Source organism: Lissotriton vulgaris, unplaced genomic scaffold, assembly GCF_964263255.1.
Source record: "Lissotriton vulgaris unplaced genomic scaffold, aLisVul1.2 SCAFFOLD_1035, whole genome shotgun sequence".
NCBI lineage: Eukaryota > Metazoa > Chordata > Amphibia > Caudata > Salamandridae > Lissotriton > Lissotriton vulgaris.
The window spans coordinates 58,135-130,223 of record NW_028254186.1 but is presented as its reverse complement, the minus strand read 5'-3'; the positions used below and the strand labels follow the sequence as shown (position 1 = coordinate 130,223).

The 72,089-nt window shown below is 44.5% G+C and overlaps 1 protein-coding gene and 1 long non-coding RNA gene across 3 annotated transcripts; one reads left to right on the top strand and one right to left on the bottom strand.

Moving 5' to 3' along the window:
* The first annotated feature begins 29,039 nt into the window (after positions 1-29,039).
* On the top strand, positions 29,040-33,719 carry LOC147659649 (uncharacterized). Its single transcript, XR_015307194.1, has 2 exons — positions 29,040-29,265; positions 30,194-33,719. It is a non-coding gene; the product is annotated as an uncharacterized LOC147659649 (long non-coding RNA).
* On the bottom strand, positions 30,832-62,047 carry LOC147659648 (interferon-induced protein with tetratricopeptide repeats 5-like). Of its 2 annotated transcripts, XM_086951578.1 has the most exons (3): positions 61,946-62,047; positions 47,234-47,284; positions 30,832-33,917 (listed from the first exon to the last, which is right to left on the bottom strand). In XM_086951578.1, the coding sequence occupies exon 3, from the start codon at positions 33,911-33,913 to the stop codon at positions 32,612-32,614; it is 1,302 nt and encodes a 433-aa protein (XP_086807704.1). In that variant the 5' UTR covers positions 33,914-33,917; positions 47,234-47,284; positions 61,946-62,047; the 3' UTR covers positions 30,832-32,611. The 2 variants fall into 2 exon arrangements, with proteins under 2 accessions (XP_086807704.1, XP_086807703.1); XM_086951577.1 differs by lacking the exon at positions 47,234-47,284.
* Between the last annotated feature and the right edge of the window lie 10,042 nt (positions 62,048-72,089).

Here is a 72,089-nt window from a genome sequence, read left to right as displayed (position 1 = left end):
TATAAAAACGTATCCATACTGGTTGGGGCATGGTTCCCAAAAAATTGATCAGCCGTCCTGAATTGGCTCTCAAGGTAAAGGTTGCCCCAGGTAGTGTACTGCAGCCCGCGCAGCAATCTGCCACCCAGTCCTTCACACGCAACCTGCACAAGGGGGTTGCGCAGCAGTGGTAATCGAGGCGAATACATCAGGGTCGCTCCCAGCTGGCGATCCAGCCACTTCCAGGCAGCTACCGTGCAGTCCACAGTAGAAGGGTCCCTGCCCCGTTCCTGAACTTGTGTGAACAGATATCCCTCTGGTGGGACTGGGGCCATATGTCCGTCCTCCACAGCCAGGTGCGCCATATACGGAGGTGGGTGCATCCAGTCCACGGCAAAGTGTGCCTAGGCGCAAAAGAAATACTGCTCAAAGTTGAGTACATCAAACCCGTCCTGACTGTAAGGTAGCAAGAGCGTCGCCAAAGTAAGCCTGGCCTGTTTTACTCCCCAGATAAGTCGAAGCAGTTGTGTTTTTAGAGTACAGAAGAAGAAACTGACCGGGTGGTATGGTATGTTAATGAATAAATATAGACATTTAGGCAAAATTGTAATTTTTACTAGGGAAATGCGGCCCGCCATAATTTGCCCGCATGAGTACATCCCTATTCCTGGATATCGTTATGCCAAGGTACTTAAATTCCTCCGCCTCCCATTGCAGCGGGAAATCTAGCTGATATTGCTCCGTCTTATCAGTCAGCGGAAATATAGCCAATTTAGACCAGTCTATATGGACCGCCAAAATGGCAACAAATTTTGTAATTTCCCTTAGCACTGGGTTGAGATTTTCCTGCGGCTTATGAACGTACAGCGTGATGTCGTACGCATAAAGAGATATTAATAATTGCCTAGCAGGATATATGAGCGCCCTGTGCTTGTGGTGCTGTCGGAGCTTTGCGGCGAGCGGCTCAATTGCCAGCGCAAAGAGGACGGGGGATAGGGGGCATCCCTGCCTCTTGCCCCTAGAGATGGGGAAGCTATCAGATTGGGACCCATTCAGCAACACCGAAGCCCGAGGACTGGAGTACAGCAGCCGTATCCAGTTAAGAAAGGACCCCGGCATACCCATGCGGCCGAGTGTGCCAAGGAGGTAATCCCACTCAAGGGAGTCAAACGCTTTGGTAGAATCAAGGAAGACCGCCACTGCAGCACTGTTGGGGTCAATATCTTGCAGGACAGATAGCAGGGTTCTGAGATTATGGGCCGTAGATCTGTTGGGAACGAAACCCGCCTGATCTGGTAGAACAAGTTTCTCCATCAGGAGGTTAAGGAGCGTTGCAAGGACTTTGGCTAAAATCTTTGTGTCACAGTTAAGAAGTGACAAAGGCCTGTATGAATCGCAGGAGGTGGGGCTCTTCCCGCAAAGACCGTACCAGCCACACAGGAGGAGGAATCGCTATCGTCCATAAGAAATCTATCCGCATCTCAACCAGCTCTGACGCCAACCTCGCCAACTCCGAACACCTTCACTTCCAGATCCACATCGACCCCAAAACAACACTCAGAGGCACTCTCCTCTACAGACCACCAGGACCCCGCGCAAAATTCAGTGAAGACATCACGGACTTCATCTCTCCACACGCGCTCCCCTCCAAAGACTATATTCTTCTGGGAGACCTCAACTTTCACCTTGAAAAGATAAACGACCACAACACCGCCACCCTCGTGGACAACCTCGCCAACCTCGGACTTAAACAACTGGTCACTTCCCCCACCCACATCGCAGGTCACACACTCGACCCTATCTTCACATCCAGCAAACATATCTCCTTCAGCCACACTACGGATCTCCTATGGACCGACCACAGCTGCGTTCACTTCACCTACAACAAGCCGAAACCCATCAACCACTCCCAACCTACCCTGCAAAGAAACTGGAACAAAATCACCACGGACCAAATCTCTGCATCGCTCCTTCGAAACTCCCCAGCCCTCTCTTCTAACGCCAACGAAGCCGCCGCCAACCTCACCCTATGGTTATCCAACACCGCCGACACCTTAGCACCACTGAAAAAACGTCAAAGCAAACCTGGCAGCAAGAAAGCCTCATGGTTCAACGATGATCTCAAGAAGTCCAAGAAACTCTGCCGCTCCCTTGAAAAGGCCTGGAAAAAAGACCCAACCACCAGCACCAAGGACGCCTTCAAAAGCGCCACCCGCACTCACCACCAACTGATCCGAAAAGCCAAGAAAACAGCATTCAAGGATCGACTTGACAACAACGCCCACAACAGCAAGGAACTTTTCAACATCGTCAAGGAATTTTCCAATCCCTCGGCCAACTCCAACGACATCACCCCCTCTCAAACCCTCTGCGCCTCTTTTTTCCACAACAAGATTGCAGACATCCACAACAGCTTTGACAACCAACCCGGAAACCAACCCACCCTACCATCTGCTGACCATCCTCCCCCCGTGAACACCCTTAACGCCTGGAACCCAATCTCCACCGAGGACACCATCCGCCTGATGAATTCCATCCACTCAGGATCCCCCACAGACCCATGCCCTCACCACACCTTCAACAAAGCAGAATCCGTCATAGCACCGCACCTCCGAGACGTCATCAACTGCTCCTTCAACTCCGCTACCTTCCCAGAAGACTGGAAACACGCTGAACTCACCGCCCTTCTGAAAAAACCAACAGCGGACCCCACCGAACTCAAAAATTACCGCCCCATCTCGCTTCTTCCATTCCCGGCCAAAGTCATTGAGAAAGCCGTCAACAACCAGCTCGCCGCCTTCCTCGAAGCCAACAAATCCCTCGACCCCTCACAATCTGGCTTCCGAGCAAAACACAGCACTGAGACCGCCCTCATCGCAGCAACAGACGACATTCGAACTCTACTGGACAATGGAGACACAGTCGCCCTCATCCTCCTCGACCTCTCTGCAGCATTCGATACAGTCTGCCACAGCACCCTTCTACAGCGCCTCAGAAACATCGGATTACAAGGAAAAGCACTTGAATGGATCACCTCCTTCCTCTCCGGAAGAACACAGAGAGTCCGCCTCCCACCATTCAAGTCCGAGGCCACTGAAGTCATCTGTGGCGTACCACAAGGATCCTCACTCAGTCCCACCCTCTTCAACGTATACATGAGCCCCCTCGCGGCCATCGCACGCCAACACAACCTCAACATCATCTCCTACGCGGATGACACCCAACTGATCCTATCACTCACCAAAGACCCCAACACCGCCAAAACTAACCTACACGAAGGAATGAAAGAAGTTGCCGAATGGATGAAACAAAGCCGTCTGAAACTGAACTCAGACAAAACAGAAGTCCTCATCTTAGGTACATCCCCCTCTGCTTGGGACGACTCTTGGTGGCCGGAAGCCCTCGGAAAAGCACCCATCCCGACAGACCACGCACGGAACCTTGGCGTCATCCTGGATTCTTCACTCTCAATGAACAGACAAGTCAACGCCGTATCCTCTTCCTGCTTCAACATTCTTCGCATGCTCAGAAAAACATTTCGCTGGATCCCCTCCGAAACAAGGAAAACAGTCACCCACGCTCTGGTCACGAGCCGACTGGACTACGGAAACACCCTCTACGCAGGTACCACCGCTAAACTCCAGAAGAAACTCCAACGAATCCAAAACGCCTCAGCCAGGCTCATACTAGACATCCCACGCAACGAACACATCTCTGGTCACCTTAAAGACCTCCACTGGCTACCCGTCAATAAGAGGATCACTTTCCGACTGCTTACCCACGCACACAAATCACTCTACGACATCGGCCCAGATTGCCTCAACTCTCGACTGTCCTTCTACACCCCCTCCCGCCAACTACGTTCTTCCAGCCAAGCCCTCGCCACTGTACCTCGCATCAACAAGACCACCATGGGAGGCAGATCCTTTTCATACCTGGCTGCTAAAACATGGAACTCACTCCCCGCTTACCTTCGCCTCACCCAGAACCACCTAGCGTTCAGAAAGCAGCTTAAAACGTGGATATTTGACAAATAATCCTCCTCCCCTTCCTAAGCGCCTTGAAACCCTCTGGGTATGTAGTGCGCTATACAAATTTTATGACTTGACTTGACTTGACTGGTTTCAACAGCGCGACGATCTGAGCCTCCCTCTTAGTAGTGGGTAATTCCCCCTCCTCAAGCGTCTCGTAATAAACCGCCTTCAAAATGGGGGCCAGGGTCGTAACAAGGGTTTTATAGAACTCGACTGCGAGTCCGTCTATGCCCGGGGCCTTCCCTGATTTCATTGTCATGATAGCTTCAGTGATTCCGTCCAATTCTAAGTTAAGGTCCAGTAATTTCCGCTGAGTGTCCCCCAACCATGCAAGGGCCGTATCGTCAAAATAGGACTGCAAATCTAGGGGAACCTCCCTCTGGGATGAATAAAGTGTTTTATAAAAAATTAGCAAAACTGCGTAGCTGGTCAGGCAAATTACTGTGCGTTCGTCCCTCTGCATACTGCACTTCCACTACATAATTCTTAAATCTAGGGTCTTGCACTGCAGTGGCAAGGGCTTTCCCAGGTCTATCGCCTTCTCCGAAAGTCCGCGCCCTGTGGGCCTTTCCTCGAAACTGACATTCCCTATCTGCCGCCTCTACAAACTCGGACATTTTACTGCGCAGGGCGGCCCTGATGTCACCTGACTCATCCCCCTACGCTATGTCCCTCTCCAGGGTTTTGAGGTCCTCTTCCAATCTTTTTAACTGTCTAAGGACATGGTTCAGTATCCCTCCCCATTTAGAGATGCACCACCCCCGCATTGTCACCTTAAAGCGCCCACGCCCAGTAGGGCAGGCCGCTTCAGTGGGATGGAAGTGAGGGCCCAGGCAGAAGCTTCAAAGCAATGACCCTCTATAACAAACAAATGGCAGGATACATCAGCTTTCCGTTGATAGTCCCGTATCAATAATTAATGGTATATATCTGCTGCATTCAGTCTGTGTGCTGTTGTTCAGTCTTGGTTCGAGGTAGGCGATAATGACCTTGAGCGCCTGCTGCATTCAGTCTCTTGGGACGCTGCCTTACTGTGTCTTCTCAAGTAGTCCTCAGCCTGTTGCGGAGTAGTGAAAAAATGTTGCCTCCCCAGGTGCGTGATTCGGAGCTTAGCTGGGTATAGCATTGCATACTGGATGTTTTGCGCCAACAGTTTTTTCTTCACCGCAGCATACTTGCGCCGTGCCTCCTGTACCGTCTGTGTGAAGTACGGGTAAAATGACAAGATCGCATTCTCATATCGAACCTGCTTAATTTCCCGCGCCATCCTCAGCACAGTGTCGCGATCCCGGTAATTTAAGATACGGGCTATGACAGGACGGGGCGGCGCCCCTGGCGGAGGCCACTTGGCCAGAGATCAATGGGCCCTCTCCACCGTAAGATGAGCAGAGAAAGCATCCCTGCCAAACAGTGCAACTACCAAATTTTCCATACAGTCCTCCATCCTGCCCGTGTTGGTCGTCTAGGACCCGAACGTTATTCCGGCGGGACCGCGCCTCTATGTCCTCATTCTTCTCCGCAATCACTTTCAGCAGTTTATCCTTTTTTAGTACATGTGCACTCGTCAACGCAGCTCCATCCTCCAAGTCAGACACCCTGGTCTCTACCTCTTTCTCCTGCTCCCACTCACTTATACTAATCTAGAATATAGTCAGGGTGACTAGCCAACATTTAATCTGCACACAATCCATCATAATTATAAAAAATGTTTAAAAATGACAGCCATCAAGCAGCATCTTGACGTTTTCCATCTGATGCACAGCCCAGGTGACCCCAGCTTGGCCTACATGATCATATCCATAATATATGTTGTTAGCCACCAGACACCTGATCCACTAGAAATTTAACTCAGCACCCATTGAACACCATGAGGGTAGAACATTCAGAACCTTCCACCACTGCTGAGCACAAGAGCTTGAGACCCAAAGACAATGCCTGCATATTAAGATGGCCAAACCTGTATTGTTACTGCAGAATGCTAACTTGTGTAAACCTGTACTGGCCCCACCACTTTCCACTGGATTCCACATACTACTACTCTCTGATAATGACGACAGAACCTCCTGCCAGACCAAAGAAAAAAAAGAGTTAATTTCAACAGACTCTGGCAATAACCAGGATTCCTCATAAATGCTGAAGTACAAAGAACACACAGCACCAAAAAATGAACCATCTCTCTCCAGCCATTGGACTGAAATGCATTACTGCCCTCCACTAGTAAGAGTGACATGGAGAAGACTCTGAATCAAAAGAGGAGAGTTTCTCCTGCATGCAATCCCTGCATCCTCCCTTAACAGGCATCCTTCCCGACCAGAGCTTCCAGCACCAGCTCACCAATACTTGACCCCAAGCCACCATACACACAGGTAATGCTGGAAAATTGACAGACTTTGCAGAGTGCAAGGATACATTCTAAACGAATGCATCTAACGTCAAAAATGACTAATGTCTGATGAGAGAGAAAAAGGAAGAACTGCGCTCAGCCTGAACTGAGGAATGCCACCTTCCCTACAATCAGACTTTTCTGATGCTTGCACGGAATGTCCTTGACTACAAACCATTTGTATGGCATCACTGCTTCCCTCTGAGACTCAATCCATTCACTACATCTACATTCTGCAACATCATTGGGACCTCTCGGGCCACACACCTACTATCTTCAACATAACATAACACAAGCACAAGCGTTTACAACGCTGTCAATACCACGCAGGTAGGTAACAATGCGGTTGTTACAACGACCGCGTTGTTACCACACGTGGCATTACATTACAAGACGTTTCAATGACTAGGTGGCGTGCAACAGCAGGGAATGTGTTGAATTTTAAATCCAACACCTTCCCTGCTGTTGAGCTGACTAGAATAGGAATAGTGATTTATACTATTCCTAACTCCAGCGCGCCACCTAGCGCAAGTCGTTGAAACGACTTGCGATGTAATGGCACGCATGGTAACAATGCAGTCATTGTAATGACTGCATTGTTACCTACTGCGTGGTAATAGCATGCCCTGTAATGTGCTATATTCATGTTTCTTGCATGTCGTTTGCTTATATTAGCCTAATTGTGCACCTTGTAGGTCGCCTTTATTTTGCACAGGTTACTACATGGCGTTTTTGGGCCATGTTGTATTTTCACACAGAACCTGCACATGTATTTGTGTTTTATTCTTTTTCTGGGATTTGGTCTGAATATACTACACAAGGTCAAACAACAATGCCCATTGTAATTCTCTTCGGTCGGGCACAAGCAACAAGACATAACAATAGAAGCCAGCAGTGTTTGTGAACACACGTCTCGTCATATAACTTCTTACCTACTTCCATATTGGTTGAGTGGGATAAGTTCATGTGAACCTCTGAAGCCACAGTGAGTGATTCTGTCAAATGGCCCACAGACATTCATGGAAAATCTATAATTTCACTTCAAATTTCAGAAAATATGACCCTGGTCCTATTGAGTAATTTCCTTGCAGGTGTCCTGCTTGTATTCAGGCTGCGTTTTCACTGGAGAACTTCAAATAGGCTTGGGCATAATTTAAATTACGGTGCCAAAATTAGCACAATTTTAGGAATTTTTTGCAACGCTTGTTATGTGAAAATAACAAAATTACATTTCTGCAACTTCACGTAATAATGAATCATTCGCTGCACGAATTTAGAGCAAACGCTCAGTTGGCAGTCAAAAATAACTACAAATGCACGGAAACAACAGAACATGAGAGCCTGTTGCTTATGGTGCTTTTGTTTAAATGCGTCCTTGCCTTAAAAATGTACACAAGGACGCATTTTATAGTAGAATATAGTGCACTGTGACAGATTTCTAATTCACCTAATTATGTGTAATTTTGTATAATTTTTCCATCAGTTTACAGAACTATGCAAAAGCATATTACACAAATGTTGCACTCTCCTAACTACGACCATCCTTTTAAGTCTGGTATTATCTTTTTATCATTTTGATTATATTTAATATGTATAAATGACTTACTAGATGGCCTTTCAGGCAGCCGTCTTCATCGATTGGTCTGATATTATGCTATTGACATTTTTCTTCTGCAAACCCCAGAACACCACATGGGTGAGTGAGTCAGGCCACTTCATACTTTGGCTAACTTCACTGTGAGTGGCTGCATTGTATCCTTTGACAAGGAGCATTTTCATATACAAAGTAGCCCATTGCACGATCTACTGGGCTAATGTGTTTTTTTTGTGTTTGAAAAATACATATTTCCCTTTTCTAACGTTTTTTTAATTATTTTCACCCCAGTCATCCATACTTGTCTTGCTTTGCTTCCTACTGCAGATTCTCAGGACGTGGCTCTCCTCAGTAGCAGATGATCCATGTGGCATCCTTTCCTCTGTGTCTGATACTGTTGTTAGGTCCGACATCCAAACATGGTCAAACAACTTTAAAAAGAGGTCCAAAAGCTTAGTGGTGCATTGTCATTACTCCCAGAACACTCATAACACCAAAATAAAAACGATTCCCTTCAATAATGATGTAGAGGAATGCAGTGGTGCTGATGATTGCAAAAAGCGGTGAACCATAAGTCTATACGCAGAATTGCAACACGCAATTGAGCATAGAGACCAAATCTGACACCTAATTTTCTCAGGTAGAGTCTGGCTGAAACCATAGGGTGAACACAGATGTTCATTTTTACACAACTCAAAAGTTTTTTCTTTATCGAGCGTGAGAGGATGAGAGGCTGAGTGGAGTGCCACAGTTCAAACCATGGGGTCAAATACAGATCATCAGCCTTGCCCGAAGGCTTAGTGAATGCATTAGTCCAATCAGCCTTCGGACCCAAATAAACGCAAGAGGCCTGAGACTGACCAGATTCTCTTCAAGCCGTCACCAGTATTTCCAGGGTATGTTCAGCACAATTTCTCATCATCTCACATTTATCCTTCCACTCATACACTCTCATTCCCCCACTGAACCATATACTTCCAACCACACATATTTTGCTGTTCACCCACTCATTCATACTCATTCAGGCACACTATCATATATTCTCATCAAACTACCCTCCCACTCATTCACTTATTCACATTGCCTTACCCTCTCACTGTTGTATTTTCAGTCATTGAAATGTGTTATTGGAGGCAACAGATTGCATATCAGCCTGGGTGGAGTTTGTGGAGGTCCGCTTAGTGACAAAAAATCTCTGCCACACTACGCGGAGTTCCCCAAACAGTGGAGTACCTTGGTCATGTGGAAAACTCTGCAAGCTGCGCAAACAGAGCAGAGTTAACCGCCTGGGATTATTTTTAACAAGTTTTTTTCTACTCACGTTAGCATTGTCACAGTCATCCACCCAGTTATTCACTCAACATCATTCCCCTACCTACCTTCAACAATTATTTCGCTTTCTTCCACCTTAGATCATTCACCTACCCACTCATTTTTACCCATTTGCATCAAGCTTCCCACTGACAATCACCCAATTCATATAACTAGTCATCATATTTACCTATCTACTAGTCAACCACCACATTTAAGGACTCACCCTTTCTCACAAACACACCAAGCATCACTCATCGAGTAACCAGCAATTGCATTAATAAAAAGCTATTCTAAATGGCCTTGTTAGCACTTGTTTTATTATCCCTGCAGATTACCTCTAAATACCTGGCCGTGATTGCTCAGTTGAGGGCCAAACATGGCCACTCACCTTCACGTTTAAATAGAATTTCATCTGTAAAAGATACTACAGTGCCATTTCTAAAGTGTCTTTAGGCCCTTTTTCACTGTGATTGGGTTGATTTAAATTCCAACTCCAAGACTTCTAAGTCAATCCGTTGCAGTACTGTGATTTCTTATTTTAACAAGGGACACAAGATACCTATTTAATTGATTAGTCAAACCCATTCCTTGTTGGGGAACCAACCTAAATATTATTCACGGGTGTCATTCATCACTGAAAGCATATGTCACCCTGGGTTTACTGATCCAGTCCCATAACATGCCAACCAGCCGGGCCCCAACCTCAGGACCTCGTCTGCTCACAGTGAGTCTTACTCAGTGCAGCAAATATTTAAGAATCGTAAAGAGGGTAAGTAAATGGATTTAGGTTAATAAAAACCATTACAAAAAATGCATTGAAAAGAAGTCTCCACAAGAGAAAATTAAAAGAAAACTTTAAAAGCAGGAATTTTGGTTAAAAGGAATGACAAAGGTAAAAGACAGTAAAAATGTGGGTCGGGCATATTGTTCATGGCAGCTCGATCTAGCCCGAGGTTTCCTCTTAACCAAGGGCCTAGATTGTTTGTTTCTGTTCTGCTAGTTTCAGGAATTTCACCAGCTTCCCGTTTAGTGGCGGGAGACCGGGATTGAAACAGGTGAGGATGGCTTGTCTGCGTGTGCGGTTTCCTAGTTCGTTAAAGGCTGCTCTTTCCTCATTCATCCTCTAACAAGTGCATAGTAGATGTTCTAAGTCTTCTAACCCTGTACCGCAAAGCCGGCATTTGGTCCTGTAGTTCAGTCTCAGCCACGGTGGTAGGTGAGGGATGACAGGTAGGATCCCTAGCCTATGAATTGAAAAGGGGGGCTCTAGGAGCAGCTAATGGGCAGAAACAACAAGAATGACAGGCCTGTCAGTGTCAAGTACCACGCATCAGGCATTAAACTAACCCATTTCAGTGTGGTGGCCCCATCACTACACTGAAATGTAAATTCATGAATTATAGCGCCTCCTCAGCTGTCAATACTATAATGTCTTGTTTTCTAACCGGTAATCTTCATTACCCCGTTTAAGGTCCTCCCCGTCCCAGTCCTTCCTACGTGAGGCAGTCCTGCCTCCACCCAGACAATCACAACGCCAGTATTCAAAAACTTACATAAGGCCCCTCCCACCTACAGCCATGCCTGTTATCATCAAGACTCCGACACAAACACAGCGGGAGGGAGGGAGGGTCGAGGATTGGGACAGGGAGGACCCTAATCGGGGTAATGAAGATAACAAGACATTACCCCCTCATGGGTCCTTCCCATCCCAGTCCTTACTACTTGAGGAACTGCCAAGCAGAGAACCAATAAAAAATTCATGACACCAGCGATCCATGCAGAGTACAAAACTTTAATCAATAAAAGATCAATAAACAACAGCGTTCAAGATTCCAACAAAAAAACTGTCAGCAGAGGCATGTAAAACATCAAGCCAATAATGTCGCACAAATGTGTGATGAGACTGCCAGGTGGCCACCCTACAAATCTCCTGGATGGGGACCCCCACCGCCTCAGCCCAGGAAGGAGACACAATACGCGTCGAACAACCCTGCACATGAGACAGAGGAGGCAAATTCAAACACTTGTAAGATTGGCAGAACGCCAAACGCACCCACCGACTGATCATGGAAGTGGAAACCTTGTTCCCCTTAGCCACACCCCCACAGGAGACATACATGGCAGGAGAAATCCGAAACCCCAGGCAATGTTGGAGGTAAATTTGGAGAGCCATGTGAACATCCAAGGAAGGGGTAACAAGGGAATCCCCCTCAGCAGGCAAATCAGGAAGAATCACCTGCTGCTGCAAATCAAAACTCGAAGAAACCTTAGGCAGGAAAGCTGCAAAACAACCTGATCTGAGAGGAACTGCAAATAAGGAAACGAAATGAGCAAGGCACCCAAATCATCTAACCGGCAAGTGGAGGTAATGGCCAAGAGGAAAGCCACCTTAGCGGAGAACCACAACAAATCTGCCTCCATCAAAGACTCAAAAGGGAGCAACTGTACACCCCGCAATACAGTAGGTAAATCCCAAGAAGGAATGAGAACAGGAGAAATCAGTCGACTAAGCCGAAAGCTCCAAAGCAGCCGACTAACCAAAAGGGCATCACCCTTTAAGGAGGCCCCAGGACCCTGACAAGCACGGACCGCCGCCCACCGAGCAGACAACATGGAAGTGGAAAGGTCTTTCAAAAAGCCATCTCGGAGAAATTACAACACAGAATTAGGAACCCCCAGTACAGGATCCACCCCATGAGAAGAACACCAAGAAAAAAAAGAACCCCAATGATGACCATAGCACTTATGGGTCGAAGGGCGGCCACAGACAAACAGCCCAAAGACTTCAACGTCAACTGCTCAAGAGCCAAGCCATCAGCTGCAAACGACAAAGAAACGGCAGAGACAGGAGCGGAAACTGAAGAGGAGCCTGGACAAACCAACCCTCCGCCAGCCACAACAGGAGAGGAAACCAAAGGCAGCGAGGCCAGAAAGAAGCAATCAACAGGAACAAAACTTTCTCCCCCCGAATCTTCTGCAGCACCCTCGGGAGGAGGGGAATGGGAGAGAAGGCAGAAAGTCAGGGAATCTAAATAGCATCCAGCACCCAAGCCTGAGGACACAGCACCACCAACAAAACCGGGGTAGGAAAGAGTTGTGAGGAGATGCAAAAAGATCAATCCATGGAGTTCCGAACCGAAGGCAAAGGGACTGGAACAGAGGATGAGAGAGATGATACAGGACAGAAGATGGAAGGTTGCGGCTCAAAGCGTCCGCATGAAATTTCAACTGTCCTGGAATGTACACCACACTCAAGGTCAACAGATGAGATTCTGCCCAAGCAAAAATCATGGAGGCCAACATGTTCAGAGACGCACACCTGCCCCCCCCCTGACGGTTCAGGTAACAATGAGCCATCTGGTTGTCAGTACGAACCAACAGATTCGTCCCGAGGAGATGAACCTGAAAGAACTGCACCACCTCCCAGATGCACCCTAACTCCCGCCAGTTTGAGGAACAGGCGCCGTCCCCCAGAGACCACTGACCCTTGGCTTCCAAGGACCCTAAAGTGGCCCCCAAACCCTAAACACTAGCATCCGTTGTCAACAAAAGAGGAGGAGGAAGACAAAACTGCACCTCCTTCTCCAGACTGGGAGTGCAAAGCCACCAGTATAAGTCCTGAATCAGAGCAGGAGAGAAAGGAACCAGAGCCTCGTAATCCTCCCGTGAAGTGTCCCACCGAGTCAACAGATGAGTCACTAAGGGCTTGAGATGGGGGCGAGCCCAAGCAATCTATATAAACAAGAAGAATCCACACAAGAATGTTATAATAGTGGTCCCCATGGTGGTGGGGATCACTTAGCGTTCTTTAATACTCCTCATACACCAACAGGACCCTTGGTGTCAGGCTTCATCATCGGCGTCTTCGCACCCCTCTACGGGATGCGGCGTGCTACTAACCGACGAACTATGTGGGAGCACTTCAGATCAATGATTATGTGTGGTGTGCAAAGGGGTTATGTTATTTAATGAGTGGTGGGGTTGAAGTGATAATGGTGAAAAAAATTAATTAAAAAGGGCCTGGCACGTGAAGTCAAATAAAACTTTCATGGGCTTCCGTGCAGGCTCTATTAAAAATTGGTGTTGAGGTGTATATGTATAATAATGTACAACACCTCATGAGTGCGTCAACATGTTTCAATGCAAAACATCTTCTTCAGGACGGGGCTGTACAATCCCCAGTTTACTCACAAAAGGGTACAACAAAAATGCTGTGTAATTAACATAAATTATTTAGTTCAGCTTTTCCGAAAACTACAGTGTACCTGATATTTATTATTACTATATCGTAGACATCAGCAATGAATATCTGTAAAAAAAGGGGGAAGAACACTCAAAAGGAGAAATGATATTAAATTCCTTCAGTATCCATTCTATCGGTTTAGTGACCTAAAAAAATATATATATATGTAAGTGAGAGCAGCACTAACTAGACACAATTGTCATGCTATTTCCGTTAGGTGCCCTGAAAAAAAGCGACAAACACAAGACAAAAACACACATAACGTAAAACACACACTCTATTTAAATATCTGCAGGGATGGTGCAGTGCTCCAGGAAATTGTCATAATGTTACTCGGAAAAAAGGGGAGAAATAGATGGTAAATACTTGCTGCTGAACCAATTGTTAGCACCATGAGCTTCCAGGTCGGGGTTTTGTGCTAGTTAGCAACCTAGACATGAGGAAGGTAGAAAACAAGCCCACGACAGAGTGTCATAATCTTGGAAAATGGCGATTACTTACTTTGTTCAGTTGAAAAGACTTCTGCTGAGCCATACTTACAAACAAACGGAGAGTTCCCGTCTTTCTCCCCCTGGACGTGGCTCCGGAGATACAGATTCGTGATCCGGAAGGTGCCTAAATAGGCCCCCAATTATCGTAAAGTGTCAAAAAGTGTCCGAAAAAACGGAAACGATTATGGTCTTGTATGGTGATTCCGGTTTGTGTGGAAGCATCAGGTAAATGCCAGCACCTGAGTTAGATGCGGAAAAACCACACATGACTGGAAGAGAGTAGACTGTACCTGCGCTAAAAAAACACCACTAATCTACCCGAAGCCCAAGGGCGGTAAAAGCAATGTGTGCGTCAGCCATGAAATGGCGCATGCGCACGCCAAGTCTCCTATTGTAGTTCATTACAAATGGGATACAGACCTCGGGACTCTGAAAAGGTGCATGCACACTCAAGGTTCCTTATTGTAGTTCATTCCAGAATGGATACAGACCTCGGGGTACTGCGGGCTAAGTGTTTGCATGCGCTTTGAGAAAAACCTGGTTTGTTCATACGAAGTGTGTATGGGGATCAAGTCATGGTTGGAGATAGAGGCGATCTACCTTGATCATTAAAAATAGGTATTTCCAGGAATGGCATGGTAGGGAGGGAGAAAGTAGAGGAGTGGCTTACAACTTTTGATATTACTATACATTGATATCAAGACTCTGGGATAATGATAATACCCCCATATTTGAATATTAGTTCGAGGCAGTTTCCAGAGGAACACCTAGGGTAAACCCGAGTTGGGAAAAGGACGGAGGCCACATTGAAAGGAACCTAGATGGAGAAAAACATGGAGAACAAATGTTCACTGGGAGAATTGTCCCCAAGGGATGTCATCATTGAGGCCATTCGTATGGGTGCTCATGCGGAACCCCCATTGTTGCTTTTTTTCAAAAAGGTCTTTCACCGAACCCAGTTGTTCGATAATTGTCCAATGTAGATCATTGACACTGTGCAACTCATTCAGGAAATGGGTGGCCATTTTGGTTGTACTCTTCTTGCACCTGATATTGCTCTTGTGTTCATTTATTCTGATTTTAGCAGGTCTTGTGGTCATCCCTATGTATTCGAGACCACAGGGGCACGTGATCATGTAGATCACGTGTTTGCTGTTACAGTTGGTAAATTTGCGTTGTTCCCAGGTACTGCCATTGCTGAATGTTAGTTGTTTGCTCTTTTTTGTTAAGTGGCAACTACTACAGTTCCCACCAGGGTGGTGACCCTGCACCCAATTCATTGTTGTTTGTTCTGGTGCTATTACTCATGGGCAAGTATGGACTAGGATGTCCTTGACGTTACTACTTCGCTTGTGTGCATAGAGGGGTTTCTCAAAATGTAATTTTTCACATACTAGGGTTTGCCAGTGTTTATTGACAATTTTAGAGACCTCATTTGAGTGTCTGTTGTATGTAGTCACACAGATTGGTCTTTTGCTTGGCTCTTTCTGTTCTCCCTCTTCCAGGAGGGCCTCTCTGTCATTGTTACGTGCCCTTTTCATGGCTCTGTTAATCACAGGTGTAGGATACTGTCGGATCACGAGTTTGATTTCGATCTCTGTTGCTTGTGCCTTATAATCCTGTACATTGGAACAGTTCCGTCTCAGGGAAAGGATCCAAACAGGAGGGAGAAACACCACCCTCAGAGAGGTATCAAACAGACCCCTGATAAACTGAAGTCTCTGAACTGGATCCAGATCAGACTTGGCCAAATGCACCCTGAACCCCAGCTCCAGGAACAGGGACAACATAGCCGCCAACACCAGAAGAGCCTGAAGAAAAGACGAAGCAGAGACCAAACAATCATCAATATAGTGAAACACTGAGAAACCCTGATGTTGCAAAACCCCCACAGCAGGAGCCACTACCTTGGTAGAAGTCCAGCAGGGGAGAGGCTGAACTGCAGAACCTAAATCTGGAAATGCATCCCCTGGACTGCAAACCTCAGGACTGGCAGGATGGACCGGAACGTAAAAATAGGCCTCCTCTAAGTCCAGGGAAGCCCAAAAATCACCCTCCTGGATGAGGGGGATGACTGGCTGCAACTTGACCATCCAAAAATGATCCACTGCACAAATTTGTTCAGGTAACGGAGATTCAATATGGGGCGGAAGGAACCATTGGGCTTTGGAACCAGAAACAGACAGGAATAGAACCCCAGGCCCACTTCCTCCACTGGAACCAGCACCACTGCCCCTTTCCGTAACAACATGACAACACCGAACAACATGGCAGATCATCGCACGGAGTCTCTTGACAATGGGGTAACCAGAAAAGAATTGAGAGGGGGAGGGCACCGGAAGGGAATCTGGTAAGCCCGCCTGATGACAAACAAGACCAATTGGTCTGAAATCAAACCTGACCAACAGTCCAGAAACAAACGGAGACAAGCCCCCACAGCGGCATAGTCACTTCTGTCCTGCACCAGAGTGAGGCTGTTGCTGCTGAGGCCGGGATTTATAATGGAACACAGCCCCTTGACCACAGACCTGACCACGAAAGGGCTGAGAGGACAAAAACCCTTGAAACCCTTCCTTCTGGAAGGAAGACCTTTTCTTAGGAGCAGTCTGAAAAGGCTTAAACAACCTATTTTCCTCTGCAGAGCACTGCACCATCGTATTTAAAGCATCCCCAAAGAGAAAGAGACCTTCAAAAGGCAGATTATGGACTAAGGCCTTCTGTGCAGCCTCATGACACCAAGGTTTTGTCCACAGAGACCTCCTTCCAGCCACCGCTGCCCCAGCAGCCGAGGGGAAAGCCCACAAGGAATCAAAAGTGACGTACGAGAGGAATTGTGCCTAGACCTCCATTTGAGCCAACTCAGGAGTAGGGCAACCTGATACTTAAGACAGTCAAACAGCTTCTCGAAATCCTTAAGCAGGACTTGCGATGCATAGGCCACATAAGTGCTAGCATGCACCCCAAAGTGAGAAGCGGCTTAAGAACGTTTGAAAGCAGACTCCACCTTACGCTCCACTGGATCAGACAGGGAAGCCTGCTCTGAGGACAAAGAGGAAGAGGAGGTAGCCATAGATGACAAAAGAGAATTAACTTTCGGAATCGCAGAAAACTGGGAATCAAAGTCCGCCAGGCGATACCTCTTCCCCAGGAATCACGGAATACCCTGCTTATCCACCTCAAGCCACTCTTTTGTGAGGATATCCTTCAGGACATCATGGAAGGGGAAGTCATCCACCACAGAGGAACTATACTGTGCGTAAAATCCTTCCTCAGCCAGGGATTTAGGGTCAAACCCAAACACCTCTCGAATATGGACCAGCATGTCAGAAAAAACCTTGCCCTGAACGTACTTTCCCTTAGGGAAATTGTCCATGTCTTCTTCATCATCCTTAGCCCGCTTAGCTGCAGGCCCCAGCAGCGCAGACTGGACCGCAGAATTAATCAAGTCCTGTAAATCTGCGCTAGAAATCTGCAAGACGTCATCCTCCTGCAGTTCCTGAACATTATGCTGCTTTGAAATCGCTTTAGCAGGCACGGGTGAAAAAGCCCCTTCACTCATGGCGAGAAATCCATTGTCAAACAAACCACAACTCACCACACAATGAAAGGAAGTGCCCAGCAACCTCCAATAAATACCGCCCCATAACACCCAATCACAAAAAGGTGAGACTGGTGAAGGAAATAAAAAAGGGCAGCCCTGTAGTCTCTACCCACAGTCACAGATCAAAAAGATAATGGATAATGGCCATGGGTCTGGACGATGCACGAGTGCCCCAGCGCCGGAACAACCCGGTGCCAGGAAACCATAAAACTCCCCGCCCCAGCCCAACACATGACCGGGGAGTGTTCCTGACCTGAGAACAGGAGCGCGGTCGACCGGAATACCGGAGCGGCCACGCCAATATAATTACAAGAAGCAATGCAGAATACATAAAAACTGCAAATTATACACTTGCGGCACCGTCCTGAAGAAAATCCAGATCAGGAAACAGGAATCAGGAGCACCAGCGTGCCGACCGCTGTCACAGCAGAAAAAAACAGGCATGGCGGTAAGTGGGTGGGGCTTATGTAAGTTTATGAATACTGGCGTTGTGATTGACTGGATGGAGGCAGAACTGCCTCATGTAGTAAGGACTAGGACAGGGAGGACCCATGAGGGGGTAATGCACCATACTGACTGTGAAAGCTGTGGCAGCCCAGTGCGCGCTACTCTGGGCAGGCTTGGGCGCTGGCTTAGCTGTTGGCAGCTAGAGCTGCTTCTGCAACAATGTTACAATGGTACCGGACAGAGTTGCGCTGGCATTATTGAACATTTACTGACGTTACGTCAAGAGTCAGAGCCCAATCATGGCTGTTAGCCAAATGAGGTAAAAATGTGAGTTTTTCAGACACAATTTAATAGCCAGGTGACAGAGTTTATGAGAACGCTTTGGCTGATGGCGACAATGGCATCACACCTCAACCGTAGTAATGATACCTGCGACCGGACCCGACCAAACCAGCGGCTGTCGCCATGGTTCCTCAACAGTCTTGAGCACACCAGTCCAGTGTGCATCTGAGCCTCAGAGTCGTCGCTGCGGGCGGCCACCATGCCCACTTAATTGCCCTCGCTGTAAAGGAGCAGTCAGGGCCTAGCCTGGAGCGAGGTAGAAGTTGTTCATGTTGCCTGATAAAAATTTGCTGCTTTCCTTCCTTGCACGCAGTCATGATCTTCAGATTCATATTCTGAGCTGCCACACTGTCTGCTCACTGATTTAACTTATTGTGGGGCTTAGTGAGCCACCATGGGGCCCGCCGGACAGGTCAAACTACTTTACTTTCAGCGCTAAGCCGGAGCGTCACAGAGCCAGCAGGCTGGTGTGATCTGATGCCACTATGGGGCAGACCATTCAGCATCTGGGTCATTATTAGGGTTGAGGCTGCTATACTACTGTCTTTTTGAAATAATATAGCTGTGACCTAAATGTGGGCCTCAGCCTAAGTCTCCCGAGGTGTGCCAAGTGCCCGGTACTGTGTAGGGCGGGTCAAGTCCACAAGTCAACTGACTGTTGACTAATATTTTATTTATATTATTAGACAGCTGACAAGAGATCTGTGTTGGGGCCTCTCACATCTCGTTTGGGAGACTCAGCCCGGGTCCTTGGGTCCCTCATGGGACAGACAGCGACCTAGAGTCCGGAATATTGCTCTGCATTATCATGTTACAACAGATTCTATGTCTGGTGCCTTGCAGCCTTTTATAATCTTCGTATTTTTTCTTATTGATCACTTTGCTCGTGAAAAGAAGCCACTCGTACATGTTGCTTCCTTGGTACGCCAATAGTTTTTACTCAGCTAAGGAGGTCATTAGGATGGCGGGCAGACTTTGTCCTCCCGCCATCCTATAGGGAAACGGGACCACCCGCCATAAGGGTGGGGGTCCCGTTGGGGCAATTAGGATGCGTCCGCCACAGTGGCGGGCGCATCCTGCATTCCTGTCATTGTGGTGGGCGGTGCACTCAGCACCGCCCGCCACAATGCCAGGAAGGCATGTTGTGCACTTCCATGCACAACATGGCAGGCACCGCCCGGTGCCTGCCATGTTGTGCATTAACCGGTTAACTGCTATGGAAGGTCCGCGCTAGTGCTGGACGTTCCATTGCGCAGGTGCGATTCGAACGTTCAACGGCCAACGGCAGCACTAGGGAGGTAGTGCTGCCGTCGGCCGTTGAATGTGCGTAGCACTTAACGGGTTAAACTTCAGTGGGGTACCATAGGTACCCCCCATGTGCACCCCCAGGAGTCCCTGGGGGCATGCAACAGGCCCCTGCAGTCTATTCTGCATGCCTTTCTGTGGCGGCAATGCCGCCACGGAAAGGCATGTTACCGCATGTTACCGCACCCATGGTAATATGGCTGGTGGTGTTCCTGCGGTCCCCCCGCCATAGTAATATGGCGGGGGGAAATGGGTGGTGGGGGGAAATGGGTGGTAGGTGGGGTCCGATCACAGGCTGATCGCCACCGCCATGCGGGCGGTGGCGATCCGCCTGTTATCCTAATGGGCCCCTAAGTCTCTACTAGGTTCTTGCTGAACAGCTCAGCCAACTCAAACCTTTTGGTACCATTCTGGGACTTGTAGTTCTGATTTTATAATCGTATGCATAGGACTGCAAATTCCACAATGCAATGCAAAACCGTACTGGGTGGCCTACTCACAATGCGGGGAGGTGTGGGAGCTCAGGCCACAAGGATAAATTACAGTTTAAAGGTCGACTGCCAGTTAAAAAAATAATGTAACTATCTATTTAACAAAATTAGCTCCTGCTGCCTTCGAACTCTTACTATGAAATCAGTAGGAGCAACATCTCCTCAGCTGAAGAGGAGTGTACAATCAGCTCTTAATATGAGCCAGTAGTTGTACTCATGTGTTTAGGATCAGCACGTCATTTAGCGAGCATAAGAGAGAAGAAAACACAAAGCAGAAAGACGGAGAAAGAGAAAGAAGACAAAACCATCACCATGGGAGAAAGCAGGAACCTGCAGGAGGGAGATAAAAGGACAGGGAGAGTCTAGCAGTGGATTAGAGGAGCATCGCATGGTTTTATTACTAGGTTGCCTTGATATTCGGAGCACCGATGATTAATTGGACCGGCCGCTGGCTTCTGACTAGAGCTTCGGTCACGGGCACACTTCTTTTACAAATTAAGCACTGTGTGCGATTTAAAGGACAGCTATTACACTTCAGGAAGTTCAGGAGGCGCAGGTCATGGAGGGGTCGGGCGCTACCACAAGTTGTCTTATGTGTCGACATATGCAAGATGACAGGCAGCCTCGTCCTTGCTAGAGACCTGCTTGCTACATACACATCTACATTACAGGGTCAGTCATGCACTGGGCAATTAGGTCATTATTCATGGGAGGCTGAGAGCAGGGAAGGATTGGCATGGGCACACCGAGTTCTACTGACTGGCATAGCTGATTACTTGGTGCTTTGGGGAGGGTGTGGGGGGGGGGGCGGAGCCTTCCCACAAGACAACATAGACATTGCCTTCATAGTACAGTGACTAACAGTGACTATACAGTGCATGTTTCTCAATGTCTCACTGTCAGAAATGAGGCTTCAGGTTGGCTAAGGTAGGCATCTCAGCCAGGCAGAGCCCACCAGTCTAGTCAGGTTGAGTCAGTTACACACCAAAGATAACCTGCGCTCGCTCACCCTCTGGTAGCTTGGCGCAGAGCAAGCAGATTTCTCTACAGAGTCAATGTGTAAAGCATTTGTGCAACACACTCACACAGTAACACAATGAATACACCACAAAAAGACTCCACACAGTGTTTATAAAAAAAGATCCCTATATTGTACAAACGTCAAGGACAAAACGAGAGAAATCATATGATTAGTGCAAGTAATGCAGAATTACAGAGAATCTCATACATTGCAGTAAAATTGTAATGATTGCATTGGGCACGCCTTGCAAAAATGGCTAGTAACACAACCTTTGTTTAAATTATGTTCACTTAACCTTTTATTCTAGGAAGATATGAAAGGAAAGGGGGTGGTGCCCATGAGCCTGTACAGGAGTCGCTGCTGGAGGAATGGCAAGTGGATGTTACCCTATCTAATGGCTAATGTAATGCCTGCCCTGCCTATTTCTCATTGTGGACTATCAGAAATGGAAGCCAGGAGATTAAATGTGGAGAACATTTGTCACAGAAGAACCATGATCAGACCTGCCCAGAAAGACTCAGCAAGCAGGCTCCTCTGCTTTGACGGTACCTGGCAGCAGCGGCTCCTATATACGGGAGCAGAGGTTCAGCCCCTTTCCTTTCATAGCTTCCTATATTAAAAGCTTAAATAAACACAATAAACACAAAGATTACATTACTAGGCATTTTACCAAGGCATGCCCCTTTGCGAGGATGTGCCAGATTCAGCACTAGCAGGCCTTATCCACGCAAAGCCCGGGGCAGGGGTACGAGAGGGATTCAGAATGGATAGTTTTCATGATCTTTAGGTGTCATCACTGGTGAGGGTGGTACAGTTGAGCAGGGTCGACTGGGGTCTGCAACATTCCGGTGCAGTGGTTGCGGGGTTTGGTGAAAGAGAAACGGATGTAGTAGTGGTCCGTCCAATGTAGTTCGGAGGTATGGCAGACAGAGATGTTGTTGCTTGTGGAGAAGATGGGGTTGAGCGGCAGTCCTGCTGAGTGGGTTGGAGAGTAGACCAGTTGTTTCAGTCTGCTGGAGGCAAGGTTCTCCTGTAAGGTGGTCATCGAGGTTGTCCAGGTGGAAATTAACAACTGAGGAGGTTGTAGTTAGTCTGTTGAGGTGAGTGTGTAATGTGCAATGAAGTCGGCTATGGATTTGCTGACATGGGGACGGGTTCCGGGAGGTCTGTAGAAGAGGGTGCCGCGGAGAGCAGAGTTCGGGCTGGCCCTCCACTTCTGCTTTGGTAGATGTTGGAGTGTGGGCAAGTGATAGGGAGGCGGAGCAACGTTTTCTTGTTTCACTTTCAGCCAAGTTCTACATGCCACATACATATACATACCTACATATATACACAAATGAAGAGGAGAGTTGAGGAATAGTCTAGGAAGTCAAGAAAGAAGATCGATAGAGCAGCAGTAAATGGTGGAGGACAATATTTTTTAGGACAGAGCACAGACAGAAAAGGGATGGAAAGGGATAGAAAGGGCAGATGAGTGGCACAAGTGAAATGGGTAGAGCTAAATGTTCAGGTAGGAGAAGGCTCAGACGGAGGCTTAATGAAGGGTGCGATCAAAGAAAGGTGATGGCAAGGTTGGGATATTGAGAAAGTAAGGGTCACTGGAAGAGTGTCGCAGGGCAAGAGAATGTCTGAGAAGAATTAGACCGAAAAAGTTTCAACCACTTCACTGTTGTACCAGCTGTAGAGTGTTCACTATACAAATGGCAATAACACAACATAAAGCACTAAAGAGGGTAATGTTTTTATGGAGCTAGGTAGGGAAGCACAGGTTAGAGAAAAAAGCTGACCAACAAACTACTATTGTCCTAGTGTTCAAGGCAGTTACCATACCATACAAAGATCTGCAGGCATGTCTGGTTGTACATAGATTACAACATACCTCTCTTCTTACAATGAATCTAGAGTAGGGGATGTCTCAGTCTACTGCCACTGTTAAAAATAGCCCAACTCTGATAGACAGACTTAAACAAGTAGAAAACCCACATTCACCTAGTGTAACGACAGAAAAAAGGTGAAAAAGCGAGATGGCACCTCACGGGCACACCACCAATGGATCCCCTGGCTGGTACTAACCAGGATGGCCCTGTTATCATCATTGGTGCCATCAAGCTATAACGGAAACGTGTCCTAAACCCAAAGAAAAGACAGTGAGTGGTGCAGTGAACACAAATTATATGTAACACAACGTACAACATTTAACAATTAACATATAATATACTCTGCAACTGGGACAATTTCTTTAATGGTGTTCCTTCTTGTTGCATACGGTACATATATGAACAATAAAAAAAGGAGGATGTGAATACTACCAACCGATTCACACCCTACTTACAGCCAACATGTTTCATTGCCTTGGTTTATATCAGGCAATTTCCTCAGGGCAAACCACTTTCAATGCCACTGCAAAGGACACTGGGCTTTGCGCGCTGTAGTAAAACATAAAACATACAAAGTCGAGGTTACCTGCTGTCCTACCCTGTTCAATTCACAATGCTATTCTGCGCAGAAAAACTGCGTGATGCTGCAAGGAAGGAAATAATTACCCTTCAATGAACCTTGCATCTCATACCAGCCAAGAGGAATTTAAACGGATAACAGCCCCCATTGGTGAGCTTGGTCCAGTCTCCCTTCGTTACTGTTGCTAGACCAAACATCAAAAGATCAGGGTTACATTTAAAAAGACACATCTTGTACCTGTAATTTGAAGATCTCTCATCAAAGATGCACCCAAAAGGCCCCCTCGCGCCCTATTTAAGTTGTTACCAATAGAGGAGAACAGTCCGGTATGCACTCAGCCCTGGAACACTGGCACCCTCATCAGCTATTGCATTTAGCGTGTCTAGTGCCGATTTTCGCACTGCCTGATTGGCTGTGTGAGTCATGTGCTTCCGGCCGCCATATTAGAATGGGTCACGAGTCACTGTAATACAAGGACCCTGCGTGTGTCTCGTAGAGTTCTCGTGAGATCTCGATCTTTCCTCTTGAATGGGCTTTATTGATTTTAAACATAATCCGTTTTTCTGTATTTACACGGTACTAATTAGAGAGTCCTGATGCTGGATTTTAGCATTTTGAACATGTCCAAACCTCCGCTATAAAGTGCGCCAATTAAGACGTGGTGCCCCTTTTCACAAGCTCTTATTAATGCCAGTTTAAATATTATGCTGGACTCGCCTGCAGATATTATTTAAAAGGATATCTCTCATTCTGGCCCGCTTATTCACATAGCTTAATATTAATACAATCGATACCTCAGGTATAGTCGCCATCTTGGATAGGTAGTTCTCCTATTGTGAATGCCATATTCTCTGTATTTTCATGCGAAATCTTGCGAGATTTCGCCGTGAGTGCCGGATTTTCATTCTATAATTTTATTAGTCAGAAACATTATATCTGACCACACATCTTGTTACAAAATAGGCAAAAATTAACAATTTATTATGGATTTTATAGTTATGAGGCCACTGCTTCCATACGTCACAATTGTCATGTATTGCTAAAGTTGAACTTATGTGTGTTGTATATACTACATTGGTATTACACACATAATATGGGGGCATATTACCAAGCAATAGCGATAATTATCGCTATTGCTTGGTTAGAGACAAAAATTTATCGCAGCGCTGCGGCGAGTTTTACCGCAAATAAACCTTGATATTACCAAGGTTTAACGCAAATGCGGTAAAAATCGCCGCAAATCATGAATATCGCTGAAAAGTCAGCGATATTCATGCATTAGCGAGCTAATGCTCTTAGCCATGTTATCCACCTCCCATTGGATAACATGGCTAAGAACTGCTCAGGGCAGGTGTTAGCTTTTGGAGATATTCCCGCTTAGCGCGAATATCTCCAAAAGTTGGTAATAGGAGATAGCGATGTTAGCGACTGTTTTCAGTCTCTAACATCTTGACACGCCCACTTTGCATCTCATTAGTGATAAATATCACTGACATGCAAAGTGGGGCCCAAGATGGTCGCTATCTCCTACTAGCTGTCGCTAACTGGTGTTAGCGGCAGCTAGGTAATAGGGAGATAATTTTATCTCCGCTTTCTTGGCTTTTAAAGCCAAAAAAGCGGAGATAAACCCCCTTGATAATATGCCCCATAATATGGTTATGTTGAACTTGTGTGTGCTGTATAAACTTCATTGATATTACACACTTAGTACCCCACTTTCCACCACTACATGTGCGACACTATTATAAGGCCTGCTGTGGACCTATATTTTCTGTTGCTGAATTAGGTGGTTATTAGAGCATGTAGCTGGAATGATGTTTACGGGCCTGCAAGTACACAGCAGTCAGTAGCTACCTTCGCAAAAGAACATCTCTAGCGTAGCTTATTCCACTCAAGGAGTTCGTTGAGTCCTTTCTGTTCACTCTTTTCCTGGAATATCCATCTAGCTTCTTTTGTAATTAAACATCTCTAATTTGTCTGGGCATCCCCTGTCACTCTCTCCAGGACAACCCACGTGAAAGTGTGTCTGTTGCGGTGGCAATGTTGCACTAGCTTCGTGGCCAATGCTCGCGCTGCTGCCACCAGCGCGGCATCTTGAGGAATACATGAATAAGTCTCGGGATCGAATGTCATTTCACTTAGGACATTTAAAATGTCCATTGTGTCCTTGACAAAAGATTTCTGTGTTATCACAGATTCGCGAAGATAGTAGTCAGCGAACTGAGATAACGGTTCCAATAAAGATTGGATGCCAGATACAATCATCCGGCCCGGCGGAGGCCCGGCTGGCTTATGTATTTTTGGACGAATATAGGAGGTCGGAGTCCTAGGGTTGTTATTAATAAAGAACTCCGCCTCCTTCGCACTGATCCATTTCTTCTCTTTAGCATTACCAACCAATTCCGTTATAGTTGTCATTAATTCCGGAGTGGGATCTTTCCTCAAGGGTTGGTAATTAGCTCTCACATTTAGTAAACAATGGACTTCAGCTTCATAGTCACAGGTGTTTAATATGACCACTGCACCGCCTTTATCGGCGCTCTTTATTGTGATGCTGTTATTATTCTGAAGAGACTTCACATCTTCCCATTCTCCTTTGGCCATGTTCTTAAATCCATTGTTTTTGTTGTTGTTGTTTTCAATCTTCCCGGTTTCTTTTAAAGACTTTAGCCTCGAATACAGCCACCTCGGGGCCAACCGCCCCAGTTGGTGGGCAAAACGTGGAAGGTTTCCTCAAGTTAGTATTAAACCCTTTATTCTCCTCAGAAGGTTGTTTAGCAAAAAATGTATTCAGCTTTATTTTCCTCACGGTCTCATGAAATTCGATTCGGCACTTAAAAGCATCATGGGAAGGTGTCGACACAAAACCCAACCCTTTGTTGAGTACTCTTTCTTCATTCATGGTCAATTGATGATCCGATAAATTGACCACAATACTTTTCAGACTGGTCTCCTCCCTCTGCTCCGTGTCTGTCGCGGGGAGAATGTTTGCCATTGGGGTGGAGGTCAGTTGCCTCGTCGCGTCCCTCTTCCCTGTTGGCCGGTCCCTTGTTTGTAGCTTGTCCCTGTTCTAAAAAATTCTGCAATAATGCACTTAGATCTGAATTGGAGGACTCCGATTGGTTGAATCTCACTCTACTAGTACTTGGTCCAGGTTCGGGCTCTTCCTCACTGGATGTGTTATCAAACGTCTAGTTTGATGGTGTCCGCCTCTGATGTTGTTGCCTGGCTCCTCTTCCTCTTCTTGCCCCTTCAAAATGTTGTTGTTGTTCTTGGGCAGGTTGATAGTGTGAATCATTTACATAGGGAAACGCCCATTCGTGTGTATAGCGCTGTAAATTTTGCTGTAACCCTCTGATTTTCTGGGTCACCATATACTGTTTGTATTCATCTAGATCTTCCTTAATTTTCTGCAGATGTTCTTTTGTGTCGGTAAAGCTACTATCACGACTAATGGTCTCCTCAAGCTCAATGATCTCTTTGAGCACCTCCTCACTAAGCCTCTGGGCTGTACTAATTATCAGAATCAACCAATCTCTGGTACATTTATTTGCAATATAGCTCCAGTCAAGGCGGAACTGTTTGTCATCCAGGAAAATACGAGGTTCAATCCTCACTATTAAGCTAGCTGGGGAGGCTCCTGCTCGATAGTACTCAGACATAAGAGCCCCATGTAGGGCAATCCTTATGTGTTTTTTCTTTAAGTTACTCAATTTCTCCCATTCTTCTCTTATTGTATTACTACCTGTTAGGGGATTACCTTCAAGCAGCGATGGACCCGCCAAAATAGCAGCAATCTGTTCGTCCGTAAAGGCCAAACAGTTTTTGTCCATTCTAAGAATGTAGACTTATTCACTGTTAGACTGCGCAGCAAAAACACAATTTGTGTAAAGGGTGTCAAGACAGGATTTACCAACCTCGAATAAAAATCAGAGTAACTGAAAGGGCTAGTCAGAAATACTCTCACACAAATTGGGGTCATATTTACCTAAGAAAAATTGAACAGCAAACACTCACATGGTATGGGAAAAAATTAGGAGCAAAGAGGGAAACAAACAGCTAGGACGCCCTAGAGAAGAAAGCTGGACAATATCTTCACAGTGTGACTGGAATGATAGTCAGGTTTCACTTACCTATTCAGATATCTTCTAATCTGGGGTAGCCAAAGCCCAATAATACCTTCAGAGCCCAAACATTTGATGTGTTACAATATTGTGTCACTGGTGAATTGATACAAACATATACATTTTTGGGTACCAAGAGAAATGAATGGTGCGCATCTAACACAGGTTTTCACAGAGAATGTGAAGCTGTAAGAGCACAAATACATTTTAATGGGTTCTAAGCTTACACGGAAAGCAGTTACACCTACTACACTAAAGTTCCTTAGCATAATCAGACAATAGCTTGCACACCAAATCACTGAAGAGAGTACCAGGCATTAGATGGGAGGGCAATGCGCTGGGCAAGTCTGAGGTCAAGGTAAAGAGCCCTGTCTTCAGTTTCTCGCGCAATCCAGGGAGTGGGGAGCTGGCTCTGATGCTATTGTTTGGGTGTGAGTGACAAGAAGGTGTAGACATCAGCTCTGGATCTGTGGATACAGAGTATGTCAGTGAGTAGAAGACTAGCCGCACATAGGCTTGTGGTCAGGGATTGGAAATTGGTGAGGCTGTTAAGGTTGAGAGACCTAGATTGTGTGAGACTTACTAACTGTGAGTGAGCAGCATGAAGAGATTATGTTTGTGGACGGGGAGCCAGTGGAGCACTTTGAGGTCTGAGGTTATGTGTGTGCAGGGTGGGAGCTTGGGTGTGAGTCTGCATTTTGTGTGCATCCCATTTGTGACAACTATATTATGTCCACCACCAGTGCAAGAGTGTTTTCGCGTTGTGTTTGTATGGTGATTGTAATTCTATGTTGGGTCAGGAATAAGTGATAGTCATGAGTGTATAAGAGGGTGTGTGTGTAGAGAGAGTGGTCTTCTATGCATGGGGTTATGAAAATAAATTGGACATACTTATTCAGCACATCACCCGTTCAACAACATCCGTTGTCTTGTGGTTTCGGATGTATTTTTGTTCGTAGGTTAATTTCCTAAGAGGAAAAAAATAAAGATCTACTGCAAGTTTTTTTAATTAAATTGTGTAATTGTATATATGCATTGTGTATATGTATTTTTTGCCCCCTCTTCTTCTCCCTTGGTGAGGTTCTTCTAATAGACAATCTGGGCGCCCAGCAGGATTACAGTACTCTCTACTAAGGAAAAACAAAACATTCAAGCAGGAGAGTAACAGAGAACATTTGCTTCTTTGACATGCTTTGAAATAAGTAGACTATAGTATTGCTAAATCTGGAAATGTCTACATGCTTCTGTTCATTTATATTTTTTTTAAAGCAAAACGAATAATCGATGGACGGAATGCAGTTCACCCCAGTACAGAGCCCCGGTCCTAAATCCATCGTTTTTTTGCTCCATATGCCATTCCAGTTTGAGGCCAGCCATATGCAAATCAGGCTTGACCCATGTGCCCAATGAGAACAGTCCAGCCCGAACTGCCACGCCATGTCCTCCCTGGACTGGAAACAAGCATCCTAGGACAGGTTTTGGGGTTTCACCCCTCATCAGCCAGGATAGCTTGAATCCAGCGGCATGGCGATTACGGGACCCACATCTGGGCATACCCGCCCTACTCTGGGCGACAAATGCAAAAAGAACAATTTATGAACAGAATGCAGAACAATGTCATACATTCACTTCAGAACAGAGATCTGGACCTGAATCAGTCTATCGTTTTTCTGCTCCCCATGCCATTCCTGTTTGAGCCAGCCATATGCAAATCAGTCTTGACCCTGCGCCCAATGGGAACAGTCCACCCCGAATTACCAGGCCAGGTCTTCCCTGGACTGAAAACAAGCATCATCGATCAGCCATGATAGCTTGGGTCCAGTGGCCCACATCTGGGTATACACGTCCTACTCGGGGCGACAAACACAAAAAGAACAATTGATGAACAGAATGAAGAACGATGTCATAAATTCACTCGAGAACATAGACGTGGGCCTAAACCAATCCATTATTTATTTTTGGTCCCCATGCCGTTCCAGCCATTTGCATATCAGATTGACCCTGTGCCAAAATGGCAACAGTCCACCCTGAACTACCAGGCCAGGTCATCTCTGGACTGGAAACAAGCATACTAGGACCGGTTTCGGGGTTTCGCCCTCATCAGCCAGGATAGCTTGAATCAAGTGGCATGGAGAGCACGAGACCCACTTTTGAGCATGCTGTTCCTACTCGGGACGACAAATCCAAACAGAACAATTGATGGACAGAATGCAAAACAATGTCATACATTCACTCCAATACAGAGATCAGGGCCTAAATCCATCATGTATTTGCTCCCCATGCCATTCCAGTTTGAGCCCAGCCATATGCAGATGAGTCTTGACCCTGCGCCATATGGGAACAGTCCAGCCCGAACTGCAAATCCAGGTCCTCCCTGGACTGGAAACAAGCATCCTAGGACCAATTTCGGGGCTGATGAGGAGTTTTACCCTGAAGCCAGCCCCAGGATGCTTGTTTCAGATCCAGGGAAGACCTGACTTCGCAATTCGGGCTGGAGTGTTCCCATGAGCAACAGGGTCAAAACTAATTTGCATATAGCTGGGTCTAAACTGGGGTGGCGAAGTGAGCTAAAGAACAATGATGGATTCAACCCAGATATGTGACTGGGGGAGAGTGTCTGAAAAGTTTCAGCACTATGTCCATCATCTACTTCTGTTTGCTTTGTTTGCCTTAAGTTGACATGGTATGCCCAGACGTGGGTACCTTGTTCACTTTGCCACTGGATTCAATCTAGCCTGGCTGATGAGAGGTATTACCCTGAAACAGGTCCCAGGAAGCTTGTTTCCGAACCAGGGAAGACCTGGCTTGGCAGTTCGGGCTGGACTGTTCCCATGAGGTCCCAGGTCAAGACTGATTTGCATATAGCTGGATCGGCACTGGGATGGTGAAGTGAGCTAGAGAAATATGATGGATTCAACCCAGATCTGTGACTGGGGGTGAGTGTCTGAAAAATGTTAGCACTCCTTCCATCGTCTCCTTGTGTTTGCTCTGTTTATTTTTAATCATTTTTCATAAATAACTTTAAGAGTTAAAAGGTTTTTAGTTTATTAACACCATCGCTGCTGCAGCAATTCTCCTCATATGCTAACTATTCTGCATTCCCATTGTTCATGACGAGCTGAGCTCGTCATCAGCACAGCTCAACCGTGCCTCATGACGAGCTGAGCTCGTCATGAGCATCAAAGGGGTTATTCTAACATGCTTCATTTTTGGATTAACTGATTTATGTGGCATTTGTTTAATTGTATGTCTAAATAGCAGACACATTAACTTAAACTTTTAATATAATTTAGGTAATGCTATTTGACATCCTTAATGCTAAACCCATCAGAGCACTGTACTAAACATTGTGTATATATAGAATTACAAATCACACAACAATCAGATACATCCTCTCATTGATGTTGAGTTTTAAAACTTCCATTGTCATCTTAGAACATTTTTGTCCTCAGAAATTCAGAGTGAATTAATTTGTATAATAATGTAATTTGTGCGGCATATTTTTCAATGTAATATATTGGTATCTTCCTCATTCAACCCATTAATATTTTAAATATTTTATATTTTCTGTATATTTTATGTTGTAGCTGGGAGTCCCATTTATAAAATAACCTGGAAATGTACTCAGATTGGATTAAGTTGATATAGGGATTGCATTTCTGACATTATTGACAGTTTTCAAAGAATTCCAAGAGTACTTATGGTAATCTGTGACTGTCACAGATTTGCAGAAGACACACAATTGATGGAAGGAATGCAGAACAAATCAAAAGATTTAACCCTAGTCAACAGATCTGGGTTAAATCCATCATTCTTTTGCTCACCATACCACCCCAGTTTAGACCTGGCCATATGCAAACCAGTCTTGACCCTGTCCCTCATGGAAACAGGCTAGCCCAAACTGCCAAGACAGACCCGCTGTGGATCGGAAACAAGCATCCTAGAACCAGTTTCAGGGTGTTACCCCTCAACAGCCAGGATAGCTTGAATACAGTGGCACAGTGAGCCTGGGTCTCACGTCTGGGCATGGCCGGCACACTTAGGGCGAGAAAGCAAAAGACACACAGATTTGGGCAAGTTTTCACAAGGGCAAACCTTTTCACATAAAAACACATTATTCTGAATATGTCAGTTTTATTTATTTATTTGTTTCTCCCACCGGCAAAATATTTTTCCTGTGGAGATGAGATAGGATTTCTTGAACACCCCTGCCAATTTTGGCATGTTCACTCCCCTTTCCACCCAGAAAACCTATTCATTTCTGTCCTCAATATTCAGAATGGGAAGCTACCAGTAGAGCAGTTGTAAAATGGTTGTGAATAGCAGACACCCATACCTTAGTGGATGTTCACCAGGTGTGTTCTTAAATACTTGTCCACCAACAAGCCCCTGTAAATGGATTTGTTCACAAAGAAATTCTAGCACACTGGCTTTCTGGCAATTTTCTGCATTAACACATCTATTTATTTGTGTGAAATCACATACTGTGGACCTGTAATGAGGATTTGCACTCATAAATTAACCTGTTAGCGCACCAAAGTACAACGTAGGTGCACAAATACAGTGTGTATTGGGCACTGTGCTATTAGATCACACTAGATCACCTTCTCAATCAGGCCTGTTCTCATTGGTCTAGTATTTCAGAAAACATTTGTTCTGCTCTATTTATCCATGGTTTTGGTTTTCTTATCGTGGAAGAATGAACTCTGATCTAATGTGGCCATAATTAACTCTAATGACCGCATCTTCTGTACTTTGTTGTTTCTACAAAATATCTCTTCCCTTTTAGATCCGTTGGAGAAGTTGTGAGAGCTCCCTGGCCTCTTCTGTTCTGCCATCTTCCTCAAACAGACTAACTATCTGTGACAGCTCATATTTACATTGAATTGCGCTCTTTGTTTCTCTAGATATTTCGAAGCCCTTTACAAATATTGTAACTGCATCATTTAGCAAATGTTTCTTATAGAGTAGAAATTTCCCGACGCTGACATAAAAAGCTTGTTGACATTTCTCACTGGCAATAGGGAGCTCCCTCTCTAGATTATCATATATCTCTTGCTGGTAGGCCTCTTGGTTATTAGCTCCATACATTTCTGCTAAGTCAATTTTTGCATAGACACAAAGTGGATCCAATTCAATGGCACGTTTGTAAGCCTGGATCCCTGCTGCTATAACATTTTGTGATGGCAAAATGTGTGCATGTTTCTTCTTCATTAGTAGTTTCTGGTAGAAATAGCCCAGGTCTCTATGGAGAATGTTATAATCTTCATTGATGGAAATGGCCTGCTCTAGAATGTCACGGTATCTTAGAATGTTTTTTGGCAGAAAGACGTGTGCCACATTCCTCAGGACCTCAGGATCCCGACTGTTCTGCACCACATCTTCTGCAAGTTCTTGTGCTTGACCAAAGTCTAAATGCTTAAGCAGTATAGCCAGGTAGGCCTTACACTCATAATTGATTGGCTCTTGGTGGATGACTTCCTGAAGTTTGGAAATTGCTTCTTCTTTCAGTTCTCTGCCTGCACCGTAGCGTGTGGCCACTGCATAACGTGCTATAGCCAGCCCAGCACAGAATTCCATATTTTTGGGGTTTTCTGACAATGCTGCCTGGAAACAGCTTGCTGCCCGCTCTCCGTATCGAAAACCAATCGCCATTAGGGACCAACCAATGATTCCTCTTATCTCAGGAATAGTTGCTGTAGATTGAGAAGACTGAGAAAGGAACTGACTGATTGTGTCAGACTTGTCGAGGTATTGCTCTACCATCTCATAGTTGCACAAGTGATAGTAAATCCAGGCATAGTTACCATAGATGACCAACTTATATCCGATCGAGTTGGCTTGTTGAACTTCTTCCAAAAGCTCTTCAGCTGTCTTAAGACTTTCAAGGGCCTCCTGGTATCTTCCTTCCCGCTGGTGTATATAGGCCTGCAGAGCGTAAAAGGCGGAACGGTTGTTGTAAGGCGTGTATTGAAGTCTGAGGTTGAGAGCTTGTTTCACGTGCCCTATATTAATTTTGTCCTGCTCCTCCTCAAGACTCCAGGTGAAGTGACACTGAAGCTCCTCTAGTCGCTCCTTTAAAGGCATGGTACTGCAAAGAAAAGAGGGTCAGGGAGAACATGTTATACATCCCTCACTTCTTGAGAACAATCAGCAGAACTTGTCAGCTTTGCAGTGCTTCATTTCTTTTCCACAACCTGTGAGAAGCATTATTTTTGCCTTCAAGTATGTGTAAGTGATTGTGTGTATGACAGTGGGTTTTGAGAAGAAGGCTTGGTTCAGTTGCTTGGGGCTATGACAGGTGGTGAACTTTGAAACAGATGGGGGGGGGGCAAATACCTGACACAATTGTATGGAGCTAGTGAGGGGTATGAGTTAAAGTGAATTGGAAGTTGAGGAAATCTGGGGTGCCTCTGTCTAAGAAAATGTTAAAAGAAAGAAACATTTGAGACTAGTTGTGCATTCTACTTCACACCTACACAAATAAAGTGATCAACAAATCAATGCGTATCCAGGCAGTAATAATAGAACATTCATGGAATATTGCAAAACATCAAGGAAACTCAATACTATCTAGGGGTGTTTGGAGGTTTCCCTCTACAGGAAAGCAAAACATTTGGCCCAGCCAGTGCCTTTCACTACATAACTTCCCAAACACAGTGACCAAAACACAATTTGTTCACATAATCTGTGTTTGGCAATTCTTCAAATATAAAAAGAATGAATAAATAAAATGGAATTTATATTCTGTGCACATAAAAAGCAGCTACTTCTGGAAGGAAGTGACTTCACACTAAGGGGTCCATTAGGATGTAGAGTGGATCGCCACCGCCAGCATGGCAGTGGCAATCCGCCCTACATCCTACCTCGCCAGCCACCCATTTCCCCCGCTATACTAGGCGGACGGAAAGACCGTCCGCCACATTTCCGTCCAGTCGACTTATTGACCGAGTGGAAAGGGGTTTAATATGGTGGCGGTGTCTGCTAGACACCGCCATCCATATTAGTGTGCAGGCGGAGAGCAGCCTTTCCTTAGCATGCAGAGTTCACAAAGGGGGCGCACATGGGAGGTACCTATGGTCACGTAGTGCATGCAAATGCACGACATGCATGTTTTACATTGCGGCTGGTGCTGCTTACAGCACCGCCCACCGCAAGGTTAAAAATCCATGATGCGCCCACCAGTGTGGTGGGCGCATCCTAATCTCCCCCACGGGACCGCCGCACATATGGCGGGTGGTCCCGTTTTCCATCAGGATGGCGGGTGGCTAATGATGCCCTAGGTCTCTTGAAGGATCATGAAACCTCATACATCTTTTTATCCTCCCCTGCCTAGCCCTTGATCATCACCAGTCACATAGGTAAGAACTATTGATCTCTATTGAGGGTTTTAAAATTAAGTTATAAGGTGGTAATTCTTTGTGAAACAATTATGGGCTGGAGTCAAGGGTGTGATGATGAGGGGAAATAATAGTTGCAGGCATACCTGCTTCTTTTCTTTATTTAAGGCTTTATCTTTAAGCAGATTGCAGGCAAAGAACAGGAGTTGATGGAGGACATTTAATTGCTTTGGGACTTCCCACGAGGAGCTTATATGAATAATACTTTACTTGAAAGGGGAAAAATTGAAAAATTAGGTTACACAGAGCATGCTATTACATGGTTTATACATAATAGTGTCCCATGGGTTAGACATCTTTTAAAGATGCTCAGCCACTACCAAAGAAACAGCATATTTCCACAGCCCTATTTGTACACATGGTATGACAGAAATTCTAATCACAAATTTCACTTTTTTGTTAAAGTTTGATTCCTGACAAGCCACATGAATGCCAAATAACTCATGTTTAATGAAGATGGTTCTTGCTCAGTAAAAAATGCGTATACACTCATGCAATTTTTACCTTATCACCGTTCTGAACACCTATTAGTATTTTGGTCCTGATTTTGCTTCCCACAGGGACACTGATTAGCTTTCAACATTTTACCTTCAAAAGACACCTCTCATAAAGGTGAGTAAAGACGTGAGACCCCTCATGACCGTAAGCAGTCTTGGTCATCTTCCTACAGTCTGGTGTGGCATAGTGGGTGGAGAATGATGGACTGGAATGCGGCCCGAGTGACTTGCAATGGATATTTGCAAGCATTCCACCATCACTGTTTTATTCAGTGTTAGACACTAAGCGCTAAAGCTATGCCAGGATGCGGGACCTATGCCCCTTGTGCCACTAGACTCAAACTATAACTCGCTGACGAGGTGCAGCTAGGTCAAAATAGGTGTAATGTTGCTTGTGCTGTTGTTCAGAATGGATTTACAAAAGGGGGTGGTGATGAACAGAGTGTCTGAATTGAGCAGACCACTCTTACCCAGTCCAAAGATCAGGGCTTGATCCATCACCGTTATTTATCTCACTGCCCCATCCCAGCTCAGAACCTGGCTATATGCAAATCAGTCTGTCCCTGGCCCAGTGCATCATGGGAACAGGGCAGACTAAACTACCAAGCCAATTCTTTACCAGAAAGGAGACAAGCTACCGGGGACCGGTTTCTGGCATTTCAGCCGTCTTCGGCCCGGCTTGCTTGAATCCTGATGGAGCAGTGAGAAAGGGACTCATGTCTGAGTATACCCTGCCACACCTATAGTGGCCAAAATCGATTTACAAAAGGGGGTGGTGATGAACAGAGTGTCATCACCACCCCCTTTTCTGAATCGTTGTTCAGAATGGACATGGGATAGCAGTTTGAATGGGACTGTTCCTACTGAAGCATGATTAATACTAATTTGCATACATCCGATCCCATCCTTGAAAGTTTCTACCCTAATTGGGATCAACTCAAACTTCAGAATAAAGGAATTAGAAGTGACCATGTAGCAGCCAAATTACTTCAGACACAATTCCACATTTCCTCCCCCTATGTACCTCCATCTCAGCCATGGTGTTTGTGCTGAGATTGCAATTAGAGTGATTAGTCAGAGACCAATATCAACTTTCTGTTTCCCTACAACTCAGACAGCCTCCATTGCATATAGAGAGATGACATGGAGCAGATATCACCAGCGTGCCACAAAGGTAAACGAAAGGCCATAGTAAATAGATAAAAGAAGGTGCTTTTGTTGGGTCAGGACACAGAAAAAGGTTTTCATCTATGTGTAGAATGCAGCAGAATGTGTTTAACCTCGATGCAGGCCATAGCAAAAGTTGTTTGGCTCATTTACAGTTCAATGCAGCCACAACAGTCCTGTATCCTCCACTGCCACTGAGACATAAAACCTCCATCTTCCACTGTCACAGAGCCGGTCATATGTCTCTTCCTCAACTGTTCCAATTTCCTGACAGTTTTGCTTTACGTTGGGTCAGGATAGAAGTGTGGAGGTTCCTTGGTGCTACGACAGTTCAATCAACACAAAGATTTAGCATTAGCTAAGCAGGCGAGAAAATCCTAGGGTTAGTAGGAATAAATGCTGTGGAGGGAGGAGGGTAACCTGTGAGATGAAGGGTGAAGTAGGGCACAACTAATTTGACAGGTTTGGTGGAGTAGGAGAGAATAAAAATTGAGGCAGGACAGGAATTGTATAGTAGAAGAATAAGTAAAAGGTGCTGAAGAGGGTTGATTCTAATGTTTGGAAAAGAAGAATGGTGAAAAGAAGTCTGGGAGGAGATGTCTGAGAATTAGTATGAAGACGATGTCTTATCCTCATCCTTCATCGAAGTCCTCTCTGGAGAAGCTCTCTCGCCCCTAATCACAATTGGCAATGCCTTCTGCACACATGGCATCTTCCTGGCTCTCCAGACATACCAGACACTCCTTCTTCTAAAGAAATATACACTATACCATGAAGACCTTGCCAGCTTATGGCCTGATCATTGCACAAGCAGTCTATCTTCAACTCCATGATTATATCAACACCACCCAACCTTCTACACAGCCACCAATTGTGCTCCAGATAAAGTTGCAGCACAAAGCCAGTTATGTTACATATCAGAAACCTTTCATAGCGGTCAGAGAAATATAAGCTCTGCCCACTGAAATTGCTCAGTGTCTCAGCCACTTTTCACACCTTCCTCCAGCCCACCAACTTCCTTGCCCTGAAGTCTCAAAAGTGATTCACTGTCAACGTACGTCAGTGGTTCACCTCCAACTATGAAACCAACACCATCATATTCACATGTATAGCTATTGGTCCAGGAGCCTCCCTGTTACCTGCTTAGTCTCCCCAGTATTCATCTCTCCCCTCATATTCTTAAACCTTAACATGCAGCCCCTTAAACTCTATTCACTGATAAAAGGATTAACATTTAGAAACATGCCAATGCCACACAACTCCACTGAAAAGTCCCCTCCCTCCAGACATTCAGCACCTCAGGAACTGCTTGTATTTCATCCAGGGCTAAAATGCCAGCTTTAACTTGAAGTTTAACATCACCAAAATAGAATTTCTATTATTTGTCAAGAACAAAAAGCAACAACTAATTCAAACCTAGATCAGAAACGTGAACAATGACTTCACCCTCAAGGAAAAATCAGGAGAAAATGCTAGACAGCCAGGACTCGCCTTACTATTCAAAAAAGGAAAACTGTTCCTGCCAGAAAGTTCTTTCATTACTTCCTTCCTTCTCAAGCTTCTTGGTGTGGTGGACATTGGACTCCTCAATCTCCGAGAATCCTCATTGGGCCTTTGTGGGGAATCCTGGACTCAGCAGCATGTCTCATCAAGTATCTCCCACTCCAATGGAATTCCACTTGTTAACCTGATGGCCCACACCATTAGCATCTACAAATCTATCATGACTAGCACCCCGCTTATCTTACTGACAAACTCACATCCATCATGACCAGCACCCCGCTTATCTTACTAACAAACTCACAATCTCTGGTGGTTCATGCATGCCCTCTGCCAATAGACCATCCGACTGGAGCCGAAAAAGTGTGCACAAGAAAATCAGACATTCTTCATTTCTTCACCCACAATCTGCAAAGAAAATACTGTATACATCAAGACTATCAAACTCTTCACCAACTTCAAAAAGAGAAGAAGACACTCCTTTTTAAAGAACACTACATCACAATGCAGTACCAATCCACTTCTGCTCTAAGAACCCACCAGCCCTTTCAATAACTTGTGGACTGTGCCATTACCTTCGACTCATAAAGCACCATTCGGTTCCCTTTTAGCCAAGTTCGCATTTTCAAATGCACATTCAATCAATCAATCAATCAATCAATCAATCAATCAGAATTTATAAAGCCCAGCTAATCACCCAACAGCGTATCCAGGTGCTTGCAGGTTCCAGAGGCTTATTCGAACAGCCGGGTGTGGAGGGCCATTGGGAATTCTGGAAGGGAGGTGATGGTCCGGAGGTGTATGGGAGGCTGTTCCAGATCTTTGCTGCTATGTGGGAGAAGGAGAGTCCTCCACTTCTGCTTCAGTAGATACGAGGAGTATGGGCGAGTGAAAGGGAGGCGGAGGGTAGTCTTTGCAATGGTTGGTGGAAGTTCAGGTGGTTGTTAATGTAGGCAGGTCCTTGGTTGTGTAGAGCCTTGTGTGCGTGTGTTGGCAGCTTGAATTGGCATCTCTACTGTACAGGGAGCCACTGGAGTTTTCCTAGGTGGGGTGTAATGTGGGTTCTTCGGGTAAGGCCAAGGATTAATCTGGCTGAGGCGTTCTGTATGGTCTGAAGTCTCTGTAGGAGGTGTGCGGTGATTCCTACCTAGAGGGCATTGTCACAGTCGGCTGCAGATGAGGCCTTGGTGTGTCCTGTATGTAAAAGTAGCCACTTGAAGATGTCACATAGCATGCACAAAGTGAGGAAGCAGGCAGAGGAGATGGCGTTGATCTGTGATTTCATGGTAAGCTTTCATGCCAATGATGATTCAAAGGTTTCTGGTGTGGTTGGAGAGAGTGGGTGTGGGTCTGGGTCCCAGGTCTGATGGCCAGGAGTTGGTTCATGTGTCTGTTGCTGTTACACATACATACCTACATACATACATACATATATATATGCATGCAGAGAAGGATAGAGCAATTGTCCAGTAAGTCAGGAAAGAAGACCAATAGGGCAGTAGAAAATAATGGGGAATTTGGAGGCTTTTTGGAGAGAGCACAGTCCGAGAATAGGGATGGGGAGGGCAAATGGGTGGCACAGATGAAATAGGTAGAGCTAAATGTTTAGCCAGAAGAAGGCTCAGGCAGAGGCTTAATGAGGGGCTCAAGCAATGGAGATGGAGATGAGGTTGGGATATTGAGAAAGTAATGGTCACTGGGAAAGTGGCAGGGCAAGAGAAGGTCTGAAAAGAGTGAGACACGTAAAAAACCTAAACCACTTCAATGTTGTAGAGAATGTCCTCTACAAAAGCCAATAAAACAACATAAAGCAATGAAGAGGAGCTGGGTAGAGCAGCACAGGTTAGAGAAAAGAGTTAAAGAAAAAATCTTCACAGTGTGTCTGGCATGGTAGTCAGGTTTCACACACACCTATTCAGATATCATTTAGTCTGTGGCAGCCAATTCCCGGAAATACATCCAGAGTTCAAACATTTGAAAGGTCAGACCAGAGTGTCACTGGTAGACTGAAATATTTCGCAATACACAGTTTTTGACACCAAGAAGAATTAGTGCTGAACACCTAGCACAGGTGTATGCAGAAAATTTGTAACAGCAGACATCATTTTACAAGTTTAAATGGGTGCTAAGCTTATACAGACAGCAGCCACCCCAATGGTCTCCAAGTTGGAACACTAAAGTTCCATCGCATATTGAAACAATTGCTTGCACACCAAATATAGTAGGTGTGGGAAAATGATATGCTAGTAGAAGTTGGTAGGGACCTATCACTAGCAATAAGGCCAAAATCACGATATAACGTCCATTCAAGGGCTCAATAAATTATCCCCTGGTTCAACCTTTGGTAGCTGGCAATGAGCAAGCACCCTTAACTTAGAAAACAGGAGTGTAAAGCATTTAAAAACACCAATATATTAAATAAGTAGGACACAACACACAATACAAATCAAACACCCAATAATAGAAGTAGAAAATAACAAAATCCAATGTATGGTCCCGGAGATAAAATTAAGGGGCAGATATACAAGCCCCGCACGCCACATTTGCGCCGCCATTGCGTCACTTTTATGGCGCAGCGGTGGCGCAAAGCCAGCGCCATGCTGCGGGGTATTTACAACGTTACGCATCTGGGAGATGCGTCACATTGTAAAGCCCTGTGCCACATGTAGGCATTTTGGCGCAGGAAGGGGCGTTCCGGCGCGGGAAAGCCTCATAAAAGTGGCTGAGTGAAATCTACAAGATTTTACTCAGTCACTTTTAGAGCCATGCTGCGTCAAACCCCTGCACCTGCTTGAAGCAGGCGTAAGGATTGATGCAGCATGTTAGGTATGGGGCACCCCGAGCCTTTATGGAGCTGCCTTGCACTTGCGACGCAACTCCAGCAATGCGTCACTGTTCCGGCAGTAGATGAGTTACACATCTGTCTATTCTTGCCCCATGGTGCGCCGCATTGTAAATGTGGCGCATCCATGGTGGCGCAAGAGGTGTCTGCCATGACGCACAATAACTGGTGCATCCCTGCTGATATTCCGGGATGTGCCCGTTATTGTAAATCTGCCGCCATATGATTTCTACTGCCTAAAAACAAAAAGCACCAACTTGGGACATCTGGTCACGCTTGTCTGGGACAAGGTCAAAGTTTGAGGACGAACGCAATTGAGAGCGGGTTGGATACACTGAGCGGGAGGACTTGGTCTAGTTATTACCTTCACACCTGGTTGTTTTTCTGGAGGCTTTTTTTCTCTGCATCGAGCAAGGCACCTCTTCAGGCCGGGATCTGAGTAGATAATGGTGGCTTACTTCAGCGAGAGGCCACAGTGAAATCCTGGAACTCTCATTGACAACAGGAGCTCCTGAGCTTTCAGCTGGACGAACATGAAATCTAGGCCGGGTCGTGGTTTGACCTCAGCGGCTTGCTCTCTTTTGGCGTCAGAGAATTGACTCTTGACGACAAGTCGTTCAACTTATGAAGCTATTTCTAAAAAGTTCTCTGTACTTCTGGAACTTCTTTGTGGGTTCAAAGTGTCCGAAACACCAATCTAAGTCCCCCCGCCATCCCGTCGTACAGTGGGACCGCCCGCCATAAGGGCGAAGTCCTGTGCCTGCCATTAGGATGTGCCTACCACAGTGGCGGGTGCATCCCTAACATTGTGGTGGGCGGTGCACTTACATGCGCACAATGTTTCAATGTGTCAGGGAGTCCTTAGGCCCCTGGCCACCCTTGATTTTGCGAATCACTGACACAATTTCAACCTCAAAAATATTGAGGTACAAAAATATCGAAGTCAAGAATATCGACATCCTATCTACATCATGGTAAGTACAAAAATATTGAGAAAAATATCAATGTCAAAAAAATGTTAAAATAATAATGTAAAATTAAGTTATTAATATATATAATTAAAAGAAACAGTTAAAATAATTAAAAATGTTTAAAAATAAAAACTGATACATATGTTAAAATAAATAAAACATATACATATAAAATATAATAAATTTACTTACGTAAACATATTCATAAATATTTTAGTAACTTATCAATTGTTAAAAACATTTTATGAATTATAAATACATATATACACATACAAAAATAATATTATTACACATTTTACAAATATATTTAACAAATTAAAAAAATTACAATATTTTTATTTATTTTTTGATAAATTATACACAATATTAACTAAAACAATACAGAAAAATATGGACAGTGGAGGGAAAGAAATTACTATTCCTACTGCAAAGATTGCAACAGTAGGGAAAGTGTTGGAAAGCGTAGGGGTAAAAATTACTATTCCGACTCCAAAGAGTGCAACAGTAGGGAAAGTGTTGGATAGCATAGGGGTAAAAACTTACTATTTCAACTCTAGAGAGTGCAACAGTAAGGAAAGTGTTGAATAGCATAGGGGTAAAAATTGCTTTTCCCACTCCAGAGAGTGCAACAGTAGGGGAAATGTTGGATAGCGTAGGGGTAAAAATTACTATCCCCACTCCGGAGACTGCTACAGGAGGGAAAGTGTTGGCTAGTGAAAGGATTGAAATTACTATTCCCACTCCAGTGAGTGCAACAGTAGGGAGAGTGTTGGCTAGCGTAAGGGTAAAAATTACCATTCCCACTCCTGTGAGTGCAACAGTAGGGAAAGTGTTGGATAGCGTAGGGGTAAAAATTACTATTCCCACTCCAGAGAGTGCAACAGTAGGGAAATTGTTGGATAGCGAAAGGGGTTAAAAATAACCTTCTCATCAATTAAATACGCTTTTTTTAATTAAAGAATGATTTATTAATAAATTAACAATAAATTCATTAAAAATACCAATAAATTAAATTTAATAACTACTTTAATACAATAAATTACTTTCCACCCAATTCCCCAATAAACACAAATCCCACTCCACATCAAATCTAACACAATTAACATAATTATCAATTAACCAATCAATGAAAATTAATTAAATATTAATAAATAATTAACAATTAAATAATTATCATTACCAATAATTATTACTTAATATACATTCATTTCCCAGTAATAATTAATTAACAATACATTAATTATCAATACTAATACATATTAATACATTATTACCTAATTATAATACATTACTTCCCACCCTATTCCCCTATAAACACACAACCTGCTCCTAAACTGAATTAACACAATGAATATATTTATCAACTAATTAATTAATACAAAATAATTACCAACTAATCATTGATGAACAATAAATTAAGTATCAATACTAAAAAATAAAAATTATTAATTACTTTATTATAATTAATTTACCCACAACCCGCTCAAATAAACATGTATATAATTAATACAATTGTCAAACGATCAATTAATAACAATTAATTACCAATTAATAATTAATTAACAATATATTAAATATCAATCCCAATAAATATGAATTAATTATCAATCAATCAATCAATCAGTACATTTGTAGAGCGCGCTACTCACCAGCGAGGGTCTCAAGGCGCTGAAGTTCAAGTTCAAGTTCAAGTTCGAGAATTTATATAGCGCACTACTCACCCAGAGGGTCTCAAGGCGCTTGGGGAGGGGGTTCATTATTTGTCGAATAGCCAGGTTTTAAGTTCTTTTCTGAAGGAGATGTGGTTCTGTGTAAGGCGGAGCTGAATGGGGAGTGAGTTCCAGGTCTTGGCCGCCAAATAGGAGAAGGATCTACCTCCCATGGTGGATCTTTGGATATGCGGAACTGTGGCGAGGCCTTGATTGGAGGATCTCAGTTGGCGGGTGGGTGTGTAGAAGGATAGTCGAGTGTTGAGGCATTCGGGACCTAGTTTGTAGAGGGCCTTGTGTGCGTGGGTGAGGGGACGGAATGTTATTCTCTTGTTGACGGGAAGCCAGTGGAGGTCTTTCAGGTGGCCGGTAATGTGATCTTGGGGAGGGATGTCCAAAATGAGTCTCGCTGATGCGTTTTGGATGCGTTGGAGTTTTTTCTGTAATTTGGCTGTAATTCCGGCGTAGAGGGTGTTTCCGTAGTCTAGTCGACTCGTAACCAGTGCGTGGGTGACAGTCTTTCTTGTCTCGGCGGGGATCCAGTGGAAGATTTTTTGAGCATACGAAGTATGTTGAAGCAGGAGGATGAGACGGCGTTGACTTGATTGGTCATCGAGAGTGAAGAGTCTAGGATGAAGCCAAGGTTATGTGCGTGGTCCGTGGGTATGGGTGCTGAGCCCAGATCCGAAGGCCACCATGAGTCGTCTCAGGCAGAGGGGGTTGATCCTAGGATGAGCACTTCCGTTTTGTCTGAGTTAAGTTTAAGGCGGCTGTTTTTCATCCATACGGCTACATCTTTCATGCCTTTGTGAAGATTGGTTTTGGCGGAGTTGGGGTCTTTGGTGAGGGAGAGGATCAGCTGGGTGTCGTCTGCGTTGGAGATGATGTTGAGGTTGAAGGGAGAGGGAGGGGCCGCTACTGCTCGAATAGCCAGGTCTTGAGGTGTTTCCTGAAGGTGAGTTGGTCCTGGGTCGGTCGTAGGTGAGCGGGGAGTGAGTTCCATGTCTTGGCGGCCAGGTAGGAGAACGATTGTCCTCCGGTGGTGACTCTGCGGATTTGTGGGACTGTTGTGAGGGCGAGGCTGGCGGAGCGGAGCTGGCGGGTAGGGGAGTAGAATGAGAGGTGGTTGTTGAGGTATTCGGGGCCCATGTCATGAAGTGCTGTGTGTGCATGGGTGAGGAGCCTGAATGTGAGCCTTTTGCTGACGGGGAGCCAGTGCAGTTTTTTCAAGTAGGCCAATATGTGGCTGTGGCGAGGGATGTCAAGGATGAGTCGTGTGGAGGCGTTCTGTATGCGCTCCAGTCGTTTCTGAAGTTTGGCTGTGGTTCCTGCGTAAAGGGTGTTTCCGTAGTCCAGACGGCTGGTGACGAGGGCCTGCATGACCATCCTTCCGGTTTCTGTGGGAATCCACCGGAAGATCTTTCAGAGCAGGCGCAGGGTGTTGAAGCAGGAGGATGAGATGGCGTTGACTTGTTTGGTCATCATGAGCGAGGACTCCAGGATGAATCCTAGGTTGCGTGCGTGGTCCGTGGGTGACGGTGCGGTGCCCAGTGCAGTGGGCCACCAGGAGTTGTCCCAGGGGGACGGGGATTGTCTGAGGATGAGGACCTCCATTTTGTCTGAGTTCAGTTTCAGTCGACTGAGCTTCATCTATTCCGCAACGTCCTTCATTCCTTCCTGGAGGTTGGTTTTGGCGGTGGTCGGGTCTTTGGTGAGGGAGAGTATCAGCTGGGTGTCATCAGCGTAGGAGATTATGTTGAGGTTGTGTTTGCATGAGATGGTGGCGAGGGGGCTCACGTAGATATTGAAGAGAGTTGGGCTGAGCGAGGAGCCTTGGGGTACGCTGCAGATGATCTAGGTGGCCACGGAGCAGAACGGTGGGAGGCAGACTCTCTAGGTTCTGTTGGAGAGGAACGAGGTGATCCAGTCCAGCGCTTTTCCTCAGATCCCAGTGTTGTGGAGGCGGGTTGTTAGGGTGCGGTGGCAGACGGTATCAAAGGCGGCTGAGAGGTCTAGGAGGATGAGGGCGGTTGTCTCCCCGTTGTCCATCATGGTCCTGATGTCATTGGTGGCTGCGATGAGGGCTGTCTCTGTGCTGTGGTTGGCTCGAAATCCAGACTGGGATGGATTGAGCGAGTTGCTTGCCTCGAGGAATGCAGTCAGCTGTTTATTGACGGTCTTCTCGATGACTTTAGCCAGGAAGGGAAGAAAAGAGATGGGGCGGAAGTTCTTGAGGTCTTTAGGGTCAGCTGTGGGTTTTTTCAGAAGGGCGTTGATCTCTGCATGCTTCCAGCTCTCTGGGAAGGTGGCTGATGCGAAGGAGTTGTTTATGACGTACCGGAGGTGGGGTGCGATGATGGCATATGCTTTGTTGTAGATGTGGTGGGGGCAGTGGTCGGAGGGAGAGCCGGAGTGGATATTGTTCATGACGTGGGTGGTGACTGTGTGCTGATGGGGGTCCAGTCGCTTAGGGTGGTGTTGGAGGTTGTTGGTTTGGAGTCCGGAGGCAGAGCCTGGGCGTCAAAGCTGTTGTGTATGTCTGCGATCTTGCGGTAGAAGAACGTGGCAAGGGAGTTGCAGAGGTCTTGTGATGGTGTGATGTCGTTGTTGCTGGCGTTGGGGTTGAAGAGCTCTTTTACAATGCTGAAGAGTTCCTTGCTGTTGTGGGTGTTGTTGTCTAGCCGCTCTTTGAATGATGTCCTTTTGGTGGTGCGGATCAGCTGGTGGTGTTTGCGAGTGGCGTTCCTGAGGGATGTCATGTTTTCTGTCGTCCGTTCGTGGAGCCAGGTTTTTTCGAGCGTGCGGCATAATTTCTTTGAGTCTTTGAGGGCTTCGGTGAACCATGTAGTTTTCCTGTTGCTGGTCTTGCCTGGGGGGTTCTTAGGCGGAGCGAGGTTGTCGGCACAGTTGGTGATCCACTGTGCGACCGTTACAATTACATTACTTCACACCCTATTCCCATATAAACCCACAACCCGCTACAGAACTAAAATGCAAAACTTAATTACAAATAATTAATCATTTCTAAAAATGATTAATTCACTTACTATAATTAAATTACGATCCACCCTATTCCCCTATAAAACCACAACCGGCTACGGTACTAAAACACAAAATTCACTTTAAGAAAATTAATAACTTCTACACAATAATACATATATTTAAAAAAATAATATAAAACATAACAAAACATGTGGAACACATACATATAAAATACATACTAAAATACATAACACTAACACAAACATCGATATTTTTAACATTGATTTCATTACTATCAATATTAATAACTTTGATATTAACAAAAATAATATTTCTTACCTTCAGGTCGATATTCTGGTCACTGATATTCTTGATGTCGATATTCTGCCCCTACGATATTTAAAAATCGATATTAATGTAGTTTGTTATTAAAAACTCAATATGTTGTCTGTGCACCTGATTTTGTATTACTAATTTGTGATTACCAATTAGGTAACCGTAAATTAGGTAATGCAAAACCCTTTGCACCTGTGCGCATTTAGACCCCTATGAACGAATGGAGTAGCATTTCCTAATATAAATTCACTAACTGTGATTGTGCCCCTGTAGGAATTGATATTAGGGAATAGCTATTTTCTTACGTACCATTTCGCATTCCCTAAATAGCATTTACCTAAAATTCGCTATTTAGGGAATGCAAAATGGAACTTTGATATGTGTCCTGAAGTGTCTCCAGGGAAATTGCAGTACGGTCAAAAGGAAGTTCAGTATTTGGAACACATCATTGTGAAGGGAGCTAGAAAGGTGTCTCCAAAAGTAACAGAAGCGATCACGCAGATGAACCCACTACGAACTCAGAAGGAAGTCAAGAGGTTTTAGGTAATGGTTTGCTACTGTAGACAGCTGATACCAAACATTCCTTTAATGAGGAAACCTCTACTGTGGTTGACAGGCAGAGATGTGTTTAATTCGATTACATGAGACAACAAATGTGCAAAAGCGTTGCTAAAGTTGAAAAAAAAATGTTGTTGTGGATCAGCACTAGGAATGCCTGATTATTCAAAGGAATTCACACAGTGAGAGATGGGGACGCTCTCTCATTGTTGACCCAGATGCATGGAGATGCCGTAAAAACAATTGCCTACATTTGTACTGCATTTAACCTATAGCTGCAGGTCTTCTTGGTTGCCTTAAAGTGGTTGATGCGATAAGCATTAGTCCAGAAAAGAGTGAGAACATAGTGGTGGGATACCCTTTAACTGTAATGGTCTCACACTCTGTTGAGTTGTTGTTAACAAGAAAAAATTACCCACAACAGACTGACTCGCTAGGAATAAGCCATTCTCTCATCCGAAAATAATGAGATATGGAAAGATATATAGGGATGCACGATCCTTAACCCTTCAACACTGTTGCCTGTAAATAATACTGATTGTGATGAAATTGAACAGGATTGCATAGATGTCACAGATTTATGCACTAATCTCTGACCTGATATTAAGAATGAACCCCTGATTGAGCCTGACCATGTATTGTTTTTGGATGGCTCATGTTTAAGAGGTAACAATGGCACACTAGGAGTAGCATATGCTATGTGTAAAATATGTTGTCAAAGCTTCATAGCTTCAGAAAGCCACCTCAGCACAAGTTGACAAATTGATCACCCTTACCAGAGCATGGAGTTTACCTGCACAAATGATGGTTACCATTTTTACAGACAGCCAGTACGGGTTTGTGATGTCCATGATTTTGGGAAACTATTATCCCAACGGGCATTTCTGGCCTCCTCCGGTGTTCCTATCAGAAATGGTGCTGCCTACATTAGCGAGTTGTTGGAGGCTTTACAGTTTCCAGGAGAGTGGTAATAGATATGTTGCCATGGGCAACAAATAAATAGATTCAGTTTCTAGATACTGTGCTTTCTCAGACTGCACATGCAAAGAAAAGTTCACCTTTGAGTCCGAAGAGTAGAGTTCCTTTACCATGTTGATGAAAGTCACTGACACATAGGAAGACTTGAAAAGGGTGCAGGAAAATGTGTCAGAAGCAGACCAAAACAGTTGGGTAAAAGCGGTTTGTGAGAAAAAAGCAAACTACATTTGGATGTTGGCTTATTGGAGACCAGTATTACCAGACAGTCAGTTTCAGTAAAGCTTTATTCGATTTTTGTAAAATATAAAATCATAAAAGCTACATATATATATACACATCATTATTTCATAAAAAATACATAGCCATCATCCATTAAAACCATTAAAAAATACATTAAATGAGTGCATTTGTCAGAATAAAGCTTTACAAAATCAGAATTAATTAATTAAACAGTTTCCAATAATCTCCGCTTCCTCAGGATATGCTTTTTAAAAAACACATCATGACCATAATACATTTATCGTTTCCTAGTTGTAATAGACTTAAATACGCTGGCCTACATTGTCGCCAGTAACCCTGTCTCAGATATTGTTTAATCCACCTCCTACGTTCGTAATCATAATATTTACAGACTAAAATCAGATGGAAGGTGGATTGTATAGACTGGTTATCACATGGTCATGGTACCAGGGTTCTTGACCAGTCATTTCTTTCTGGAAAAGTTACTAAGTGGAAAAATAGTTCAAATCTGAACCTGGTCAATATAAAGCGGTCAAAACCCACAGCACAGATTTATAAATAAGGTTGAATTGTCTGGCTAATCAATGTCATTTGATGCTGGATTACTGTGCTTTTCGTAAATTCACCTGTTACTCTCAACGTATCAAAGTGGGTCATACATAATCTTTTTAGGCCCTTCCTTGAAATTCCGCTATTTGATTCAGGGTTACTATACAATTCGGGTCTTTACAGGTCAATGTATTCTTGATATAAGCTAACCACTGGATACTTTTAGCTTTGTCCAGGGCCATCAAGTCCTTTATGATATCCCTGTTGAGACCCAGGGCTTCCACAGTCCATACCCTGTGCCCTAAAGTAGAATTGGCTGTAATTTTATTCGGTCGGAAATATGTTCCATCCCTAATTCTGCATTACAGTTAAATACAGACGCACCCTGGGGAAGCGATAACAAATATCTTAAAAACCCGTTTTCGGCTATTTGAATGGAGGATGCGTCCCGGATTCCCCAGATTCCGGCCCCATATAGAGTTATGCTCCTACATTTGGCCATATATATTTTAGCAGGATTTCAGGTGGTCTTTTTCCTAATTGTTTTGCAAAGTTCATTAGGGCCGCTAGAGATCCTTTGAATAATAAAGTCCTAGATTTCATGGCTCCCACCCATGAACCTGAACCATCGAGTAACACCCCCAGGTAGGAGAAGGTTTTGGCACACTCAATTGAAAGGCCATCCGTCTGGATTGTCCTACATTTGGAACGATCTTTCCCGCATTTCATCATGAAAGACTTTTTGGCATTAACTTTTAACCCTCTTTTTCCCATAAATTGATTGTATATTGCTAATGCCCTCCTTGCACCTATCAGCGTGCGGGCCATAAGCACCGCGTCATCCGCATAAAGGAGTGAGATGACCTGCTTCTTACCATATCTGGGAGAATCAATTGTGCTGGCCTCCAACTCCCCCTCCAAAGCGTTCGTATAGATGGAGAATAGGAAAGGGGCCAGCACGCAGCCCTGTCTCACCCCCTTCTCAATGCGAAAGGGCCCTGTGCATTCTCCATTTTTTCAGTGTCTTACCCTAGCCATAGCCCCGGAATACAGCTGGCGTAGGAATTGTATTATGGCCGGTTCCACTCCTATTTCTTCCAGGGTTTGCCATAGCTTCAGGGGTCCACACAGTCAAACGCGGCTGTGAGATCAACGAAGATGGCATATTAAGATTCTTTCTTAGCTCGAGAATATTTCCCCTGAATGATTACAAAATTTAGAACCTGCTCCACTATGCCCATCCCCTCTCTAAAATCATATTGGACAGGACTAAAGATATTGTCACTTGTCCATATTTGAAGTTTCTCTAAGATCACCCTCCCTGCAATCTTCATAAGGGAGTCTAGTAGGGAGATTGGTCTATAGTTTACTGGGCTCTCTCTGTCTCCCTTTTTGTAGATCGGTATTATTACCGATTCAGACCAGGTTTTGATGAAACCCATTGCACAACAAGCCTGCAGTGCACGCGTACAAATCGGAGCCCACAGATTGATAGTCAATTTAAATATATCATTTGGTATTCCGTCTGGGCCCGGGGCCTTACTTCCTTTGCTCTTATTTATTGCCATCACGACTTCAGTATGTTGAATTTCTATATCTATCGGTGCGTGTTCCATTATAGGTACATCCACCTCAGGTATCACTTTAGCGGGGCCATCATTTCCCCCGTCCTTTTTAAATACACTAGAAAAGAAGTCAATCCAGGTGGATTCATTAATGGCAATCTCTATTCGTGCGATGTCTTCCTTTTTAAAGTATGGGGCTTTCACTGCTTGCGAAAACAGTTTCGGATTTTTACTTTCCGACGCTTTTACTAGATTATGCCAGGCCAATTCTTTAACCTCCTTTTTTCTATGGGACCTCGCTTGATTGTATGCCCTTCGGCAGTCTCTTATTAATTCGTTATCTCTGGGTTTAATGCTAAGAGCAGTTTTAAGCTTGTTATAAGCCTTTGTGCAGTGGGTATCAAACCATCCAGTAGTCTTATCACGGATATTATTATTAGTTTTAGTGAGAGAATCCTGTATTACTGTGGTAATATTTCCGTAGGCATCCAGAATTTCTTTGTGTGTGGAATCTTCATCTAGGCAGACCTGGATATATGGCAATGCCTTAGAAATGATTCCCTCATTTGTTTTTACAGGATCTAATGTGCTCCACTTCAATGCAAACCCATTATTGCATGCCAATGATATACTTTGCGTCCATGCCAACGACTCGATAGTCGTAGATTTACTCCATTCCGATAAGAATAAATATAGGCTAGTTGGCAAATGGTCACTAAGGCCATTCATATGCGTCTCATACTTCTCTACCCTATTGGCATGTTTATTAGGAACTAGTATAAAATCAATCACCGACTGGAAACCCCTTGATAAAAAAGTTGGACTAAACTCCACCATTGGGGAGCACATCAAATTTGCAAACCCAAAGCCAGGGTAGCCATAATGTCATTCCTTTTCACTCCTTTCTCCGTGTGAATAAAGTGATTTGTAAAACTGCTTTCTTCCCATTCATTTTCTCGGGAGCTACACACTAATGACTTACATATACTAATGTTAAAATCCCCTCCCCATACCACAATTACATCTCTGCTATTGACAAAGTTTGCATGGATTACGTCTTCCGTAAGATTACTCATTACCTCCATAAAGTTACCTTTACTGGTGTTATTATAGAGGTTTACCACCACCATGTCCAGGCCCGCCAATAGCTGGATAGAGACTATTTGATAATAGGATGTATATTTCATCATTTTTATCCCCCGCACATTCATTAAGTTGGAAACATAGACACAGATACCATCTTTATGTCTACCATGCGTAGAGGGCACCGCTGGGATGTTGAAGGTCTTATATCCGTCTATATGTGTTTCCCCAATTAACCATGTTTCCTGTATACAGAGGATATCAAAGTCATGTATAAACTATGACCACTCAGTGCTAGAGATCTTGTTCTCCAGACCATTTATGTTCTAGAACATTACCCTTACCAGCCCTCGTGAATTTGCTACCTTTATTGACGGGAATTTAACACTATCGTTTGGTGGCGTCGGTGCTTCCAATGTGGCTATTGTCACAACACTCCCTTTATTCCTCATAGGGTTATCGTCAGTTGTACTAGTTATTGCCTGAACACTATTCATGTAAGTCAGGTCATTGGTCAGACATTTTTTATATCTAGTCGCTCCTGTTATCTCGGTCACCCCTACTAGATCTAATGCGTTCACTATTCCCGTTGGTATGTTCCCTATCTCATCCATTCTAGGGGGTATTACTTTTTGTCCTGCACCATGCTTTGGGATACACCGTGCATTTTCCCTATACTTCCTATCAACCTTACTCATCCCACACAGTCAGTCACAGTCATTTAGTCCGGACAGTACTCCTAATCTGTTTTGCCCTGATGGCGTGGTATTCCCCTGCCATCCCCCAAATCTGTTTTCCTCTGCTCCCTTCCCAATGTCTAGCCTGATTATGGGGTGCATTCCTTGCTTGCTGCCATGTATTCCAGTTATCCGTTCTTACTTGATTCGTGGGGCTATAAAAGAAGGCAAGTGGTAGGATCTCAATGCCTAGTCCCCTGGGACCCCCCTGATCCCCACTTCCCTCATAATCCTATCAACTGGCACTTTACTGTTAAAATGAATCACAATGCAGTCCTCCTTGTTTGGCTTCCTTGATCTACCTACCCAGAAAACCTGTCGGGCCATTATGATATGTTGCCCTGCCAACCTCCCTTCTAATGTGTTACTAGACAGCCAGTGCATGACTTTATTTTTTAGCTGGCTGTAGTCCTCTGTCACTCCCTCCTTAAGAGGTGGTACATTTCCTAGAACTAGGACCAGGAATGCTGATTGTGGCGGTAAATTGAGTGTCCGTAGTTTAATCCAGGAGCTGTCAGGTCTCATCAGCAGGATTTACCTCCTCCACCGGTACATTTAATGGATTCATCCTAGGATTACTATGTTCTTTGGTATTATTACTCTGTTCTATACCCTCTTTTTTAGCTGGCTCACACTTTGTTTTATTCGGTCTTGGTTCCTTCACTATACAAGTTGGTATCGGACATGAGGGAGGTTTACTGGTTGTACCCTGCTTACTTAGGTGTATAGCCATACCCCCTCTTTGATTTTTTGGAAGCTACATTCACTGCCCCAGATTGGTTATCAGCGACTACCTTGACAAGATATTCTACCAGTCTGTTGTTTCCAATGACACAGTATTACCATGGATATAAACACTAAGGCAGGGATTCAATAGTGGGACTTTTCAGAAAAAGTTGGTATAACCCCAGATTCTGGATGTTAGCAGAGGAGATCTGCCTTTGGTGTAATATGTCAACAATTGAGTGCAGGAAAGACAAAATGCAACACTGTGACACAAATAGGGAGATCAAGCGGTCTTTTCAATAGGATGCAGGTAGATCTGATCAAAATGCCTGTGCAAAACGGACTGAGATGTATCCTGATGTTCGTGTGCATCTTTTCAAGATGGGTGGAAGCCTACCCTCCAGAGGACATGATAGTCTCACTGTAGCAAAACTGTTATTTTAAGAATGAATACCTAAGTTCAGCATGTTGATTTCCCTAGAGTCAGCTAGAAGAGCGCACTTCAATAAAGAAGCGTTGAAAATGATCTGCCCAATCCTACAAATTGAACAAAGATTACAATGCAGTTACAGACCAGAGGTCTCTGGTATCATAGAGCAGGTTAATGGTACTATCAAATCTGGCACGAGCAGAAAGGCTTATCTCAGAGGCAGTGTGTAAAGCATTTGTGAACACATACAGTAACCCAGTAACAACACTACAGATGGACACCACACAAGTTTAATATAAAGAATAAGTATTCTTTATATAGACTTATCACAAGACCGCAAACGACAAAAATCCACAATACTGTAATTAAAATGGCAGAATTAGCTTAGTTCTCTTTAGATGTTAAAATGCGACACATTGAGTCAATGTACCTTAGGATGCGTAACGCTATACAATGAAAGTGTTGCAGGGAAGGTGATGCGTCTGTCCCTTGTTTGCAGGGACGGTGATGCATCGGTTTTTAACTGCTCTTCCCTGGTGATGCGGCTCGCAACGCCGTGTTGCGATGAAGATCCGGTGCGATGAAAACAAAGATGGCGTCTCTTCCTTGCGAGAAGATGCGTGCATGCCTGATAGCCGTGAGGCAACTCAATGATTCTTCTGGGCCGCAACAGGCCCTGCTACATGCTTCTTTAGTGATGCGGGACGCTCCAGCGAGGCAATGCAGCAACTGCAGCAGCGACACCCTTCTCAGTGATGCGACTGCAGCGGCGGCGACATTCTTCTCCGGTGATGCAAGACGCTTCTGCAATGCGATGCGACAGCTACAGTGGTGACACCCTTGTTTAGTGATGCTGCGGCAGTGGCACGTATCTTCTTCGTGAGTCGCGCTTACAGCTCCTTGCAACACCAGTCCTTCAGAAAACCTAACACAACTGCAGGCACTTCCAAAGAACTCTGGGGAGCTGGTGGTTGAAGTCTGTTGTTCCTGAGACTTCAGCAGGAGGCAAGCTTTTTCTCAAGCCCTTGGAGATCCTTCACAAGTTGCAGAAAGTACACACAACGTCTCTCTCTCCTCTCTTTCACACTTAGGCAACCACCGCAGGTTAATCCCCCAAGCAGCACTTCAGCTTGGGGATAGTCTCTCCTCAATCTCTCTGGTTCCTCTCCTCAGTTAGGATTAGGCTGCTTCTGTGGGTGACACAACCAGTGCTGCAAACCCAGCAGCAGCATTTGGTTTACAAGCCCTGGGCACACTCAGTGCACTGTACTAGGGTCTGACAAGTAAACCAAATAAGCCAATCATGGAGTCACTAATCCATACAACAATTTACCAGAGGGAACACTTGGACTGTGGTTTAGTTTGTCCACCAAGGGAAAACCTCCTTTTTACTGGACAGCAGTGGCACAGTCCCCAAAGCATCTAACTCCAGCAAAAACACATGAGGCAACAGCAAAGAAATTGAAAGGGAGACCCACGCCAAGGTGCCAGGTCTAACAGGATCTAACTGAAGATTCTGCAGAGCATGCAAAGTGTGTGGAAGCAGGAGGAGGCGGATGTTTTGATTTGTTGTTTCATGGTTAGGTGGCTGTCGAGGATGATGCTGAGGCTGCGTGAATGGTCAGTCGGTGTGGGTGTAGGTACGAATTCTGCAGTCCATCAGCTGTGGTCCCATGCAGAGGTATTCTTCCTGAAGACCAGTACTTTAGCATTGTTGGAGTTGAGTGGGTGGCAATTGTCTCTCATCCATTTAGCTATGTTGTTCATGGCATTTCAGAAGTTGTTCATGGCATTTCAGAAGTTGGTTTTGGCATTGCAGGGGTCCTTGGCGAATGAGAGGATCAGTTGAGTGTTGTTGTCTGTGTTGATGATTATATTGAGTGTATAGAATCAGATGACTTATGTGTTTGAAACAAAAATCTGACATACCTTTAGTAAATTAACAAATAATTATTTTTGCTTACAAAATACATATAGCCAACTCACTAAAGTGAAAATATAGCAAGCTGTGCTATTAATTAAATAATAAATAATTTATCTTTACATGCTAAAACACATACAGTTATCTCACAAAAGTGAGAATTAGCAAGCAGTGAGAGACATGATGATTTTGGGGTCCTTCCTAACCTAGGGAGAGGACCAAGCAGATGCCTTGAACTCAAAGAGCACATTATAGAGAAATGATTTGTTGGTGGTCCCGTCCTCCTAGGACCATACCCCAAGCACAAGTATGTGCAAAAATATAATCCCAACCAAAGGCCCTGCAAAGCATTATGGGACAATATTCTAGAATGCAGTGAATATTATAGTATCCAATATCAAAACACTCCTCAAGGGGCAGACTCTGGGGCTCAGCTGAGAGCTAAACTATAATATTCGCTAAACTCTGGAATCTCGCCCCATAATGCTTTGAAGGGCCTTTGGTTGGCATTGCATTTTAGCCCATAACTTTGCTTGGGGTGGTCCTAGTAGGATGGGACCACCGCCAAATCGCATGATATGCGCTTTGTGTTCAAGGCATCTGTTGCACTCCCCCTAGGTAAGGGGTGACCCCAAAATCATCAACTCTCTCATTGCCTGATGATTTTCAAAGTTCACTTTTGTGAATTGGTTATATGCTTTATAGCATGTAAAGTTAAAGTTGATTTACCAAAGGGTTGTGGGTACAGTAGGTGCCTCCATTACGTAGCGAAGTGGGAATTCTTGCATGAATTCCGTGTTTTCCATGAAATGCGTAGTTATCAAACCTCCTAGCAGAGCGGAGTTCATTGCTCAGGGATAGGAATAAGTATAAATATATTGTGCATTTAATTTTTGTAATAACAGTGTTAATGATCACCATGGTACTAATAGGATTTTATTTAAAACCGGAGTCAGAGATCAAGGCAAAGAATGTTACTAATTCACCTTCACACAATACTATGAAAGATCCATTTAGTTACTCATTTGTTAGAATACAAAACAGGTGATTTCTGCATTGTTTATTTTAGGTTATTACAAAAATACAATAACGCAAAGATCTGTTTATCTGAAGAAGTTTGCACAGAGCTGGAGATATATATTGTAAGACACGGGTTGAACTGTAAATTGAATACTCATTTTCCACACTATTGCTCCCCTGGAGCTGATTTAAAATCCAGGTTCTCACCCACTCATAAGCTGTCTTCCTTAGTTCCCTGGGACCTGACAGCTTAGAGTGCACTGGATACTGGTGTAACTTCTCTTGTACACAATGAGTCAGAATGTGACCATCGAGGATTAAATTGTACAGCCCTCATAAGTACTCACCTGGTTACCTTTAATCCAGCCCTCTAGTGCCTTCACTGAGATGTCTACAAAGTCCAACCAGGACTGTTTGTTTACTTTCAGGGTGTCCCTGAACTTCACCCTGGACTGCTCTGGGATAAGACCAAGTTTCCTGACTAGACATTTCCTCATACGTGAGAGGTATTCTGCCTCATCCTTCTCTAGGGTCAGGAGCCAATCTTTCCCAGCTAATTGGATCAGCCCCCACAGGAGTGAACCCCACTATTTGGAGTGAACCCTTCTCATCCTAAGGGCCTTTTAAAATTCTGTCATTTATTTGTCGATGTCATCCCCCTCTTCATACTGGAAAACTAACCCCTTGGGAAGCCTAGGATCAAACCCACCACTCTTACACATCTCAGTAGCTTCCTCGTTTTCGCAGCCACTATTTCTTCTCTCTTCCTCCCTTGCCCAATACATTTTAACTAGTTTCAGCTTCTCCTTCTCTATGGCAATGGAGCTAAATGAACCTCAAAGGATAGCTGTGGTTCCTCTGGTGGGAGCTATCCTTTCCTTCCCCAGCTGGAAGTTTGTGCCTGGTACTGGAAGTTATGGAAAAGTTGTCATCATCCTCCTCCTGAAGGTTCTAGGAGTGGTCAGTTTCCCCTTCCCCTCCACTCTCTGGAGCTGAATGTGGCCAGGCCTTATGGGACCTAATCAGTTCTGCCATCATAATCTTATCAGCATTAGGTAGCGCCCTGGACTTGCACTGTACCCTGAGCTCAGGTACTGTGAATTTGGACAGGCTAGCCAGAAAAATCTCCATTGTATCCCTAGTTTTGAGTCACAAAACAACTTTGCAAATCAGAGATAGAACAATTTAAAAACATTCAATATGAATTTAAAACAGTTTAGTTCAAATTCAAAATTCTATTTCTTTTCTGAGTGAATATATGGATTTTTAAAGACGTTTACCTAATTACTGTATGGTGTAGTTTAAACACAGGTACTGTTCACACTGCTGAACATCACATGTTGGAAGGTGATTTATTAGGAGGTGTGGTAGCAATAAGGCCACAATCATAATATAAGGCAGAGTCTCAATTAATTATTCTGTTTCTCAACCTTTGGCAGCTGGCAACGAGCAGGCAGGCTTAACTAAGGAGACAGGTGTGTAAAGCATTTAAAACACCAATACAATAAATAAATAAAAACAACACACAATAATAATCCAAAACCAATTTATAGAAAAAGGAAATATTATAATGACTAAAATGACAAAAATAGAATGTGGGTAAATGGAGATATGAATTTAAAAAAATGAAATGTTTTCTAGTGCCTAAACATGAAAAGCGCCAACTAGGGACATCTGGCCATGCTTGACCGGGACAAAGTAAAGGTTTGAGGGCCACTGTGATTAATTGCAGGCCATATGCACTGAGTAGGAGGCCTTGGTCAACTGTTTACCATCCCATTTTATCAGGAGCTTTTTCTTTCGACGTCGAGCGAGGCCCCTCCTGAGACCAGTATACGAGTCAACAACAGTGGCTTGGTTCAGTGTGAGGCCTTGTGAAAACCTGGAAGTCTTGTCAATGACAGGAGATTTGGAGCTTTCAGCAGGACAACCCTGAATTGCAGGTTGGATCGCAGTTTGGCGTCAGAGGATTGACTCTCGACGACATGCCGTTCTACTTATGAAGCTATTTCCAAAAAGTTCTCCAAACTTCTGGTACTTCTTCCAGAAAGTTTATTTGTGGGTTCAGGGTGTCCAAAACACCAATCCAAGGGTCTAGAAGCTCTGAGATTGTCCTTAGGATGTTGGGACTATGTTTTCCACAATGCACCTGGACAAATTCTTCAAAGTCCACTAGAGGCTGTCCAGCTGGGTTCTTTCGGTGGAGATGATGCAGGTCGCTCTTTTAACCTGCTACTTTCAGGGAGCCAACTCCTTCACTTTTAGAAGCAAGGAAAATTCCTAAGAACTGAAGTTCCAATGTGTGCAGCAGGTGCAGTCATCCAGAGTACAATCCATTAAAGTGAAGGCCAGGGTTGCAACAGGGCAGTTCTTCTTCTTCGTCTTGTTTCAGGCAGGGATCTGAGTTACTGGGCAGCTCTCCCCATTTGGATTGAGTGTTATTGGGTGAAAAGTAGAGGGTCATATTGTTGACCCAGAAAGCACTATTTTTTCATAGTCCAAAATGGAGAAACTCCCACCCACTAGCCTGGCTAAGTTTCCCTAAAATGTTCCTTCCACCCGACTGGTAAACTAATTACTGGGGCTCCTGTCTGGCTGGGGTGGGAAGCTGTGGGGATGAGCCAGTGACCTGTCATTCCCTGCTTGAAGACCAGTTTGGCTATTCCACACCCATAAGCCTTATATTCTGCAGCTGCAGTTCTCCTCCCACCAGAGGCTTCTTTTGTCTCAGCCCAGGATACCGCACTCCTCATTAAGGTTTGGTGGCTCAGCCTGGCAAAGACTGGCAAAGACTGGCCAGTCAGAAAGAACCTGCTGGAAGGCTGGATTTTGGCTCATCAGAAAAGCAATTTATATCACTTATTTTTTGTGATAGTTATAACAGATCTAATCCTGACAAGTTCTTGGATGTATTCTAATTGTCATTTTGAAACTATGAAGTATGTTTTGAGCTCCCTCCTATCAATAGTTACATTTTCTTAAAGTATTCACATTTTAGCCTATGGCGCCAATGTGATACAATGGGGGAAAAGAAGGTGGCAGTCTTTCCCTCACCACTTTTATAGTGTCTTTGCTTATAGTTACAAAGCACCCCACCCCTGGGGCACCGAGGGAGGCCTTAGGGGTAATATATATGTAAAAACAGGGTCATTCAAGACTTTAGAAGTACCTTTAATTCCAAAGTCGAATTTGCGGTTACTGTAATTTTATAAGCAGCCTGCAAAGCAGGGCTGTTTTTAAAATGGCATTAGGCAACACAGGTGTGCCCACTTAAGTTCATCAAAGTCATTGGGCCTCTAAACCTGCATGTCCTGCCTATACTTACAGGTAGGTTGTAATTTCCAACTGTAATGATATGTAATTACCATGTACCTTTTCCACAGAGCACTTGCCCTGGGTCTGGTTAGCAGAGCCCAGGGCACAATCAGAGTCAGAACGCCAGCACCTTGGATTCAAAATGTGGGCAAAAGGGGGTGGGGGGGGCACTGTAAAAAGGTCTTGATTTCTCACAGCAGTGTAGTAATTCTTTGGTAACTGATTCAAAGTGAGTCCATAAAGAAGCTTAACCAGTTTTCTTTTGTTTCAGACTTTCAGTCAATATATGAACTGTAGCCAACATGTGTTTCGTCTATGGGTGCTAATCCCAATTGCATTGTCTGGGGTAGAAAGGACACACTCAAACAGTTTTGAACGATATCGCCAGATGTTATATTTTGACTTTTTGTAGAGCACACATCTCACTCTGGAGGGTATACAGGCATTAGATGAGAGGGACTGGGCTGGCCGAGTCTGAGTTCTAGGTAAAGGGCCATGTCCTCAGTGTCTTGTGGAATCTAGGGGGTGGAGAGGTGGCTCTGATGTGCAGGGAGAACCTGAGGGGGAGGTTGTTCCAGGCGATTGTTTGGGTGTGAGGTACGAGGTGTAGCCACCGGCTCTGACTCTGAGGATGCAGAGCATGTCAGTGAGCTGAAGTCAAGCCTGAACATAGGTTTCTGGTAGGGGATTGGAAGTTGATGCTGTTGTTAAGGTAAGAGAGACCTCGATTATGCAAGACTTTATAACTGTTTGTGAAGAGTGTGAAAATGGTGTGTATGGGGACAAGGAGATAGTGAGGCACTTTGAGATGATGTGGGTGCAGGGTGGAAGTGTGAGTGTGAGTCTGGCTTCTGCATTTTGTATGCATTCCATGTGTGACAACTATATTATAACCTTCACCAGTGCAAGAGCCATATCAAACGCAACATTGTATCATAGTATCCCAGATTAATTAAACTGTGATACTTATAACTCACAATTTTCTTTGTTAATCCATAAACTGCAGGCAGCAAAGCAGGAGCTAATCACTGCACATTTATTCTGACTTGTAGTTTGTATCATGAATGTGCTAGTTGTGAGGTATGAGTGCAGCCTGAGTTTGCATGAGAGTTAACATTTCCATATTAAACTGATTGCTCCTGGAGGAGTGCACCATGACTGATTCTCTAATTTACAAAGAACATTAAAGCACATTGCATAAGTTGCTGCTGACATTCAGACATAGAGAGACATAGGAAAGTCATTTATTCAACAGTTTAGTGCACCATGGACCTTGCATCAGGAAAAACTCTGTTATATGGATAGTTGTTAGTTCTCACTGCACTGGTGTTTACCAGGTGACATTGATGTAAGCCTCTATATGTCAACAAAGGTGGATGTTTAAAATGCCAGCTTTGTTTTGGTGTGGTTTGATTCATTCCATGATGCCTGCCTGGGCTGCTTACCCAGATCTTGCTAGATTTTAATGCTCCTGACTATTCCCGTTGTTGTTTTGGAGTCCTGAAACTAGTGGAGTATCAAAGTTGAAACAGGCCTAAAGCAAGCAATGATAATCAAGATAACATTATCTAAAAATGATCTTTTGACGCTTACCTCGTTTTGCAGCCGCTGTATTCTTTACTGAAGGAAGATGTATTGACTGTGACCTGTTAAATGTGTTTGCTGAAGGTATATGAATGTCTCAGACTCCTCCCCTTGACTCATCCCCTTGGTTCAAAGTTGACATTTCCATAGAAGTGTCTCAATAGTAGTGGAAATCATAGTCTGAAGGTTAATTGACTGCATTCATGGTTTCTATTCCTGAGAAACTGAAAGTGTGCACCATTTGACATCAAGGGCCCTTATCTGCCTATGGACAAAGTCCAGCGCCTGTTGTTATGTGCCTGCGTTGGGTACAGTGAATTAATCTCCGAGCAATAATGGCTGTAAATAGAGCAAAAAACACACAAGATGATGGACGGAATGTTGCACAACGCGAAAACATTCACCCCCAGTCACAGATCTGGGTTTAATCCATCGTTATTTTGCACACCAAGCCACCCCAGTGGCAGAGTGGGCTAAAGAACGGTGATGGGTTAAACCCAGATCAGTTGACTGGGGGTGAGTGCTTGTATTGTCAACGCTCCGTCCATCATTTCCTTTGGTTTTTCTTTGTAAATAGAGCAATACATTTAAAAAAAATAGATTATATGAATTCACTTTACACACAGCAAGCGCAAACAGGTGCCTGGTTCTGCCTATCATGATAGAGCCACAGACATTTGCCTGCATTTTCAGTTGGTCATGGCTATTACCCATCAGCCATTGCCAAATAGTAGAAATGCTTTACTATTTGGCCCGCAGCCCTGGAAATAGCAGAAAAACATCACTAGTAACCCAACTGCTGGCTAAATATTAGGGGCCTTATTTATGAAGGCCTTGCGCCGCCGGTGCGTCACTTTTAACATATGAAAAAGTGACGCACCAGTGGCGCAAGGCTTTCATAAATGAGGCCCTAGACATTCTGCAATGTTTTTGCGGTGTTTGGCTGGCAGCTGCGCAAATTACAAGGAAACTTCTCTGTTCACCTGGCCACAGGCTAAACAGCAGAGGTTTTATATTATTTGGAAAACCACAGTTGATGGACAGAATGCAGAACAATGTCATACATTCACCCCAGTACAGAGATCTGGGCCTAAATTCATCGTTTTTTTGCACTCCACACCACCCCAGTTCAGACATGGCCATATGCAAATCAGTCTGACCCTGTGCCTCATGGGAACAGTCCAGCCTGAACTGCCAAGCCATGCCGTCCATGGACCGGAAACAAGCTTCCGAGGACCGGTTTCTGGCATTCCAGCCGTCTTCAGCCCGGCTTGCTTGAATCCAGTGGTATGGAGAGCATGGGACTCACGTCTGAGCATACCCATCCCACTCGGGATGACAAATGCAAAAACCACAGTTGATGGACAGAATGCAGAACAATGCCAATCATTCACCCGAGTACAGAGATCTGGGCCTAAATCCATCGTTTTTTTGCACTCCACACCACCCCAGTTCAGACATGGCCATATGCAAATCAGTCTGACCCTGTGCCACCATTGCAATCACAAACTATAAAAAAAAATGCATTTTGAGTTGGAAGGAGACCACCCCTTTCATGAACTCTCCTATTTACAATTCAGATACGATTGCAAATGTTCTTTTACTACTCAAAATAATTTTCCAAATCATAAAAAGGGTGTTTTACATAATGATAGGCACTTTTGTTTTCCGAAAACTTGAGATTTTCTGACTTAGAGGCAAGCACTTTGTTATAGGTATAAAAGTCCTAAATGTTTGAATGTTTCAAAGTTATTTTGACAGACATGACACAAAATGCAACTCCAGTACACCATTGGCAAAGACATGGCGAGTTGGAAGGCTATTTATGGCGTTGTCTCGTGCACCGCAAATGCTCCTATTGCTTACTTGTAGTAGTGGCTAATGTTAAAGATGATTAGAACCTTTGCAACATTAGTTAGTGCTGTGTACTCTTCTAAAGCTATGTCCTTGGTCTTACTCACAAAGCCATGGAAATTTACTAGGGTCAAAAGTAGGATTACCAGAAGGCTCCATGTTATCAGAACACCTCTTTGTCTGTAGCAAATCAGTGCATTCTGGAATTAATCATTCTGGTTCAATACAATTAAAGAAATCATAGTAAAGAACCCAAAACAAATGGTTTGTAAAAGAAAAAACAAAAAATGTAAATGTTGTATTCCAATGACATGGTGCCATTTAATATTTAGATCGATTTTTTCAAAATAGAAACAATTGCACAGGGCTCCTTATTATGTGACCAGGGTCTCTGGGCTCTGAGGTCTGGTGTTGCAGGATCTTCAGTTGAACGGCCAGGTATTAAGTCCTTTCCTGAACTCTGAGAGAGAGGAAGAGGTGTGTGGGTGCAGGGGGAGACCATTTTGATCCTTGACAGTGAGGTAGGAGCAGGAGCATCCTCCACTGGTGTTTTGGCAGATGTGGGGGTGTAGGCGAGAAAGCAGGAGGAGGAGTGCAGGTGTCTGGCCGGTAGGTGGAAGTTGAGGCGACGGTTGAAATAGACTGGTCCTTGATTGTGTAGGGCTTTGTAGGCTTGATGAGTATCTTGAATTGGCATCTCTTCTGGATGGGGAGCCAGTGGAGGTTCTTTATGTGGGGGGGGGGACTATTTAGGGAGATAGAGGATAAGGCTGGCTGCTGTTTCTTGAATAGTCTGTAGTCTCTTCAGGAGGTGCAAGGTGATTCCACTGTAGAGTGCGCTGCTGCAGTCCAACCGGATGGTGATTTGGGCTCGGGTGACGGTACAATTAGTCCTGATGCTGAGCCATTTGAAGATGTTCCACGGTATGCAAAGAGTAAGGAAGCAGGTTGACAAGACTGGGTGGATCTGGCTTTTCTTGGTAAGTTTGCTGTCAAGTATGATGCCAAGGTTGCGGGCATAGTCAGTCGATGTTGGTGATGGTCCTAGTTCAGAGGCCCACCAAGAGTTAGTCAATGGGGAGGTGTTGCTCTCGAAGATCAGCACCTCAGTCTTGTCAGTGTTGAGTTTCAAGCAGTTGTTCCTCATCCAATCAGTGACTCTCATCATGCACCTGTGAAAGTTGGCTCTGGAGGTGGAGGGGTCTTCAGATAGCAAAGGATGATCTGGGTGTCGTCTGCATAAGATATGATGTTCAGTCCATGGGTTCTGACAACAATGTTGGTCGGGGGGTCACGTAAGTGTTAAAAAGAGTGGGGTTGGGGAATGCAGATGATACTCTTGGGTTCCAAAATGAAAGTAGATAGGTGAATGATCTGTGTTCTTCCAGTGAGGAAGGAGGTGGTCCACCGGAGGATGAACCCTTGTATTCCAATGCCGTGAAGCCTCTTAATAAGGGCGTGGTGGGATACGATGTTGAATGCTCCAAAGAGGTTGAATAAGATCAGGTCAGGTGATTCTCAGCAGTTAAGGAGGGTTCTGATGTGACCTGTGATGGTGATAAGGTCTGTTTCTATGCTACGGTTCATGTGGAATCCGAATTGGAAGGTGTCCAGCAGGCTATTGTGCTCCAGGTGTTCAGTAAGTTGGTGGTTGATGGCCTGTTTGGGGACTTTGGTGGATAAAGGGGGCAGGTAGATGGGGCAGTTATTCTTGAGCTCATTGGGGTCAGTGGATGGCTTCTTGGGAACGGGTCTGATTGCGTGCTTCCATTATTCGGGGAAGTTGGCTGTAGTGATTGAAGCTCGCTGCTGGTCTTCTAGCTTCTGAGGTTAAGAATGTGTTGGGAACAAGGGTCCGAAAATGATCTTGAGTGAGAAAAGAGTCAGTGGTGAGGTTGTCAGCAGTACAGCAAGGCTACAAGGAAACAAAAAGCAAGGACAACAGAATCAAAGTAGCAAGGCAGATATTAGCAGCAGCGGCAAGACTGACAGCAGTGCAACAAAGCTAACAATGGACAAAAGCTGGAACAACATGTACAAAGTAGCAAGGCAGATAGCGACATGACTGACAACAGTATAACAAGGCAAAAAGGGCAAAAAGATTGGAATGCAAATGCTAAGTAGCAAGGCAGATATGAACAACAGTGGCAAGAACAACACTACAACAAGGCAAAAGAAGAAAGCACAAAAGATAACTGTAGGAGCACTGACTAACCCCGCTGAATGTGGGCAGTAGGGGAACGCTTGGCAGAGTCAGGCGAGTGTCAGAGCGCATTGCAGCGCGTGGTAGAGAGGGGGAACAAGCTCAGCAACCCACTCCTTCCGGAGCAGTCAACAGCCACAGACAAAAGGGCACCCTGCTTAGAAAGTTTGTCACCTTTAATAAGAGAAATCTTTGACCTACCCTCCAACATCTACCCTGCGTCCTCACAGAGGAAGAACTAATCTGTATCCATTTGCTAAAAAGCACCTCACACAATTTCTTTGGATAGCCTTTCATCCATTCTCACTTACTTCAGTTCAGGGTCTCCACCCTCCATCCACAAGGATGTAATCAATACAGGGCCTATGTGTAGGGAAGCTGTATCTACTGTCCTTCACGTCATGCAAAATGCATCCCACTAGTCCATGCACTAAGACTTTTTCCACACAAGGAGTCTTACTACTAGGTACATGCTACTTATCCACCTCATATACATACACAGGGAATGTTAGCACAAATATCTAGGGGTCACACAGAATCCCTCTTAGGGATATCTGAGATGATCTAGCTGGAGCATGCATCACCCCCTCTTTTGTATATAAGAGCCTTTTTATTATCTTTAACTCCACTTTATTACCAGGACCCCTGATCTTTTTGTTAGCCATTAACCATTTTTCCTGACTTCAGCCATTGAAGCTTCTAGGGTGGAGGGGGTTAAACATAAAAAGAGATCACAAGTGCATTTTTTTCTGTAGTATGTATGTGAGGGCTGCAGGGCAGTGGGAGGACTGTCTTTTGGTCATTGGGAGAATACGGAATGGCAGTTAGAATGTTGAGATTAGGCACATTGAACGTCAGGGGTCTTAATGCCATAAATAAAAGACAACGAGTAGCTAGGGAATTGCAGTGGCTTAGCTGCGACATTATTTCTCTTCAAGAGACGCACATAGCATGGTCTAAGCGAAAACATCTGAGTGAGCTTGGGTATAATGTGTTAGTATGTACTAAGCAAAGCTGTACGACCCGCGGGGTGGCTATATTAGCAAGAAAGTATGTTATAGGCTCTGGACGGGCTTTAGAGGATAATGGTGGTAGGTGGGCAATTACAGAATGCATCATAGGAACCTTTAAGTGCACCGTATGCTCCATATATGGATCTAACTTTGATGAGACCATGGTTCTAGAACACCTTAATGCTGAGCTAGCAACATGGCCTACTCCAGTAATTGTTTGCGGAGACTTAAATATCAATCTCCAACCTGGTTCATTAGGTAACGATAAATATGTGTATGCTGGTAGGAAGCCTAAAGTATATAGAGCACTACAAGCACTTGTTACCTCACATGGGTTGGTTGATGCCTGGTCTCATCTCAGAAGTGGTAACCCGGGAAATACTTTTTACTCGCCACCACACCAAAAATTGGTGCGCCTCGATTATTTCTTAGCGCCACAGAGCTTACTTCATGATGCACAAATGCAAGTGTATCCTCGAGCCACGTCTGATCATGGTCCTGTAGTCTTGTCTATTCAGATACTCTGTCCTCCTAGCAACCCTCGAGAATTTACCTTCGACTGCAAGCTGCTGTTGGACACAAAATTTCAAGAGTATATGAGAGAGTGGGTTGTAGAGTTCTTCAATCATAATAGAGGGAGTACCGAGAGGGGGATAGTCTGTGATACGTTCAAAATGGCTTTCAGGGGGGAGGTGCTTTGGTTTGCACGCACAAAAACAATTACGTCATAAGCTGCAGGAGCTATATAGTGATTTAGGAAAGGCCGAAGAGCGACTGGTTCAAGACATATGTTGTAGTAGAGATATTCAAGATTCTGCAGCCGAGGTGGCCCGATGTAAGGCAAAGGTAAATTATCACTGGAGTAAGGAGGCGGCAAAAATTTATGAGACTAAGCGCCAACTGTTATATGAATATGGGGAGGCAACTGGCAGGTGTCTGGCCCAGAGAATGAGAACTAAGGAAGTCGCACAGCGAATTAAAAGTATTAAAAACGAAACCGGACAGATTGTAGAAACTGAGATGGGAATTCTGTAAGTTTTTAGACAATTCTATGTTCGTTTATATACTAGTGAAGAGTATGACAGTAGTAAAGCTCTATCTTTGCTCTGACAAATATGTGAGCAAAACTTAGATCAGGAAATCGCAGATAAATTGGAGGCTCCAATAACAATGTCTGAACTTGAAGCAGCAATTAATGCACTTCCAGCAGGTAAGGCAGCGGGCCCTGACAAGCTTCCGTTGGAGATATACAAATCTTTTTTTCAAGTTTTGAAACATGACATATTAGCCACATTTAGGATGGCTCAGATTGGGAATCATCCTAAAACGTGGGATGAGGCCAGTATAGTCGCCTTTAGAAAGAAGGGGAAAGCGGCGGAGCAACCAGCTTCATACCGGCCTATTTCGTTACTAAATACTGATGGGAAAATGTATTCGAAAATACTGGCCACTAGGCTCTCAGAGGTGATATCCCCACTGGTTTCTAAATATCAGCATGGGTTCAACCCAAAACGGGGTACAACTGACCATGTTAATAGAGTGATCACTTTAATAGATTATGCAAATGGCTTGGGAATCCCATTGAGCCTTATACTGTTGGATGCTGAGAAGGCCTTCGACCAAGTGTCGTGGGCCTTCTTATGGGATTTGATGAAACTTCAAGGGTTCGGGCCAAAATTTATAAAATCCATCCAGGCGTTGTATCAACAACCCAAGGCACGTATGTATGTAATGGGGTTACAATCAGCAGTGGTGCCAATACAGAGAGGGGCCAGGCAAGGGTGCCCATGCTCCCCGCTGTTATTCGCCCTCTACATAGATCCATTTTTAAAAATGATGGAGAAGAGCCCGCGGATCCCCCCAGTTAGGATACAACATCAACAATATCGGGTATTAGCGTACGCCGATGATGTTGCCGTGCTCTCTCCAAGGCCGTCTTTGGCTGTGCCTGAGATTGAACACCTAACGACGATATATGGCTCGGTATCTGGGTATAAATTAAACACTGCTAAGACTCAGATATTATGTATCAATATAAAGTCTTTTTTTGACACTCGGGCTCTTACTGAGGTTACATACTTAGGAGTGTTGATTAGCCCCTCGGCCTCGACCACAGTAGAATCTAATTGGCAGAAACTGCTCAGCGGGATTCGAATGCCTACATTTGACGTTGGTAGGCAGATGTAATACTTTAAAAATGATGGTACTACCCAAGATTTTATATTTTTATCGCTGTGTACCACTAGAGATTCCTCTTGCATACATTACACAGCTGCAAGCGATCTGTATGAAATTTATATGGGCGCAAGGAAAAGAGCGGCGTGCTAAAAAGTATATGGTACTCCCTAGGGCAGCTGGTGGCTGGTCGGTTCCTGACTTTCTTCTATATTACTATGCGTGTATGCTCCAGCGGATGAGTATTTTACTCATTGGGATAGGACCTGTGGAGCTAGCACTGCAACCTTCAATATACGGTCTGCTCTTGGGGGCAGAAGCCAGGAACCGCCTTTTTCTTAATATAGATTGGAATTACTACAAACAAACCAGATTTAAGGTGGTAATGGCAGCCTACAAAGTTTGGAAGGTAATAAAAAAGTATTACAAAATTGAAAAGGCTTCTATTTATACCCCATTGACTGCCCCGATTTTATATCCCAGTATTTGTTGGGATCGCATCGTGTTTAGTTGGCGAACAAGAGGGCTAATTACTGTGGGGGATTTGTATACCGGGGACGGTTTAAAGTCATTCACTCAGTTGAAGGAACAATATCAATTACCAACTACACATTTCCATAAATATTTGCAAATGCGTAAGTATTTAACAGATATGAATATAAGCATGATACCTAACCCTCTTATTGAGGCTAATAAAAAAGGCGCTCAAATTGGAGTATTGTACAACTTAATGCTAGAGGCCATGCCCAATGATATAGAAGTGCAAGTGAATAAATGGGAGAACAGGTTAGGATGCTCTGGAATACCGTTCGAGAGATCTATTGAGCTTGCGGGAAGAATCCTCATGTCCGCTAATCTTAAAACTCAACACTATAAGACCTTGTTTTATTTATACCGTACTCCTGACAAAATCTCAAAGTGGGGAGGAGACCCAGATGGAAAATGTTTCAGATGCAGCGCCCATCAGGCGGATGTAAAACATATTTTTGGTACTTGTGTAAAATTAGTAGAATTGTTTGGGCATGTAAATAAGTTTCTATCTGAGATCTTGGGCACACCCTTTCAGCTCTCAACTATGCAGATTCTGTTTGGTATAGATACGGGGCGTGTACAAGCTGACCCTAACAATAACGCTGGTTATCTGATATTTGTGGCCACAGCGGTTCTAAGGCTATGTATAGCCTCATGTTGGCTGCAAAGTGAACCTCCTTCATTTGACGTATGGCGAACTCGGTTTTTATTTACTTATAATTTGGAATTTAATCTGTACGTTATGAAGGGAAGGCCAAAAATGGCATTGGGGCAGCAAATATGGGGCCCGGTTAGAGCTTATATGGAATCAGAAGACTGAGCAACCCTGATCTTCCATGGTTGCTCAGAAGACTGAGCAACCCTGATCTTCCATGCATCATTTTTTTGGGTTTATTCATTTATAACTGACTGTCAATAGGATAGCTACGAAATATTGTTTTATCGGACTTATTTTTATAATATATGTAACATTGGATGTAATTGGATTGTACAGGTTACAAGGTTGGATCTGCTGTAGCTATATATTTTGCATTTTCTTTTTTTGTTCTTTTTGTGAAAAATAAGCTCAGCACACTGTCTTGCACCACACATCTGATTAATGACAATTGTACAATATAATTTGTATTCGTGATCTCTACTCAATAAAGATATTAAAATAAAAAAAAGAAGCTTCTCAAACTCTTTATGCCATCCTTCACAGAACACACACATTTTCACCTATCTACCTTTAAATTCATTCTCCTACCAGGTTGTGGTCCTTATGCCCTCAGATCTACCCTCAGACTACTGTGCCAGCATCAGACAGAGTATTCTATCACTTAGAGGTCAAAGAGTAACAGTTGCAGCTTTTTATTCACTTTGCATGTTATGATTTATCAGCAGATACTTGCCAGTAGTATACATGGGCTACAGAGGTATAATTTGCAAAAGGGATACTCTGATAGATGTGGCCTGGAATCACATAGATGTCTTCCTGCTCCTGTTCTTCTTCCTTCTCTTCCAGGTCCTTCTGTGCCTTAAAACATTTGTCATCCACCCGGTCCTATTCCAGTTCCTTCTTTTCTAGAGTGTTTTGGTCCTTCTGATCCACATGGTCCAACTAAGTTCTGCTCACCCTGGTACAGGTAAGTTCATGAATCTGGTGCTCCAGGGAATATTCCTTTCTGATCTTGGTCTACCTTGCCCTGCTCCTGGCTCATCCTTCGGTTAGCACTTCCTGGCCTTCCTGATCCTGGTACTACTGGTCCTCACCCTGATGCTGCTTGAACCTTATCTATCTAGCCCTGTTGTCCTGGTTTTTTGAGGCCTGACGTTCCTAGTCTTCCTGGTTCAGTCACCCTAATTCTACTTGCCCTGGTCCTTGTGATAAACATGATACTGTATCCACTGGTCATGGTCTTCTTTATTATGTTCTTTTGGGATGGCCTGGTCATTTTGGTCCTATTGGTTTCTTGTGGCTCTGGTTGTTCTGGTTCCCCTGATTCTCACAAACATGACCCTAATATCCCATTTTATAGTTCCTTCTCCACCTGTAATTTCTGGTGTCTTTGGTTCTCACCTTGCTGGTCCTCCTAGCCCTGTTGCACGTCCTGCTTATTCTTATACCTCTAGTCCATCTCACCCTCTCCATTTGGTCCCAGGCCTTAATGGCTCTAGTCCTCTTACTCCTTACCTGACTACTTATCCATGCCTTCCTCCAATGTATCATGGTACTTTTGGCCCTGGTCCTCTTGCACATTGTAATCCTGTACTAACTTGCCCACTTTATCCTGATCCTCCTTGTACAAGCCATCCTGTTGTAGTCACCTGGCTTGGTTGTTCAAGCTCCCGTCATCCTAGCTTTCCTTGTCCCAGTCCTCCTTGTCCCTTTCCTGCT

Bases quoted from the DNA above. Each gene is read 5' to 3' on its own strand.
- LOC147659648 (XM_086951578.1), bottom strand. From the start codon at position 33,913: ATGCCTTTAAAGGAGCGACTAGAGGAGCTTCAGTGTCACTTCACCTGG.